We start from the raw sequence: 66105 nt of genomic DNA, 5'->3' as shown, positions 1-66105 counted from the left end.
AAAATATTTAAGCCTAAACTTCCATGAAAATGTGAACAGGAATCATAATAAAGATATATTAAGGAAAATATTTTATTTTATTTTACACGGTACCATATCACCAGGTAGTCTCTAAAATTGCTAACCTTACCTGCCCGTGGTCGTCTAACCGAAGAGGCTCTGTTGTCCGATATATATGATTATTATATGATGTTAAAGAGGCTTCAGTATGATATAATGCTCTAACCAGGCCTTTTAAATAGTTCTAAATGGCTACATATGTTGTAAGCTTCTTCTTCGACCAGGGCGCACTTAGAACGTAGTATCTTTATTTCTAAGTTTACGAATGTAATTATCACTATCATCTGTAACGATGGCACTTATCGAAAGTGCCATCTATGGGCCTGTTTCTAATAAAGAAATATTTGACTTTGATTTTTATTAGTGCCGGTATAGCCCATGGATTATTATTAAATAAATATGTTAATTGTTACTATTTATAACCCCTCAGAATTGACTAGTTAAACTGTGATTAAAAAAGTCGTAACAGTGTCGTAGTCGTGTGCTGTCGACGATCTGTCGATCTACATTATTAACAATCTGATTAACATTATGAGAACTAGCCGCATGGTCAAGTACTAGTTGCGGGAATTACCTCTAATTGCCTTACTAATATAGTCTCGTAGACTTGGCTTTAATCAACGCCTATAAACGTCAACTGTTGGACTAAAGGCCTCTTCCAATGGGAGGGTTTTCCCATAATCACCACACTGGACATAGGGATGGGTTGGCACTGAGGAAGCCGACGACGACTCCTTTATATTCTCTAAGTCGCCTAGTATGACACCAGCAGCAAGGGGAGGGTTGGTGCCAACTGTATTCTGATCTGCCGTCACCACTCTGCTAAGCCATCCAGCCATTATGAAAATTAAGCTTAATTCGCTATACTCGCCGAACAGCAGGAGAATCTGTATGGTGTCATTTATAATTTCTACAATCCGTATACACCACACCAAACAGATCCTCGGCAATGTAGGGTACATTTACATAGCAGATGTTGACTTTACAATGAATAATTGCTAAGCCAATATCATTCATTGTAAAGTCAACATCTCCCGAGGATGCTCCGGTTTCGGAGCGCAACGTGCGTAGAGGGTACATTGCCGAGGATCTGTTTGGTGTGGAGTATACGGATTGATTGATTCTCCTGCTGTTCGCGGAGTATAGCGAATTAAGCTCAATTTTCATAATATATTATGGATTTCTGCAAAGTAACGCATGCTTCTATCCAATAAGTCGTCAATTCACCACCCGGATCACCACGTGGAGAACTGTCGTAGAAAAGCCAATTTTACTGTTTTTATTTCCTCTTTTATTATTTACAACCTTAACCCTTTAAACCCTTTGTTCTTGCTGCAAATTCAAATTATTTAAATTTTTTTTTTTGTATTTATTTAAATACTCATTAGCATTGTGATAAAAACACTGGAACTTATTAAAAATGGTTGTTATAGATACAATATTTGCCATTCTGCTACGATCATGACGAAATAATATTGTTTGATTTTAGGAAATGTTTGACAAAATGTATGCATGGATGTTTGTTAATATTGCTTGCGTTTTACCTTTGCTCTACTCACTTATATCGTTCAATACCTAAAGATGTTTTTAAATTAGAGGCATTAAGCCACGCGTAAGTATCTCAAGTCCTGTGACCGAAGCCTCATGACTCAGCGTTACTAGACCTACGCCAAATAAATCTTATAAACATCGTCCGCAGTTTATTAACGTCCCATAACTGGGTACAGGCCTCTTCTTACATAACATAAACTGGTAGAGCCCAGACCCACCACGCTGCTCCAATGCTGGTTGGTGGGTAACCTCTAGTCTATACGTAGCTGCATTCAATTTTCATTACTATCATTAACAGTGTTAAAAATCGTTTAAGCCCGCCAACCCGGATTGAAGCAGCGTGGTGGATCTGAGCTCTGATTTCCTGTGTTCTATAAAAGTTTAGGATGATGTTAAATTTATGCGATGTCGTATTAAAATTTTACAAACAACGCCACGATCGCGTGTTGCGTGGGTCATGGACTCATGACAAAATAAATGTATTCGAATAATGGTTTTGCGTATATATCCAATCCATCGGCTTCTCTATGTGGCTTATGTGAGTGCACTTTTACGTATTGTTTTAGTGAGTGTATAGGTCGGAGTTTTTATCTAACACATAGGTGAGGTTTATTGTTTGTTATACCTACAATGAAAATTATTTAATTAACCAAATACATTGTTATACTACCACCCGCATTTGTCACCCTACCTTTTCCCGCGGGTTTCGTATAACCCTAATCCCTACCCTACCCTAACCCTATCGACTAAGGGAATTTCCAAAAAATGAACGCCTAAAATGACCACCCAGGGGGTTATTGATCGCAGCAGATGGTATTAGTAACATAAAAGACGCTGCTGCCCGTCCCATCCCCTGAGTCAACTCGTACGGTATCAGCTGCAGGGTATAAAAATTAAAGCGTGCACCTGCTACAGCACGGGAATAAGAAATAAGAGAAGTATATCCCCATTTAAAAAGAAAATGGACTGTAACAATATTAATATTAGACGCAAAAATAAATTCGTTGTGCAGTTTACTAGGCTACACCAAATTGCTAATTCATTCAACGGCATTGTACAAATTACCGAATGAAATCTTAAAATAAGTACAGAGTTTATATAAAACGTAAGCTTACAGAAAAATCCTATTATAATATTAAGGATTATTTAAACGATAAAAAAGCTTGGGTGTGAATTGCTCTAGCTTCATAGCTTAATATAAATTTACTGTGAGATGGTGTTAACTTAAAAGTTTGTTGTGGGCTCCTCTTAGACCAGGGCGCGTTTGGAACCCTCGTAGCTTTAGGTATAAGTTGGCGAACTAAGTAATCACACCCCCTATTCCCTTACAATTATGTAAACATATAGGTATGAACGCTTCATAAGTTCCTGTGATAGGCCTACATGAATAAAGAAAATTTGAATTTGAATTCGTTTATTTTTACACATATATTATTTGGATATTACTAGTATATCCACTTATGCGCAAGTGCTCTGAGAGTTGATAAAGCTGTGGTAGAATATAATTTTTTTATACTTTTCCCGGGGAGATAAAAGTCTCCTGCCCATGCTAGCCGTGCATAGGAGTGGTGACATCTGTATGCTGATCTGCTGTCACCACACGTCATAAATATTGGAACAATTAGATTGATGTGATGATGATGATATTATGTCATATTATGACACTTTATTTTTTTTTTACTAATGATTACATTTTGATTCTGTAACAGTATCGTTTCTATTACATCAATAAAAGTTCTTCCTAAACCAGTATTAAAACCCTTTATTATCATTACAGTTTGAGCCCCTGATCGCAGATACAAACCCAAACTACCTAACGAAGGCATCGGCCAGTGGAAAATTCTGCCACGTTAGAATAAACATCGCTTTTGTTGGGACGACTATATGGAATTATTTAATAATGCCAAAGAATTAATATATCAAAAATGTTGTATTTAATTGTACCTACCTACCCGATAAATAAAGCTTTTATAAAAAGATATTATAAACAGTATAAATATGCATCCATGTTGCTCTATCAATAGCTTGGCCTTGAGCTATTAAATTTGAGGTTCCGCAGACAAACAAGGAACCCATATAACAAATAAGTATGTGAGGCTAATCTAATAGATAAATTGACGGCCGACTGGCGCAGTGGGCAGCGACCCTGCTTTCTGAGTCCAAGGCCGTGGGTTCGATTCCCACAACTGGAAAATGTTTGTGTGATGAGCATTAAGTGTTTTTCAGTGTCTGGGTGTTTATATGTATTTTCTAAGTATTTATGTATATATAATTCATAAAAATATTCATCAGTCATCTTAGTACCCATAACACAAGCTACGCTTACTTTGGGGCTAGGTGGCGATGTGTGTATTGTCGTAGTATATTTATTTATTTAAATGTAATTCCATTTAAACTGTATTATTATATAGGTACATTCTTCATTCAAATTTTTCCTGGGACGTGGTGTCTTGAAACAAAGATACTGCAAAGTAATCCAGCATCAGTAACCACATAATTACTTTGTGACAAAATAGTTATTATTAATATATTATAATGGTTTTTTTTTTCTTTTCTAGGCTTTTATTTGTAAGATCTCATAGGAAAGACGTTTCAGAGCATAGACCCACCATCCTGCTCCAATGTGGGTCGGTTAACTTTCATAGCGTGATGATATATAGCCAAAAGCCTTCCTCTAAACTGGGCTATCTAACTCGAAAGTAGGAAATCCTTCTCATCCTTGTTCCAACTGGTAGCCCCCCATACTAATGCGTTCAAATATACAGACTATTTAGCTTTTCAATGTCCCAAATTAAATTCAAAAAAGTACTATACAGGTAACATTTCTAAGTATTATTATTATTTTCCAAATTGGACTTTGATTAATTCTGAGACACGCGGGTTTTATCACTTATATTGACAAAGAAACTCTTTAGCTTTATCATATTATTCTAATGTGAGTAAATTATGGATACGGTCATTCGAAAAAACCAATCTCCTACCCTAAACCCCAAAAAAGGTGAATGAATAAAATTTTTCGTTCGAAAATCTAATTTGCATTGCTTAAGAATATATTAAACATATTCACTTTATTTATTTGTATTTATCAAAGCTTCTTTGTTTTTGTTTTATGGTGTGTGAATTTCTAACAGAGTTATAAAAATATTCTTTCATCATATTATATGTGTTCCTCGGTGTATAAGTACTTTCAGTGTTATTTTTAACTTAATTTTTGTAGACGAGCGCTTGACTGCAATCACAGCTGATGGTAAGTGATGGTGCAGCCTAAAGTGGACCGCGGTTGCCTAGAAGATTCACTCTTGATTTGAAGGTACTCATACTGTTTCTTTCAATTCAAAAATTCAAATACTAAATTAATTCTAAATGCCAGATTATCCCTACACTCAGTCCCTAAGTAATGTCAAAAAGTTTTAAAATGTAATTAATTTTCGAATGAAATGGTAATAAACACCAATAAACGCACACAAACCTCCAAACACATAAACCGTCTCTATTCCGTCGTGGTTAAAAAACGAAACAGAATTATTAATGTGTAGTTCACGATTTTTCGTGGAATTATAAAACAAGTTGTTTATGTAGCTTTTTTATCAATATGTTCTAAGAAAAAAACGACAACTATTGATAATTACTTGGATGTGAATGTTATTCGCAACATAATGGCATTATATCATATGTCCAGTTGTTCTAAACTATTATCTAGATCATATTATGTATCAAACCACCATTTTATTATCATTTTATGTATCAAACTTTACCTCGAAAGTGTTACAAAAATTATTTGCTAAAAAAAGTGGCGATACAATCCATTTACAAAGTTGAATGAATAGAAAAATGCGCGTTAAGAAAGGGGCGGGGTTTAGCCGCCCCTTTCTTAACGCGCATTTTTCTTTGTTTCCTTACGTGATAGAAAAACGAATGTAAGGAATATTAATAAAAATAAACACCATTACACCAGCATTTGGTTAATTAAAATAAGCGAATAGTTGACTGTATATTTGTCTAACTTATAAAAATATGATACGATGGTAATGGATGTTCCTTTCTAACGCTTCTCACCGGCCAAGGATATTGCCATCAAACGTCAAACTGCCATTCGTAAGAGACGAGTGTGCGGAAAGGAGAGAGGGAACCATAGTATTGTAAAATCTACAGATATAATAAATATCGAACAATAATAAAATATGTAAATTTATATATATATGTGTGTGTCTATGTCTGTGTGTGTGTGTGTGTGTGCGTGTGAAAGACGTACACAAATGCAAAACTCCATATCATCATTATCGTCCCATTACCGGCCCACTACAGAACACGGGTCTCCTGTAAGTATGAGGAGGGTTGAGACCGGAGTCTACCACGCTGGCCAAGTGCTATTTGGCTTGGAATTGCTCAGGCATGCAGGATTCCTCTCGAGGTTTTCCTTCACCGTTAAAGCAAGTGATAATTAATTGCTTAAACATAGTTTTAAGTGCGTGCCGGGGATCAAACTCATTATCATCAACACTTCAACCGATTGAAGTCCACTGCTGGACATGGGTCTTTTGTTGAGAGTTCCATAATCCACGGTCCTGGGGTGTAAAGTGGAGTCTAGTACCAGTCAGCCTCCCCAACCGTCAACCTCACCTGCCAGTGGTGCTCCCTGCTGACTTACCAACGAGGCTCTGACGACCGACTAATGGCGGTATAACCATTCGTCCAGCTGGTCATAAATCAACTGACGGGTAACGGGCAGCAGCGTTACCGGTGCGAAAGGACCAGCAATGCGATCAAAAACCCGCATGCCAAGCGTGGTGATTATTGGCATATCTTTGTAATGATAGGGAACTCAGTCCACCCGAAATGCAGGCTGAAGTCCTAATCACTAAGCTATTATTTATTTAATTATTTATAATGGACAACCAACAGTAGATACATTAAAACTTGCTCTTTTCTTTTGAATGATTCACATAGTAAATGTTCAACTATTTACAGGTTATCACAGCATGCATTAAAATGTAAAAAAACACCAAACAAAAATGAATTAAATCGGATTAAAATAATTAATATTGATGCCTTAAAAATAATAAATAAAATCAAACTTAAACTTAAACTTAACTAACTAAAATGTAAGTCAGGTTAATTAGTAGAACAATAATCTATAACTTTTTGTCTAAATTCAATGTAACTGTACTGTAATCCGAAATTCAGGCTGAAGTCCTAAGCACTAAGCTAACAATGCTTCATGGCTAGCCATCCAAAAACCTCACAATATGCGTGACGTAGACGGTCAACTAATAAATAATTAATTAAAGTTTGACGTTAATAACGAAAAAACTAAAAAAAAAAAATACAAAACTGACTTTAATATACTATTAAATTAATAGCGTTTGGAAATTATATAGTTTAGGTACCAAATTGGGCACTAATAGCCAATGCTTTGCTGTTTAATTTCAAAACCCTTTTCTGTCTTTTCTTTCCGGTCAAAATTCCCATGTCTGTCTCCAGGCGGCACGATTCATGCGTCGCAATTTTCACCAAGATCAGTAGGTGTAGCAGTAGGTATAGTCGTAGAGCCAAACTAGCTAACAAACAGAAAAAAAACAAGCAGACATACTTTTGCATAAGTCATAGAGTTACGAATACTAATAATAATATTACGAACAAACTATTCAGCTTTAAATTATTTTTATGTACGGATTTGTAAATATGAATATCATATTTGGGGGTTATCAGCTTTTAGTACTGGCTATCGGCCATAATGGGGTCATTTTTATTATTTAAACGTTCATAGTCTTATTTAAACAGTAGTCTTTGTAACAAATTCAACATATAAACGGAAGAGTGATTAACAAACATGTCTAAATTAACGGTATGTAACTAAAACTTGTTGTTATTACTTTTAAATTATTTTAGACGTGCATAATTCTGTGATCACCGTATGTACTGATGGGAACAGAAAATGCGTTGCTTTCCTTAGAGTTAACGTGCAAAATGGACGTTAGAGCAAGGTTTATTGTTTAGTGGCCTAGAAAAAAATATCGTAAGGACTTACACAGGGCTGAAAGCTAAAAGGAAACGACTACCTACCTAATTCAAAATAATCCGTTAAAAAATATCTGCCGATCAGTGCGAAAACACCGAACCGCATAACCGTGTTTTTTTTAATTTGCAAGATTCTGAAATAAACCCCGTAATTTTAGAGATTATATTTTTTAGATATTATTATATTTAAGTGAAAAAAAAACGTCCAGTTTTGCTAGAGAAGAATTGAATACCAATTGATGTAAATTAAATTTGAACATCTATTACAACATATAGACCATTTTTGTAAAACATATCTAAGAACTACCCAAATGTTACAAGTAAACTACGCTATGTAAAAATTGTTTGAGCACTTCGACGACGTAAACACACAGACATTAACTTACACCCCAAAATAATAGAAATAATCTAATCCAAAATCTCCAGATCAAATTATAAAGTAAGTGGAGCCATACTTATCAACATGTTCTTCAAAGAATCTTCGATCTGAAGATTCTGGAATCAAATGATTTTGAATTTCGAGCAAAAAGTTTGTAAGCCACAGCCGAATATATATATAAATATTGCCGATCCTACCGTTAGATTCAGTGGCAATGAGATACTTCGACGTGTAGAAGTAAACAGGAATTCATTTGCTGTAGGTACTTTGTATATAAATGTCATACAGTAAATTACTTTTTTGTAGGTTTGCAGCAAAAAACTCAGTTAAGAAGCGATATGATTTTATTTTAAAAGCTTTTTCCTCAAACATAATATATAAATGTTACCGTGCATATTATGATTATTAACTTTAAATATACGTAACCTAAACTTCTAACTAAGTATCCAAGTAACTGCCGCGTGGAATGTCCAAGACCTGTTAGAAGTAGTATGTAGTCAGACTCCATGATACAAAGGTCTCCGGGACAAGCGAGGTTTATATTATTTATATCTCTGAGATATGCATATGCGCTGCTTTTTCAGTTATCCCAGCTGCTCCTAGTAGTCGTAATTTGATAGTCATCATAATTTTCTTAGTTTCATTATCCGATCTGTCTGGCGAGCGCTTTTGTGTTAAGTGGGAGATTGAGGGTTCGATTGCAGAGGGCAATTTGGGAATTTATACTACTACTACTAAGTTTTGTCTGATCTGGTCTGGTGGGAGGCCTCCGCCGTGGCTAGTGACCCACTACCGACAAAGAAGTTCCGATACTATGTCGCGTATAAACTGACTAGGGCATTTTTGGAATTTATGCTTATTTATTTATTTTTTATTTATGCTCCATAAGTGTACAAAGGAAAGGAACTTACTGAGTTTTCTCTGATCTGGTCTGGAGGGAGGCCTCGGCCGTGGCTAGTGACCACCGACAAAGACGTTCCGATACTATAATATGTCACGTATTAACTGATTAAGGGTATAGGTATAATATAACTGCCTACCCGTTTAGTCCGTTTCACTGACCAGCAGAGGTAAGATTGCCCAACTTGTAGAAGAAGAAAAAAAAACCATCCTTAGTCTATAAATGTTCCACTGCTGGGTAAACCAGGACTTGTTTGATGTACTCGTATCTCACAAGAAAGGAGAGGCCTATGTACAGATTTAGACGATCAAGACCTTAGTCCGTCCACTGTTGCTCCAATGCGACATGGCTTATAAACGAAAATCTACGCAAAGATCTTGACATGCTATTGGGCCAATTTATGATTTATGTGCTTCCCCTTTTCTTTTATTATTCCAGTATCTTCTTGTGCTGATGACAGTTGTCGCTATCGTCGCCGCCCATCCGCGTCCACAAGGCGGTAAATAAATATTTTTTACTATCAATAATATGTTATATACAAAGTAATAATAACATTTAATGATAATAAATCAACATTGATCAACATTCGACGGCCGACCCGCAGCCACCCTGCTTTCTGAGCCCAAGGCCGTGGGTTCGATTCCCACTACTGATAAATGTTTGTGTGATGAGCATGAATGTTTTTCAGTGTCTGGATGTTTATATGTATATTATCAGTCATCTCAGTACCCATAACACAAGTTACGCTTACTTTGGGGCTAGATGGCGATGTGTGTATTGTCGTAGTATATTTATATTTATTTATTTTATTTATTTATTTCTTAAATATAGTTTAACCGGTACATACCACGATAATATTTTTGGATTTGTTTATATTTCGACCCAGTTGCATGGATCGTGTTCACGAAGGGACGGGACCAGTCCCGTCGAACTATATTATAGAAATGTTGATTAACCACGAAAACCTTAGTTTTAAATCTTTAATTACATTGCTCAAGCTTCTTTAAAAATATTTCAAATTATTTAAAAAGAAGCTTTTGTATAAAAATTTCTTTCATGACTAAATTATTTGGGTAAGCCTTATCTACAATTCCAAATTACAATCCGATAGTGGTGACCTCTTTATTCATCTGTCGTAAAGTTTTGACAGATATTATTCTTTACAGATATTATTAAAATAAAAATTTTAAAAACATGAATCAACTATAATTAAAGATAAAGCGTATAAAAACACCTAATAGTTACTCTTTACAAAGCCACTCTAAAATTATTGATTTATTTGTTTTAGTGGGGGTCGTGGATGAAGAAAATGGAAGTACGTATTATCAAAATTCAAAATTCATTTATTTCAAGTAGGCCTAATATAAGCACTTTTGAAAAGTCAAGTATGTCTGTTTGTAGTGACTCTACTACCACCTACCACCGTTTCGGAAGGCAGATTCCACCGAGAAGAAGCCGACAAGAAACTCAGCAGTTGCTTTTTTCCAACATCGTTTTACGATTTAACAATCTTTGTTCTACTCGTATCTTGTGTGAGATGAAAGCGGAGCAGTTTCCAGGCAACCTTGTCATTAAGAAATTTATCAATAGCATAGTAACCACGATGTATTAAATGTGTTTTTACACATTCTTTAAACTTATGTAATGGTAAATCTAATATTACTTTCGGTATCATGTTATAAAAGCATATACTCAACCTTTCAAAGGTTTTCTGTACTTTCCTAAGACGATATGCTGGTATCACTCATCTATAACCGTTTCTAGTAAGTCGATTGTTTATCTCTAATTTTTTTAAATAGATTAATGTTTTGTTTTACAAAGATTAAATTATTATAAATATATTCCGAAGCTACTGTAAGTAAACCTATTTTTTTTAATTTCTCACGGAGAGATTCGCGTGATCGAAGTTTGTATATTGATCAGACAACTCTCGTAATTGCAATATAAATTTATCTATGTCAGCTGCTTTGCCCCATAGCAAGATCCCATAGGACATAACACTATGAACATACGCAGAATGGACAAGCCTAGCAGTTTCAACGTCTGTCTAATTTTTCTGACTGCATAGGTAGCTGAGCTGAGCTGATAAAGTTATTCGTAAAAAAGCTCCCAGGGGGCGTAGGAGAGAGCTAAGCTCGGAGAACCTATGGACGACCTCGCTCACCGGCGTGGGGTTGCCAAGTCGCATAGTCGCCGGTGAATACAAGCAGAAGACTATGGAATTTGGAACCTATTACAAAAGACCTATTAGTAGATAGCCCCCGGACCCCGAGTAGCTTATATAACAGTCTGCTGGTGCAAGTGTAAAAAATTACGCCACAATATGCGAACGTCATAATATATCAGGGTCTGCTCTACCTAAACTAGAAATAAATAAACCTTCTTATTTGAAATGATTGCAAACTAACAGTCTATGAAATCTCTTTTTTTCAGTTGCAGTCGTAGATGGTGACGGATCAGGTATTTATTTTTTATAAAAAAAATAGCATTCACTAAATAAAACCATAAATTGCTGACTTACAAAAGCATTATTTTTGTTACAGCTGTCGGTGGTGGAGACGGTAATTATGTTTTTGCATAGTTTTAGGTTGCCCACTTACCACATAATTTGCGTTTAATCACTTGAAATGTCTTCACTACATCCCTATCACAACTTCTGACGACCGGTGTGTTTAGCGCAGCGCTTTTTTCTTTAATTGGTAACTTGTAAACAGTCTCAGATCTAGCTACCGGTTCTAGTAGAGTTTTGGTAGTAGGAATACAAGTACGATAGAGCCAAGTTATGTATCATCATGAACAAGACATGCGTTCAATAAATTGTAACAGAAGTAAACTACAATACTCAATAAGGCTTAGAAGTTGTGAATCTTGGTCGGTTACACGTTTTTTTGGTCTCAGCGAACGCCACAGGTTCGCTACCTTCGCTTAAAGAAGTATTTATTGAAAATGAATTTTATGGATTTTTATCCGAGGGCAAATACAAAATATGTAATTATATATATACATATTTTGCATATATATATTTATATATGAAATGAAATACTAAACTTTTCATCGCTACCCTTTTCATAATGTTTTTAATAATATTTTACTCTTCCCTTTCAGTGATTATCGTTGAACAGCCAGGTAAGAATCAATTAGTTTCTTTTTTCGTATTTACATGCCTATTATTATACATACAGGCAGTAAATATGCTAGAGTTTAGGGGGTTCAACCCCCCTATTAATTTAAACAGTAAAATAGATCCTCGAATTCATCGCAAACTACAAGTTTGACTTTTGACCACTGATTATTACTTATTATATACTTACTGCCAGAACTGTGGTTCAGAACTCGATCCCCCTGTATTTATATTTCACGAAGTCCTGATTAACAAGGCAGATTCTACCAACAAGAAGCCGACAAGAAATCTGTTTCTTGATCGAAATAAGAACGTCTGCAGGCAGCAGCTATTTTTCAACATTTTACGAATTCAAAATCAAGATTATTACTTATTTACATATTTTTTGGATTTTACATTCGTAGATATTTTTCAACATTTTACGAATTCAAAATCAAGATTATTACTTATTTACATATTTTTTGGATTTAACATTCGTAGATTAAGGAAGCTTGATGCAAGTTAAATAACTTTAATGTAAATACTATTAAACATTAGTTCAATTTAAGATAAATTATATAGACTTGTTCTTGCGCGCAGTTTCGCTTAGAAATTGATTTTAATTTGTATAAAATCGAACAAAACATGAAGTTGGGTTTTATTACAAATTTGAATCCCCTGTTTCAGTCTGTTAGTAAAGGATTGGACTGAAATTTCAGAACAATCCGTCCAGTTGTTTGATAAATCTCTTAATCACTTAATTACGCAGATTTAATAAATGTTCCCTTATTCTTATTCCAGATACAGGAGTCTCCTTGCGAAAAGAGGAAGCTTGACATACATTTTTTATTCTTCTGATAATGTTTTTCTGAATGAGTGTAGAATATAAATGCAAAAGTTTGTTGGTCGCTGTAAAAAAAATATTCATCTCCAACTTCTCCCCTGACCCGTAACGTTTATAAAATATAATTAAAGCATTATATATACAATATTAACAATCGAAAAAGTGTTTAAATATTAGCATATGCCCAAAATGCCATTTCACAAAATTTCCTTTATAGTAATCTCCTTTAAATTATTTTTCAGAATGTGTTTTTCTAAAAATGTTCTTTTATACCCATGTAGTTGTGGATAGGTGGAAAACAGCAAGTGTCAAAGGAAACACGTAATCCAGGGGGTAATAACCCAGTATATTAGACTTGTTCATCTCTGGTGCGCCAGCCGCAACGTACAGTTTTTAACAGTTACAATTATTGTTAATCTATTCAGTAGCACTTGTTTCCTGTACAAAAACACTGTCAAAGGTAGCAACCAATATATGGTGATGGGTCCGTTAAAACGTACACAGTCACATTGGGTTACAAGTCACATAAGATTTTTCATTTTTCGGAAGGACACTTGCCGATAACCACCTGAGGGGTTGCTACGGCGTCACCGGGGGAGTGGGGCGAGCGCGAAAGCTCGCCATGAGAAGAGCCCCAGGGCTCGACGACATCGGGGGGAGTGGACATAAGATAAATTTACTCCACACTATATAGTTTGAGTTGAACACAACGATAGCGCGAGACAATGAACGAGTGGCGCCATCTAGTTTAAACTAAGGAACTAAGGACTAAAGGAATTAAGTCCGCTACACTATGACGAACCAAGTAGATGGTCCATCTTTTGGCAAGGGAGAAACCATAGCCTATAAACAGAGCAACACTTCACAGGGCATGCAGGCAAAGTACTACCCTGTATCCATGAATCTGTTGCGTATGCATTAAGCCCCATGGGCCTGTATTCAATCTACATGCTTGTAATTAGCCTCTACTGCACGACTAGCAAGGGTAGGAGAGACTATACCCCGGGGAAAGAATAAAAAAATATTTTCTCCCACAGATTTATCTAATCCCAGAGAACTGGTGCACAAGTGGATATAATATCTTAATAATATATGTGTAAACGGAGGAAAACTTCTCCTATACCATGTTCCCGTGCTTTAGGAGATGGACCCGTTAAGTTTAGCCCTTGTTGGGGGATTTAATCTTGGAATATAATTTTTATCTCCTGCCCGTGCTAGCCCTGCTGTAAGCTTTCCAGGGAATTTCCTTAATCTGTCCGATTCGTACATGACCCTTGAGGAGCCGGGCAAAAAAAAGCGAGCGATGGAAATGGGTGGGTCAGGATGTTTTGCAGGAAAGAATAAGAATCTTATATCTTTAAACGAGCAATTCTTGTATATATATAAATGGGATCTCGGAATCGGCTCCAACGATTTACATGAAATTTAGTATAAAGGGGGTTTCGGGGCTATAAATTGATCAAGCTATGATTCATTAATATTGGAATCTCGGAATCATTTATATTGGACATACGACAATATTTTTAAGTCGACTCATTCGCGGACGAAGTCGCGCAGGTCCGCTAGTATCTAATAAAATTTACTCGTCATAAAGGTACGGGAAACTATGATTTAAAAACGAAGATATCTGAATATTTGGAAGTTTTTGAACTTTAACATATCAACTCATTATGATAGTCCAAAGAACATTGAAAATTTCGTTTGATAAAAATAGTGTTGACCTCAGATAATATAAGGACAGAGGGTCAAGTCCGCAACATCCGCCGGGACTGCTAGATTGATCGATTTAGACTCGCAAATAGCTCGACAGTAGCTATGGGTCATATATATCGCTACTTTGCTCTGATAGTAAATATAAATATAAATAAATATACTCGACAATACACACATCGCCATCTAGCCCCAAAGTAAGCGTATCTTGTGTTATGGGTACTAAGATAGCTGATATTTTTTTATGAATATAATACACATAAATACTTATAATATACAGATAAACACCCAGCCACTAAAAAACATTCATGTTTATCACACAAACATTTTCCAGTTGTGGGAATCGAACCCACGACCTTGGACTCAGAGAGCAGGGTCGCTGCCCACTACGCCACTCGGCCGTCAAACAATTGTTTTTTTTTTTTTAATTTCGCACAATATACTCAGTAATCATACATTTACTATGTCTTAAAGCTTATTATCAGAAATAGCTTTACTTGGATTAGTTCACGTAATGAAATCGACACGGGTCATAAAGCTAAAGTAGCCGCTGGTCCCAAGAGGCACAAGACCGTGGAATTTGGATCTCTACAAAAGACATGTACAACAGTGAACGTTCATTGCTTAACATGATGATGATTATCGGCTGAACTGCACTTTGGGGGCTAGCCCCAAGTACTACATTTTCTTTTTTTTAATAACGTGGTTTTCCCGACCCGGGAATCGAACCCAGGACGTCAAGATCCTTAGTGGAACATTATAACTATAAGACAAACGAGGTAATTACCTCTCCAGAGATCCGGAGCATAAGTCTATATATATACAAGTGTTATGTTGGTTTGTGTACGCTTCAAAAACTCAAAAAGTTCTGCACCGATCGAGCTGAAATTTTAGCATGATATATAATACGCATCAAGGATTGTTTTTATCTATTTTTCTCAACCACAATGTGCCACAGCGAAGCGTGGCAGGGTACAGCTAGTTACTAAATAAAAGTAATTGAATCAGTTGCTCCTATACTTTTACAAAGAGCATAAACGCCAAAAGTGATAAACACCTATATAATAATTGCAAGACACTTTATGCAATAAGTTTTTCTTAATAAAAGGTTAAAAGTACATTAAGTATGTATGGCGTGTGGTGACGGATCAGAAATCAGTTATCACAACACCTCCTCTTCCAGCGGGTGTCGCACGAGGCAAATAAAGGAATATAAAGCATAACAACAGAAATAAGAACATACATAAACCGTGTAAACGACTAATATTGAAGTATATAAAAACCACTCCACTTTAGTAGTGTTTTTCGAACAGAAGGTTAGTCACTTGATACCGTTTAACAGTTGACAGTAATAATTTTACCTCTCATGTTCTAAACGATTGCCATTAAATGGGAAAATAGGTAAAAGTTTGTGAGCTAGCAATTAATGAGGGTTCTGTATGTTCTTAACTCTGTGCGGAGAATGGCCAGCAGCGTCTTTTTTGCTACTACTACTCCATACTGCGATCACAAAACCGTCAGCCTCGTGTGGTGATTATAGGCAAACCCTCCGTTGGGAGAGGCCTTTAGTCCTGAAGTGGCCTGCTATAGGCTATTGATGATGAACTACGTATGTTAAGGAGGTGCCCTTCTGTAGTACCTACGTACTGTTCTATAGTAATACAGTCTGTGGTGTGCCAGACCAAAGAATGTACGGGCATTTGTCAGAGCATGCATATACACGAAGGCCACGAGGAATGTAAAGAGGCTCCGTCATTTCAACTTACTCTAAAAATCAAGTTGATTGCTCGCTTTATTAGGGCTTCAAGGAAGGACAAACAAACAAGCAACCACACTTTCGCATTTATAATATAAGTAAAGATAAGGATTTAATAAAAAAAAACCAAAAAGTCGCTTTCTTAAGTTTGTTACCAAAATTTAAACATGTCTTTTTGGGTAGTTAAAATCTACCTATAGAAAGTGCCGCGTTGATGTAGTGGTGAGTATGTGTCACTGCAGATCACGAAATACTGGGTTCAATCCCTAGTTGGGGCCAATGAATAGTATTCTGTTTTTCAATCAAGAAATTTTTAGTACCCGCCCGGTGTTTGGAAATGGTGGTTCAACCCTGAGCCCCTGAGAGCACGTTAAGCTGTCGGTTTTGCGCCCGATCTACGGTCGTGTCGTATCCTCCGTCCCAACGGCCCGGGAGTGAGGGAATACAGATTGCACCAGCAGGGCTAACACAGGCAGGAGACTAAAGTTATATCCCCCGATTATATCCCCCAATACAAGGGATATAATAAAAGTGTCCACCTGCTAAAGCACGGGAACTTGTAATAGGAGAAGTTTACCGTCGTTTATTAATACACATATTTTATTTGGATATTATTTCCACTTGTGCACCAGTGCTCTGGGATTTGATAAAGCTGTGGGAGAAGATAATTTTTTATCCTTTCCCCGGGGAGATAATTGTCTCTTGCCAATCCTAGCCGTGCTGGGTTCGCGTACCCATTTGTGCACTATTTATTTATTTATTAAGAGCACTAACAACATGCATATTACACTTTTTTAATTATAGTACACACAATAATATCTTCTGCTGGGAGGGAAACTGTTTTCTTTCTTAGCATGATAACGGATTGAGAGAAACTGTCTTCAGTCCGTTATCTTTACTCAATCTATCTGCAAGCTATTGATAAGTTGTTCACCACATTTGTTGTTTGTTAATAACTGTGTTTTTTTTTTTACAAAACTAGTGTTGCCGAATAACAAATCTATAGATCGAATATAAAAAATGGACATCAGTGTGAAATTATCTGCTACTTTACAATCGTCTTAGTTTTTTTACGATAGTTCGATGTTTTTCTATAATCCTGCGACATATTAAATTAAATTCAAAATTCAAACTGTTTTCAAAAATTCTTTTAATAATCTTTGATTCACAGCATTAACTTTACGACCCGTATAATTTAACCGGTATCTAGGTCTCACTTAATATATATAAATTTTCATAACATAGCTTAACATAGATAATATCCAATTCTTATGAAAAGCAAAATGGTTTAGCAATCAACCTCTTTCAGCGGATGGCCTTATTGCATTCATAAATATGTACCTACTAGGGAAAATAATGTTACATCGCTCTACACTAAATTGCCAATTAGTCAAAAAAAGTGCTATACTTTTCCACTACTCTTTACAATATATAAGACTAAGCGTGGATATAAAGCTGACTTAACATCTAATACCCTGGTCGTGCTGTGTCTTCGGATTCCTCGATCTCTATGTTTTTTCTCCGAATAATTTGGCAGAATGTAAGTACTTCCAGAAACACAAAAATTTCCAATCCCAATTAATAATCGCCATAATACAAATCCTATGGAAAAAATCTGAGACTGAAGAACTGAGTAGAATACTTCCAAGTCCTGAACACCCTTTGTTGGGAAATTACCCTTTCATCTTTTGTACACGATCATACAAAAAGGGCCCTGATAAAAGTTGTATGGTTCGGACCATACAACTTTTATCAGGGCCCTTTTTGTATGATCGCAATCTTGCACGCGACATTTTGAATTTTTTTTCATTTCTTTATCTCCGCCAATCAGATGTGTGGGATGACAAAATTTTACATCCTGGATTTGATACTTTTTAGCCCAGGCAAATACTCTATTCTCGTGGGATATTTTTTATTTTACTGAAAGAAATTCGAACGAAGTTGCCGGCAACAGCTAGTATTATTATGATTTCAAAAGTGATGAAATAAGGCACTTAATATAAAGCGCACGGGTCTCCTCCCACAATCAAAGGGCCGTAGTCTACCAGGCTGGCCTAGTGTGGATTCGTGGGCTCCACACGTCTTTGAGAACTTTATAGACCACTCTCAGGCATGCAGATTTTCTCCACAATGTTTTTCTTCACAGATAAAGCAAGTGATGTTTTAATTGCTTCACACCCACATAACTTAAAAAAGTAAGAGATGCATGCTAAGATTCGAACTCCCCCCACGAAATTGGAGCTGAAATCCTAACTCCTAGACCATCCCCGCTAGCAAGCTAGTAATAATTAGCGTAGGTTTGCTAACATTGCAATGTAAGCGTGCTAAACAAGAAAAACTGAATTAGATTAATTAAGTCAATAGTCCAAAATTTTTTTTAATTATTAAAAAAATATGAAACAATGCCTCCCATAGAAAATTGTAAAACTTGAAAGTAGTTGTAAAAGTGTGAACTTCGATCGAGGGCAAAAATAATGACTGACACCAGCTGCACTCAATTATATATTTTATTACTACGATTTTCCTTATGTGGAGAATATCACGTGTCTACACATATGTATTACATGTAACAAACACGCTAGGTGTGATGTCTGTCTATTGACTGAAAAACTTTTCGACTCTGATTGTTTTAGGAAACGAGAAACTGCTGGTAGAACGTTTAACCAATAACCAAGTGTTTTTCCCGAAGCCAGAGCGTCAATTGCGCAACCCGTGTAAACCGTAAAATATTGTACGGTTCCCCTGTTCATGATCAGCTTCATTTGATCAAATGCTGCTTTTGGAAAGAAAATGCTCAAGTAACATTAAATAATACTTAAATCGCTATAGGCTTATAATACTTTAAGAATTCCCCCGATTTTTCCAGGAACCCTTCAATAGATCTTCGCCAAATTAAAATGGGACTACCTCTGAGGTAAAATCGGTTTATAGTTGCGGAGTAAGCGTGTAAAATTTATCCAAAAAAAAAAACATTTCGAATTGAGAGCCATCCTTTTTTAAGTCGGTCTAAAAAGGTAGTCTCTACGCTCACTTCACGTAGAGGTCGGTTTGGTTTAGATTATTAAAGATAAAGAAAAATATTTATTTATTTATTTATTCGTAATCAACAGCGTTACAATAAAAATATATTTATAAATACTTTTACTTAAATCTAAGGCCACAAAGATTACATAAACATAGCATTTTGAAATAGTCTCGGATTTAACATAAAAATAATTAAGTTTTTAATTATAAATATTTAAAAAAGTTAATAACATAAAAGTGTGAACACAAGTCGTAAAGAAACAAAGAAAGCTATTAAGACTAACCTAATAATAAACTAATAAAAATGTATTCTTCGCAGCCTTTGAAAAAGCACATATTTGTGTGTGCGTACGTGCTTGCATGCGTGCGTGCGTGTGTCTATGTGTGTCTGTGTGTGTGTGTGTGCGTGAGTGCGCGCGTGTATGCATGCATGCCTAAGTGTGTGTTGCATACTTTATAGTGCGGTGCTCCATGTAAGCGCCTGGGTCATGAGGTTCTATGTAAACGTATTATTTCTCTTTTTAATTGTGTTTTGGATAACTGAAAAATATCTAAATTATAATAAACTTTATTATATGTTCGTATATATAAACTGCTCCGCACAGATTTTCCTGCTTTTTACAGGCTTATAGCAAATTAAGTTCATTGAGTAGCGGAGAGTCTATATGCTATATTTAAAAACCGACTGTCCTTCTTTAACGCAGCAACGTACGAATTTATAACATTAGTGGGCTAATCGTACACATAAGTAAACGCAGACAAAGTCGCGGGCAGTTGAAGATGATTACGTAAATGGGTGAATATGTCATAACAATAAATGACTAATAGGAAACTACTCAAGAAAAAATAGTTACGCTCCGACAGTAAATAACCTAACTCAAACCGTGAAACGCGCGATAAGAGAAATTCCAATACCGTACAGTATTGACGAAATTATAATAGGACCCAGTGTGCCAAGTGAAGCTGCTTCAATCAATCCAATGACATCATACACTAAAAGAGTCGCAACTGGCTTAATTGAGAACGACGTTCGACATTGCTCCAGCCAGCGATCGCGCCAGCCACTGTTACAATCTCAAAAGCAATACTCGTGTCTCACGCAAGTTCTAGATTAATTTCAAACGGTGTAACGTATTAAAATGTCCACATACATCATTGGACTCATATGCGCATTTGTCCTGGTAAGAAAATAACGTTACTTTTATCATTGATTCCCCTCCTATAATTTTATGTGTCCGGTATACATTTTAGCGTTGTTGTTTTAGGCGGCATTTGTGATCGCTTGGATAACGTATTGCATGTTCTGCAAAGAGCGTCACAAATCGGAGTCTTATCAGTACAACATATCGGATTTGCGGCGAAGAAATTATGAGATCGCTCAAGAACAAATGGAAGAGAGTCCCGATACTAAGGAAGTTACAGCGGGCATTTTCATAATGCCATCACGTCATAAGGAAGATTACAGCTACGATAAAAGGCCAGATTATCCTGAGGGGACTCTGGCTAATTTACAACCGAGAACTGATAAACTAATCGAGATTATTGACAGTCCTGATGCGGAACGTAAATGTGTCGGTTTCGATCTCAATTCCACTGTTCCGTATCATAGTGACGTATGAAATCGTTGCACAACTATTGTTATTTGATTACAGTACCATGTAGCTGCACTATTGAAATGTTATATGTCTACACACGTACTTTGTAGCATTACCTACATTTGAGTTAAACACGTATGCAGATGTTTATAATAGATTTAGTAATAAAAGTTTTTTTACTTGTACGTTGGTTTATTATTTTTTCTCAAGATATCATTGTTACAAAATACTTTATCTATTATTTTTATTAAGATCATTAGTATGTCGTTAAATAGTCATTGATAAACCAGGCCATTATTATTGTCGACAACTTTATTCTTATATTCATTTATTCACTTTTACGTACATCGACGGATAGATATCATCTTACGAATAACCTTAAATCTACGTGATGGACATGAGGCCCTATCAAGGTCCTTCCCCTGACTAATTCTACTTAAGACATGGGTTTTCCAGCTGAAATAAAATAGTTTACATGGACAACAGTATCCTAGACCCGCGGTAGAGTATCGCCGATTTCTATGATAGCCACTCATTATCCACTCATAAAAATATCCTTAACACTTCAAACTGAAAATAAAAGTATATAATGTGATGACTAATGAGATACAATGCGATAGAAGTAGGATAAAATATATTACGTAATAAAATAATAAATAAAGTGTGTTTTGAAATTAGTTAAATAGAAATTATCTTAAAAGAAATAAACCAAAACATTGCTCACATTATAAAAAGTTTAAAGTGTTAAGTTTAAAAAATGATTTAGCTATGTTTATTCCAACAAACAAAATAAAAACATGTAATATTGTATTACCTATTTAATAAAAGAATATTTGGATAAACACTAACATCATCAACAACGAGTAAATGGTATAAAGGAAAGGAATTACAGGTATCCGCAGGCAATTATTTTCTAATATAAGGATATCTACAAAAACGGAATACGGGTATAAAACTACTTGCTGATAAATAAAATAACATGAATATATTTTACTCATTTGCCAAGGCGATTCCGATGACTTCCTCCTGGCCCAGTGGTAAGCGCTGTGGTCTAATAAGCGTTGGTCCCGGGTACGATCCCGGCAAGTGTAATTAAGGAATTTATGAGTTCTGAATTTTCTGACTGAATATACCGCAACACGTTACTTTACTCAAACCCGGTTGAAATTTAACTTGAAATGACCAGTTAATTTTTACCTTATCTTGTGGTGAAGGCCGATCAGAATACAGTTCAAATACAGTTTGTCTCCTCTTTCCGTGGGTGTTGTACGAGGAGACAAGGGGAATATAAGGGGAAAAAGCAGCAGCGTCCTCCTGCTTCTACTACCATCTACTGCGATCACAAATCCGTCTGCCCATCGTGGTTATTATTGGTAAACCCTCCCATTGGGAGAGACCTTTAATCCAGCAGTGTACTGTTATATTCTTCGACTATCAGTTAATTTATGAAATTCTTTATTTGTTAGGTAAAATAGAACTTCAATAAAATATATTAATTATACACCAAATAAGACTTTTATTTGCATCCTCATATTCTTAATTTTACACTGTGTGTAATTTAATTTACCAAGACCTTGACTCTCTATTAAGCATATGCACCTCAAATGTTGTATCGTGCGCAGTTGATAATTTCATCCCAAAGTGAATCGAAGGCCCGATGATTTGAAGGTTTAAGGAACGCTTATTTTATTTTTTCGCATGTGCCTTATTGCCTTTTATAAAAAAATATATATATCTATATGTATAGAGTTTAAATTTTTTCCCTTTTACAGTAAACAATCACCTGCGTAGTATATTATCCTTAATAACTTTTTATAAATATCTTTATTTCAAAAACTTTCAAGCAATAGTGTATAGTATAAAATTAGCTTTGTCAATTTCAAACAACTCTTTATTACACAAAGGTTGCTTCACAATTGATAATTTAACTTAATGACAAGGTTTTATGGACGCAGTCAAATATTATGTTAGAATAATTATCTCAATTTACAGTTACAGTTTCTATTGTTAGTAAACAAAAAAATTATTAATTTGTTATAAAAATAAGGAAATATTCATCTTCATTTTGATTAGCTTGTACTCTTTTTCTTAGTATATATGTCCCACTTCCTATTCTAACCCACATACCAGTTTTCACACGACGCTACTGTCACGTGACCTCCATACAACCGGTAAGGTTTGTCGCCTTAGTGTAGTATTTGTTATTCTAGTAGTAATATTATGTAACGGAGCATCATGTCCCATAAAATACCTTTAATAACCAGTAATAACCATCAGATCACTTGATTTTTGTATATTTCCAGTAACATATTTACACTTACAATACGTCTTTGGGTCCTTTTAATGTAAGAAATTGTAAATTGTTGCTATGGGGACGGGCGAATTGAATAATCAAACGAAAAGAGGTGGGCAAAATCCTAGAAACTAAAGTTGCAAAAGATTTGACATTTGATACGATTGCTTCATATATAAACTAGTAAATAAAGTCTAAAATGTTGCAGCAGTAAAATTATAAATGTTTATGTAGTCATTTAACTATTGATTGTTAAGTGTTTTACAAAAGACCTTTAAGGTAGTACTCACTTTAGGTGTAAGGCTGAATGTTACTAATAGAAGATTTGAACAATGGTAGGCCAGTTTATAAGGCATTATAAAATTAGTAATTCGTTCAAGGGAAAATGTATATTATTTTATATCAATTCACCGGATGAAATCTTTGAGATGTCTCTCAATAAGTTCAAAGTATATATAAAATATAAATTTATTGATAAATTCTATTTCTATATTAAGGATTACATGAATGATAAAAAAGCCTGGGTGATACAAAAAAAAACCCCGGCTAGGTTTGTTGTGGGCTCTATTAGGTCTAGGGTGCGTTTGGAAACCCTCCTAGATTTAGTTTTAAGTTAACTACTGTAGTTCACCTTCCAATAATGGCAATTATATATAATATATATATGAACGCTTCATAAGTGCATGTGATAGGTCTACATGAATAAAACCTGTTTGAATTTGAATTTAAATTTGTCTATAAGCTGACATTTTTTTATATAATTTCTATGTAAGATAACAATTTGTTTTATGTGTCTGCCACGATAAATGTATGTACACCGTGGAAATATTGAAATAGTTTTTGTTCAAGCGACATCGCCAGTCTAGAACTTCTTGATCATTTGTGGGTACATTATAAATATCTCTACTTAATATAATTTATGCCCATAAATTTATCTGTGTCAAAGTATGTTGCAAGTATTGATTTGTAATCATCTAAACTCCCAATCTTTTTAGTCTGCGAGGCCCTTGACCCCATCTGCTATTTTGTCCACTATACTTTTCTCCGTAGGCTTAAACACGTTTACTACAGCATCTCCTGCGTCCGATAAGGTCTTCACTACCTCTGTCCAGGCGGTTTTCATGGATTCCAGCACATCTCGCTTTTGACGATCCTCGGATTCCGTTGGTAGCGCTGATACGACTGCAGCGAAACACTGTAAATAAATGAATCTTATTATACCTAGTTGCTAGTGACACTAACAAGAACCCTCGGTGTCACTCAGCAGGCGATGAATTAGACAAACTCCGTGTCTGAGAGTTCTCCATAACTAAAAGGCTTGTGAAGCCTACTAATCTGCATTTGGCTAGCTAGGTTGACTGCACCTACTTAAAACTCTGTGTGTCCTTCGTTCAAAGAAACGGGGTGTTTTTGTGGTACTTGCACCAACTAAAAACTCTGTGTGTCTCTCGGCGGATCTATAAGTGATAGTACGGGTTTCACTTTATTTTTCACTGCATTCTCGCCGAGGTTTTCCTGGCCAGACCTGGAAGCCGCCTTTCATTTGTTGGGCAACGAACTTGAGTTGACCGTGCCCGCGTAGTTGATCGGGAATGGGTCGATAATGATTTTGAGATATAAAATTTGCGTACGGCTTGAACGTAATCGAATACATAGTTATTCTTTAGTAGAGCGATTGAATATAAATTTGCTAATGCATAAATATTCCTAAAGAACTTACTTACGAGTAGTATTTTTTTATATTTGAAATAAATTGCATCAATAATATACCTTTAAATCAACATCAGATGCCAATTCACTTGTAATTTTGAATCTATGAAGAAATTTAAACGGGCACTTTTAACATTTTTTTAAACTACTCATAACAATTGAAGTTTTAACCAAAAAGTTTTATTGTTTAGTTAATTTTTAATGGTATATATTTAAGATTCTAAGAAAAAAATCTTTTTAAACAGGGAAAGCTTAGTGAAAAGTAAGGATGTATTAAAGCAATACTTACAAGGCATAATAAAATGGCAAGCCAATATTTCATTTTTAATTTTAAATCACTTTAAAAAAAATGTTTTCCAAGTCGTGTGTTGTCAATATAGAGTCAGATGTCCTACTGGATATATCGCATCAACAGGAAATCATGAATTTGCTTTGGTCACGCACGTGTGTCGAATAAGCGTGCAGACAAAATAACACACAAACAACAAGGGCTAATAGGCATGTGACGCACAAGGGCTGTGACCCACGGGACTCTAGCAATATTCACTTTTAACGAAAATTCAGATTTTATGCATTAAAATATATATCGGCTGTTCCAAAGGCAAACTTCGTAACTGTCCACCACATAAATAATATTCCCATTTTGAGTTGACCATTTTTTAAATATCTTTATGTAACTTTTTAACTTTCTTTTTTGAATGGTATGACTTCTTAGCAGACAAACAATTATATTAACTCTAATAAACTATAAAATTATTGAAAGGCTTTAAATATTGTATAGCCCTCTCTATATTCTACTTTACTCCTAAAGAAGAATATACCCTCACATACAGCTCGTATCATGTAAGTTTAATGTTTTATGTAAAACATATAATAGTAAAGACATGTAGGATATAGATAGAAAGGTTTTAACAGATGTTTAACACTTTACGTCACAGAAAGTCATTTTAAAGATTGCTAAAAACCATTGTGAAACAAAATAAAGTTAAGCTTTTACATGATTTAATATGCTTTTTAATGATATTTCGCAAATTAGATTTATTCTTCTACTAAACTGTCTTAAATTAACTTCCGAATTTCTGAATCAAATTGTTACAACAAGTTTGGTAAATGTAATACTTTTTATTTTCGCTAAAATTATTCATATTGTCACTTGCGATGTCCTTATTATGAGCAGAATGTTGCGTGAAACAATAACTTACATATAAAATTTATGCGCTTGACAAAATCAAGATAAAATTCCACTCGAGACATGCTTGAACTATTACAATAATAAAAATGTCCCAATAAGAAGTGTTCATATAAGGTATACTTTCTTAATTATATACTTAATTTTTTTATACTATATAAATATATATTTTTAATGGAAACGTGAAATACTTTAGCTATGACAACAGTCAGTATGAGAAATTCATAAATAGCTCATTTTTCTACAAATTTGTTATTTTAATTTTCCGTAAGTCCTCTTTTTCAGAAACTTAGTTAACTAGTTTGTGTTCTAAAACGCCAGTGATAAGATTAATCTCAGTTTCTATTGAATATTGAAACATAGACCCGATCAGAAAATATTTTATTTAAATTTATGCTTAAACGGGTAAAACAGATGTTGGAAGTATGTGTAAAATGTTTTCGATTTTAGAGACACGGATATTCGTTATTGGGTTAACAATTATATATTAAAAAAAATTGTAAACGTTATTTTTGGATATCACCTTTAAAGGAGAGGAAAGTTTTAACCACATTTTTTCATAATTAAGTAAGAAAATATTTTATCCAAATTTACCTCAAGAGAGGTAAAAAAAGGGTTGGAAGTTTGTGTGAAATCCCTATGTTTTCGAGGTTGGAGACACGAGAGTGTAAGAATAATAATTATAAATATATAAAAAATAATTATGTATACTTTTTTGGATATAACTTTTAAGGGTGAATAAATAAGGGATGAAGTTTTTTGCTGTTTTTTGGAGTAAGGAGTAAAACAGGAATTTTGTACGAAAATCCTATGTTTTTGAAGTTAGAGACACCAAGATTCACATTTAGCTTAATAATTGTACATAAATGGGCTGATGAGTCAGGTGTGTATGTAAAACAGACGAGAATTTTTAAAAGCGGTAACCAGCCCAGTTGTGAAAGGAAAAGACAGGTATGTCTTAAAATACTGCAGCATACGGGTTAAACACATTCTTTGAAACTTCCATCTAACGTATAAACTATTCTGACAGAACTGATTTGAAACAAAAGGGAAACTGAAATTTGACGGTAGCTTTCTTTCTGGAGAAGGCATAGGCAAAACGGTAGATCACCTCAAGCTACCGTGAATTCCCGAGTAGCGGGCATCCGCTTAAATCACCCTGAGGTGCACACTACTAAAAAAAGGATACTTATTCCTTTTTTTATCCAAAGTTAAATGCAAAGTTTTTTAACACTATTTTTTAAAACGTTGCTTTTATATAAATCAGATGTAATATTATAGCAGACTATTAGAGTTATAGAGCGTATATACTTTTTTCTGACTGAACTGATAACGTATATATAATTCATTGAACATATTTTAGGGTGTAGAAAATAGGCGTAGCAGGTATTTTGGTTTACATTTAATTTAAAATCAAAATTTCATCGCGGACGAAGTTGCGGGCAACTGAAAGTTAATAATAAATGCATAAAAGTATAACTTACATAGATTATAAGGACAACAATAATGAAACATGTTACCGACATCTGCTTTACAAAACTCTCGACTCTACAGTATGCACAATTAACAGAATAAGATTTATGGATATTTTACTAAGCTTAATTGCTCGGTTGCTTTAAATTGCCAATTTATTGATTTTGCAACCTTGCGTAGGTTATATGGATATATATGAAAATGCTTGATTGTTTACAACTATTAGTTGAAGAATTTCATTTCCATGGTTTACCCATCTGGCAGATAGGTTATATAATATTAATAGATTCTTCGTTTTGTTATCGCAATCCTTTTACAAAAATACTGGGTGCGTAATAAACCCTAAAACATGTCATTTTGATGGTTCTTAGATACTTATTGGAGCGTGGAGGTGGTGACATTGATCATGAAATAAATGAATCACACTGTCTGGCGAGGTTTATGGCAGGACGTAACTACCGGGTACTGCTGAGTAGGAGCGCTGTTTAGTAAGACTCAGCAGTCAAAACCCACTCCGTGTCATCCTACTATAGTCTGGATATAAATTTGGTTTTAACTTGAACGTCCGATTTTTTTGGGTTACTTTATAACTGATGTGAAATAGGTTTATTTTTTTTCAGTAACTCAACTTCGGAAGTCATAACTAAGTAGATTAAAAAAAAGTCAAAAAATAAACATGAATATTTGTATATTGTTACAAAGTGGATTTTGAAGTGAGGTTATTTTAAATTTAAAGATTTTTTTGAAGTCCCTTAAATATATGCCGTCGGGAATTTCACTTGTGATACCCTCACGTACGTTTTAAATTGGGTAATGACTACCCACCGGAGGTGACGAGGCTGCTGTCACTAGTGTGACAATGCAGTCATACAAACAGGTCCAAACGGTCCAATTCATGATGACAGTACAAGTATGGAGATATTCAAGGAGACAGTTTTTTTCACAAATGTCATACCTACGTTAATCACGCTACTTCATCTTTAAATCAATCGATGGCCGTTCAAGGCTGGTAATAGGTCTATTGTCTCTCAGACTTCTGCCGCCATACCCTACCAACTGCCTCGTTGGTCTAATAGTTAGCATGTTCGACTATAGATAACGAGGTCTTGGGATGATTACTTGAGTCTGGCCAATACATAACATTGGGTTTTTTGCCATTCCATCGGTCTATAAGAGCGAAGGAATAGAGAGTGCACCTATTTTTGCGCATACACTTGTGCATTATAATATCTCTTGGATAATCTCTCTCGAGATTGACTACCGTGGCCAAAATAGGTCACGGAAATTGTTTAAGGGTCTAGCAACGCTGTGTTTAGCGATACAATACAGGTTGCAGTTTTAGCTTACCCAGCCCTTCGTTTTCTTGTACCCCAGCGTTCATCGGTTTTCCGAGCTACGTCACTTCAGCTTCGCGATTCACTGAGCTCTTTAACTCTGGTTGTTCTAAGAATCTCCGCATTCCTGCGCGTGTTTCCTTTTAACTAATATAAATGCAACTATTTACATCGCTCGCCGAGTCAATCTGAGCTTTTATTACTGACGATCGTCAATTCTTTTAAAGTTTTCTTAAGACCGAATACATGAACATACAAATTTATTATTTTGGACTTTATTAGGTTTAAATGAACTATTATAATAATGTTTTACTAAAGCGTCTGTGCTCTAGCCTCAATAGTAATAGTGAATAGTTTAGTCGTTTATGAAAGAAATGTCTCTTCATTGTATATAAGGGGCAAAATTGTATCCATATCATTTTGTTTGTTTGACTTCGGCCGCGACTGCTAGGTGTTGGTGGTCTTTGGAGTTCTTTGGTAGCATTCTAGAACGATAAGGAACATTGATATGGTGATAACACTAGTGGTGTTTTTTTTTATTTTAATAGCGGGCAAATTTTAAACGAGCACCGAGTGTTGAGTGCAAACAACTTGTCGGAACACTCTCTATTTTAAAGTCGATGGAACACACACAAAGGGAGCTAACATCTCCTCGGTGCTCCAGGGACTCAAAGCTGCAAGTCAATTTGGGAACGTCAACGAGTCGGCAACATCCGGCATTTATCCGATCAAATGTAAGGAGTTGGTAAAAAATTGCCCCAGCCTAGCAGTGAGCACGCATGCATGTGAGCAGTACTCCAAATGAGCTTCCTTACTTGCGCTTTATAGAGATGGAGTCTATGCTTTGGCGCAAAATTAAGTTTTTCTCTGTTGAGTACGATAGATGCTTGCATGCGTGAACAAGGTGTGTAAAGTTAAGTTATGTTAAGGGCAACACCTTATAGAAACCGATCATCATATAGATTTCGATTTAAAAGATATAATCGTAACGCACTTTTATTCCATAACAAACACTAAACCAACTAAAGTTAATTTACAAGAAAAATAAAAAAATATTAGCGTATAAATATCGTTAGTAAAACTTTTATCTAGTTATATATTATAATTGATATGCAATAATTAAAACCAGGGCTATTAAAAACCTGAAGTGATAGTACATTTCAATAAATATTTTCATTTATTATTAATTTTGATAAGAATATAGTATAAAGTCACAGACATTTCAGCTATTAGGTACAGTTGAAATTTTTCTAAATCAACATGACACCCAAGGTAAGTTTTGCTTGCTCAATTAAGCGTTTTTATAATTTTAATACAACATGGCAATTCGAAATTCCCATGGCTTACATTAATTTGTTTAAATGATTTTATTAAAACAAAAGTGTGTCAGTGTCACATTTGTCTTTATAATTCTTTCACCATTAAAAATCAATCTTAACCAGTAGCAACAAAGGTTATGCATTTATTATATACTATCTATGTCTATCTACTACATATATCTATTTGTCCAATAGGATCAACCAACAAAAAAATTTCATCCCGAATAGACTCTGAAACTACCTGACCGATTAAGTCCGACAATAGAAAGTTAAAGTAATTTATATATATTATAATAAATAGGCTTTAATTTTTATTTATTTGTTTAGTAATTATAGATCTTTAAGAAAATCGCAAAAATGTACGCATAACTAACATGATTTTCAATAAAATTATTTGACGTGCTCTACAAAACTATTTATGCCAAATAAAAAAAAATGTACATTATGTTATTAAAGTAGATACTCATTGTACCTACAAAAAAAATCCGCAAGGAAATATGACTACCATAGTTAAGTAACAAAAGCAAAAGCATTTGTATTCTAAAATTTAATTAGATCGCTCGTAGTAAAAGAAGTCGGTTAAATTCATTTTTTTTTTAAGATTTTTTTTCCTATTTTTAATATATATATCACAAATGACACATTATAAAAGACCATGATATAAAGAACTGATAACTCTGCAAATATTGAAGTAAAGGTCAATAAATATTCTTAGAGTACCCCAACATGTTGTTTTTTAAACTTCAACGGCTTTAATTTTAAAAGTTTATTTTTAGAACACCTGATTTCACTAGAGTTCTTTTCGGAACTACACCCGAATTACTAGAACAGACACAATTAACTATTCCTACGGGATGCTTTAAAAAACGAACGCGAGCGATGTCGCGTGCAAAAGTATATTCAGTAATAATAAGACTTTAGCCTTAGATGATGGTATTTATTTATTTAATAGGAAGTCAACGTTGTAATATTATATCTTATACATTCTATACCCCACTTACAGGCTAACTATGCAAGTGTTATGAAATTTAGACGTTCTTCAATACAAAGAAAATAATACTGAATTATTAAAAAATATATAAAGAATAATAAAAAAATAGGATTACTTAAATAACTGTTTTTTTTTGCGCTCGAAACAGAGAGGAATTTGAAAAATATCTAAATCCGCTTTTGTAAATGTTCGATTGTGTAACAATTCTATTTATCGGGGCCTAGATTATATTTTGTGAATCGAAGCCTGAAAGTTTGCTTATTCTTCATACAAAATCTCGCGTTATGCTTAGGTACTACTAAGGTATTTATAAATAAAGCCAGGGGGAAAAAGTACTACAAGACCTACTTACTACTTAAGCATTGATTTAAATAAAAATAATTTCATGTTTCTTTACAGGTGCTCTTGGCCGTTTTTATGATAGTATGCTTAATTCAAACATTACAATGTACTTCAATACCAAAAGTCGTAAAGAAGCCTGCCGGTGCAGGCGTTGGTGCTGTTCCTGAAGAGGGTGGAACCGTTGGTAACGAAACCGCAGCAGGCGGAACTGCAGGTGGTGGAACTGGAGCTGGTGGGACTGGAGCTGGTGGAACTGGAGCTGGTGGAACTGGAGGTGGTGGAACTGGAGGTGGCGGAGTCACCCAGGGCGGCAATCAGCCAATAGGGAATAACCAAAACCTGCTTAACCTGATTATCAACCTCCTTAATAATTTATTGGGGAATGGCAACAACCAATGTGGAAGTGGAGGTTGCGGACCCATAGGAAGCGGAACCTTAGGTAACGAAACCATAGGTAACGGAACCGTAGGTGGTGGAAATGGAGATGTTGGAGTCGCCCAGTGCTGCAACCTGCTAGCCGTCGTTTTAGGAAATAACAACAACCTGAGTAACCTCCTTAACAATATATTAAGGGTTGTTAGCAACCTCCTTCAAAACTTGGGGCAAACCCTTTTAGGGAATAACAACAACTCAGGTAACCTGCTCGGCAATTTACTTGGGAACGTTAAAAACCTGCTCCAAAACCTACTTGGTAACGGTAGCAACCCCATTAACAATTTGGGTGGCAATAACAACAACCTGAGTAACCCCCTTAATGATTTATTAAGTGATGTTATCAACCTGCTCCGAAGTCTACTTGGGAATGGTAAAAACACCAATAACAGTTTGGGTGGCAATAACAACAACCTGGGTAACCCACTTAACAATTTACTTGGGGGCATTGGCAACCTGCTCCAAAACGTGATTAACGCCCTAATAGGGAATAAATCCGATTACAATAGTTAGGGGCGGTAATGGAAACAACGTAAAAGATGTAATGGATTACATGGATTACTTGAACAACCTTTTAAATGGTCTCTTTATCTTTCTAATAGATTCGGCTTTAATTAACACAATAAATTAGCAATATTATAAAACATAGTTACTTAAAAAGCATGTAAGTATATACAATATAATTTTGATGTATTAAAAGCAGCAATATACTTTCGTTTTGTTATTTTTCTTTCCCACATAAATAAAACTTACTACTAAAGCTAAGCCACCCCTTTTCACAGATAATCTTTCGCAGCAATCAATTGCAGGCAGATCGGAGTGATGCACGTTGTATGGCTCTACACTGCCATCCACACAATTATAAAGTTGCTTGAAATTTAATTACGTAAAGATTCAAGATATTATTAGTTTAGTACTAATAATAATAATTTATGTTAAATGTTAATGTCTTACAAAATGTAGTTATTAAGATTTTCGTATCTGTGTGTGTGTGTGTGTGTGTGTATGTATGTGCTGCAATGCTTTCAGTCTCTTCGTAGTTCTACTTAACCACTATTACACATATAGTGGAGTTTTACAATCATGTATGGTAAACTTATCCATATTGAGTTTTATGTTTACCTGATTATAAAGATAGCCCCCAAAAGCTGGAAAATTATGTGTTAATATTTTTCTTATTTAACCAGTTACAAATTTTTGATAACGTCGCCTTTTTTCCTATGTTATTAATTTTATTTTTATTGTGAATCTCATAACAAGTTTATAAATTAACAATAGTCGTACCGTCAGTACAATGATGTTGTGGAATAAAAAAATAGTAAAAAGTGGATAACTTTTAGCAGCAGCCTTTTTTTTTTAGTGCTCTTTCGAGCTGTATCATAAGTGTATTTGCCACTCCTATCCATTTATCGATACCATATGTTATAAGTGATTCACATAGTTATAAGTATACTGTTTTAATTAATTTAAAATCTGCAACATCTCTTACGATTTTAAATAAGGCTAAATGTTTTCTTATTCTGTTTGTTAATGTTTTAATAGGGTAATCAAAAGTTAATTTTTTATCTATTAATATGTCTTAATATCTTGGACATTGACATGATTGGCTTTGACAAAATCTCGAATGTGCGTAAAAATTATGAACATCTGGAGAAAGTTGAGTTTTGTTTGTTATGGAAAACGTTACGTATTTGTTTTTTTTTGCGTTTAGGCTTAGTTGATTATATCTCTCACCACTAAGTAGCTTTATAGAATTATTTTAGAGCTTGAGTAAATACAAATTTTAAATTTCCCCACATAACTTCTTACAACTGTATACAAAAATATATCTAACAAAAAATAATCAGAAAGCATGTGGACAAATAGGGTTCCACCTCAGCGCGAAATAATTAATACTGTTTCATCATTTTTCCATTTGTTTTACAGAGTTCGTAAATTAAATAAGAAAAGGGTCGGGGCGCGGATACTTCCCTGTGGAACTCCGTGGTTGATTAGGAGTACCCTACTGATAATATTACCGATTTTAACCGATTGATATCTTTTGGAGAGGTACTTTTTTAGTAGTTGTAGTTATTTTAGTAGTAGTACTTAGAGTAGTACTAGTATTTAGAGGCCTCTAATTACGAGGTATTCCTGCTTCTTTATATGTATAGGTAAAGATACAGTGTCAAATACCTTAGCGAGATCTAGGAAGATTACTAGGCATTCATCAACTCTCTGTCTACAAGGTTAAACACAGCATCCGTAGCTGACCTTTGCTTTCGAAACCCATATTGGGTATTTGCAAGTAAGGTATTGAACTAAATAAATTGATTTAATATAAATTATAATGTATTGTTACTCCTATAAGCTTCATTTAAATAAGATAATTGTATATTCAAAATCAAACAAAAATCACTGATCATAGACATTGTTTTTTACTTGATTTACGAATTCGTGAAGTTGTGCTTCATTTTTAAGAATGATATATTTTGCTTGAGCGAACTTTAATGTTTGTTTAAGATCTCTAGCTAGAAAAAACAGCCGTCTAATTTTTGAAGTTAGGTGTTCGCCAATATATATTGGTTGTTTACTACCTTCAAGATTTAAGCTCATGTTAGAATCAAAAAGCCTTTCAGAGTTATTTCCATAAAAAAAAAATTGGCTTGTAGGAATTTATATTTAGTCAGTGTGTTTGAGAATTCTACTATTAAGGTTGAGTTTGTTTTCCCTGTTTTTTTTGGGGTCACTGCACAGGCACTTGCATTTACGTTACTTTTTTTCGAAATATTTCGGATTTCGACACTGGTGATCATAGTCTTTTTTTGGATATACTTAATCGATCTTTTCCTCAAGGTATATTATATGAGAAGAGTACATGCAATCGATCGCTGTAATCTATTGCTATTTACTCTTAGCATCGGGAGGTGGCGTGAAAGAAAGCTGGTGTAATTTGAATACCCCAGTCAGTAACTTGTCTAACGAAGTAGGAATGTGCTGGTCGCTTACATCGGTAGTTTGTGCAAATAGCTTGCACCAGCAACATGTGTAATATGTTAGCAGAGTAAGACCTAGAAAAGATTGTATGCGATCTCCGAAATCGCCTGGTATATGTAAGCACACTCTTGCAATCCGTCACTTGCCATGTAATTTACGATTGACTGCCTCGTGTATGGACCCCCTGCAGATTTTTTTCCTTTTTTTGGAGAATATTTTCCATGCTCTATATTACTAAGACCTTAGCCCTAAATTCATTTTAAGCGTAATAGTCTCTAGATTTAAAGATTAGTTAGTATAGGTTACTAGATCAGTGACTGACACAGAGATTTATTTCTCTACAATCAGCCCAAGATGGTAGCGGATCAACCTGTTAGGGAGTATTACAGTTGTTAATATTAATCCCATACCGCTGACAGGTTTCTACGCGATATCGTACCGGAACGCTAAATTGTTGAGCGTCACGTATTTGTCGGTTGGGTGGTGACTAGCCACTTTCACATCTTCGAGTCTCCTTGAACTGTACAAATAAATAAATAGATTAATTGATGAATCATTATTCTCTATACCCGAACTACTACCAATGCTACTCATTTCTTTCCGTGCTCCATCCCAGCTAAATTTGATGCTTATAGCTTGTCCAGGTCATGAGGGCCACCACGGCCAATTCTCTGCTTATGCATTTTCATACCATGACCTTGCATACCTTTCCTACACAATCCGTCCTCCCGAAGAAAACCCCACTATCGTAGTGCGGCGTTTAAAGCGTCTATGCTCTACCTGTGCTCTAACCTCAATTATTATATTGAATAGTTTAGTCGTTTATGAAAGAAAGGTCTCTTTATTGTATAATGGGCGACAAAATTGTATCCATATCATTTTGTTTCTTTGGCTTCGGCCCTGACTGCTAGGAGTTGGTAGTCTTTGGAGTTTTTAGGTAGCATTCCAGAACGATAAGGAACAACGATAGGGTGATTACACTGGGGGCGTTTTTGATTTTAATAGCGGGCCAACAAGCAAGCGTTTTACCTGATGTTAAGTGATCACAGTCGCCCATGAACATCTGTAGCACCAAGGAGGACACTGATGCGTTGCTGGCTTTATAGGTATTTGTTTATCTGCCCCTTAAATAACCCTAAATTGTAGTTTTGAGGGAACACATCAGATAGGAGATTGTTCCAGAATTTGAAAGACCGCGGTAGAAATTATCTGGTAATGCGAACAGTAGGAGAATACCAAGCATTCAGATAGATGGTGAGGATGTAAATTATTTCTATGGTCTGTGGTGCGGTCAGAGAACAGGGAAGAAGGTGTTAATGCAAACAACTCTTAGACCACTCTCCATTTTAAATTCGTTAAAACACACAAAGGGAGAAACTAACATCTCTTCGGTGCTCAGGAAATCCAATCTGCAAGTCAATTTGGGAATGTCAACAAGTCGAACAGCCCGCTTAATTATGTCCGATCAAATTGAAGGAGTTGGTAAAAAATTGCCCCAGCCCAGCAGTAAGCATACATGTGTTAGGAAATTGGGAATTACAGCATTTTATCTATGATAAACCCGATGATTTTATTAAATATATCAACAAATCATAGTTTGTATACTCATTGATAGTGTATTGAAAATAGAATAATGGCCTTTAGTAGACTGTCAAAGGAAAGTATAGGATCTAGGGCTAGAGACGCGAGTTTCACAAGATCGTTTGGCGGGAAAGAAAAGTGAGCACGGATTTAAATGAATTAATTGAGGAAAGGAGTTTAAGTAAAGTATTGAGGAAAGAACGTTACAAATTGGGAATAGATAATTTATAATGGAAACGATAAACTTAACAAAATATAGTTGTGGCGAAACAAGAGTTGTATGTACTGATGAGCGAGTTGTTAAAATACAAACTGCTCTATACAAACAACTTATTCCAAAAGTTCTGATGTTATAAGTGATAATGGTAGTTATGTTTGACCTGTCTTAACATATTTCTTGTATCATAGGGCCTAGCGTTATTACATATGACAATGTTGTAATAGTGTTTATAAGTCTTGTTTTAATTGATTGAATAAAAGAGCAACGGTAGAGTTTCTTGCCAGTGGTCTTCTCTGCCGAAGACAGCATTCCGAACTGGTAGAAGAGTCATTTAAAGGTAATAAGTAATATGAATTATAGAGAAGCTTAATATACAGTATTAGAGTCAGTCCAGTTGTTTTATTTTACTCCTTGGGGAGACAGGGTTATAGAGTACAGACCCACAACACTGCTCTAATGCAGGTTTGTGGGCTTTAATGATTTCTTTTATAAAATTAATACTTCAATAGTAAGGAAGAAAAATAGTCATGAGAATACATAATTTCTGCTAAGAAACTAGGTATTTAGCTTCAATAATACTGTTAATTAATGAAAGATCTAAGTGCCATCCTGAACACTGTTAGTATTGAAGTTAATATCTGGTCTACCACCATCTCTATCCTATATTTTTTTAGCGCATGCATGTAAGCGACACTCCATATGAGGTCTTACTTGCGCTTTATAGAGCTGGAGTCTATGCTTAAGCTCAAAATTACGTTTTTCTCTGTTGAGTACGGTGATGGTCGCATGCGTAAACTATGTGGACGACCGATTGGCGCAGTGAGCAGCGACCCTGCTTGCTGAGTCCAAGGGCGTCGATTCCCACAACTGGAAAATATTTGTGCGATGAATATGAATCTTTTTCAGTGTCTCGGTGTTTATCTGTATTTATGTATATTATTCATTAAAATATTCATCAGTCATCTAAGCACCCATAACACAAGCTACGCTTACTTTGGGGGTAGATGGCGATGTGTGTACTTATTGTATATTTTATTTTTATTTTATTTTATAACTTGTAGTATGTTGCCTTTGTTGAAAACGATCATCAAATAGATTGCGATTCACAAAATTATAATCGTAACGCAGTTAAAAATTAACAAGACAATAAAATAATATTAGCGTATAAATATCGTTAATAAAACATTTATCTAGTTATATATTATAACTGCAATAATTAAAACCAGGACTATTAAAAACCTGAAGTGATAGTACATTTCAATAAATATTTTCATTTATTATAAATTTTGATAAGAATATAGTATAAAGTCGCAGACATTTCAGCTATTAGGTACAGTTGTAATTTTTCTAAATCAACATGACACTGAAGGTAAGTTTTGCTTGCTCAATTAAGCATTTTTATAATTTTAATAAAACGTGTCAATTCGTAAGATTTTCCATCGCTTACGGTCATTCGTGTAAATGATTTTATTAATACAAAAGTGTGTCTGTCTGTTTCTTAAATTTGTTTTTATAATTCTTTCAACATTAGAAACACTAGAAAGCAATCTTAACCAGAAGCAACAAAGGCTATTTATCTATACTATTCTATCTACTATATATATATATATTTGTCCAATATGACAAACCAACAAAAAAAAATTTCCTCCAGAATAGACTCTGAAACTACTTGACCGATTAAGTCCGACAATAGAATGTTAAAGTAATTTATAATAAATAGGCTTTATTATATTTTTTTAACTCTTTAAGGAAATCGCAAAAATGTAGCCAAAAGTAACAATGTTTTGGCAATATAATTAATTATTAGACGTTGTCTACGAAAACTATTTATGCAAATTAAAAAATAAATTGTACATTATGTTATTCCTACAAATAATTTCGCAAGGAAATATAACTATCATAGTTATGTAATAAAAGTAGCTTTTGTGTTCTAAAATTTAATTTTTTTTTTTTTTTTTTTGATGAAGCCAGATTATTTATGAATAACTATAACACATATAAATTAAAGATTACATTAAAAATTATAAAATACGTGAAATAAATAAAGTGTACTGGTTTGGTAAATCTGCAAATATTGAAGTAAAGGTCATTCAATATATTCAGAGTAACTCCCGAATTACTAGAACCCACACAATTAACTGTTTCTACGGGATGCTTTCAAATTCAAATTCAAATTCAAAATTCAAATTCAAAATTCATTTATTTCAAGTAGGCCTAATATAAGCACTTTTGAAACGTCAAGTCTGTCTGTTTGTACTTTACATGAACAAACGCGGGCAATGTTGCGTGCATAAGTATATTCAGTAATAATAAGACTTGAGCCTGATATAATAGTATTTATTTATTTATTTAATATGAAGCCAACGTTGTTATATTATAACTTATACCTACATTTTATATACCCCACTTTCATGCTAACTATGCATGTGTTATGAAATTTAGACATTCTTTAACAATAAAAAATACTGAAGAATTAAAAACTAAATACAAAGAACAATAAAAATAAAAGAGGATTACGTCAACAACTGTTTTTTAGGTTTGCGCTTAAAGCGGAATGAAAAAATATTTAAATCCGCTTTTTTAAATGCAGAATGGTGGGACAATTCTATTAATCGGGGCGGACTAGCCTAGATTATTTTTTGTGTGATTCTATGCCTACAAGTTTGCTTCTTCTTAATATAAGATCTCGCGTTAGGCTTAGGTACTACTTAGGTATTTGTAAATAAAGCCACAAGAAAAATTTACTACGAGACACATTAAGCAGTTTTATGTGATTTTAATAAAGATATTTTCATGTTTTCGTTACAGGTAGTGCTCTTCGCCGTTTTTATGATAGTATGCTTAATTCAAACATTACATTGTACTTCAATACGAAAAGTCGTAAAGAAGTCTGCCGGTGCAGGCGTTGGTGCTGTTCCGGAGGGTGGAACCGTGGGTAACGAAACCGCAGCAGGCGGAACTGCAGGTAGTGGAACGGGATCTGGTGAAACTGGAGCTGGTGGAACAGGAGGTAGTGGAACTGGAGTTGGTGGAACTGGCGGTGGTGGAACTGGAGGTGGCGGAGTCACCCAGGGCGGCAATCAGCCATTAGGGAATGACCAAAACCTGCTTAACCTGATTATCAACCTCCTTAATAATTTATTGGGGAATGGCAACATCCAATGTGGAAGTGGAGGTTGCGGACCCATAGGAAAGGGAACCTTAGGTAACGAAACCATAGGTAACGAAACCATAGGTAACGGAACCGTAGGTGGTGGAACTGGAGATGGTGGAGTCACCCAGTGCTGCAACCTGCTAGCCATCGTTCTAGGAAATAATAACAACCTGAATAACCTCCTTAACAACATATTAAGGGTTATTAGCAACCTTCTTCAAAACTTGGGGCAAACCCTTTTAGGGAACAACAACAACACAGGTAACCTGCTCGGCAATTTACTTGGGAACATCAACAACCTGCTCCAAAACCTACTTGGTAACGGTAACAACCCCAATAACAATTCGGGTGGCAATAACAACAACAACCTGAGTAACCCCCTTAATGATATATTAAGAGATGTTGTCAACCTGCTCAAAAGCCTACTTGGGAATGGCAACAACCCCAATAACAATTCGGGTGGCAATAACAACAACCTGAGTAACCCCCTTAATGATATATTAAGAGATGTTGTCAACCTGCTCAAAAGCCTACTTGGGAATGGCAACAACCCCAATAACAATTCGGGTGACAATAACAACAGCCTGAGTAACCCCCTTAATGATATATTAAGAGATGTTGTCAACCTGGTCAAAAGCCTACTTGGGAATGGCAACAACCCCAATAACAATTTGGGTGGCAATAACAACAACCTGAGTAACCCCCTTAGTGATTTATTAAGATATGTTGGCAACCTGCTCAAAAGCCTACTTGGGAATGGCAACAACCCCAATAACAATTTGGGTGGCAATAACAACAACCTGAGTAACCCCCTTAACAATTTACTTGGGGGCATTGGCAACCTGCTCCAAAACGTGGTTAACGCCCTTATAGGGAATAAATCAAATTACAATAGTTAGGGGCGGTAATGGAAACAACGTTAAAGATGTAACGGACTTCTTGAACAATCTTTTAAATGGTCTTTAATCTTTCTAACAGATTCGGCTTTAATATACATAATAAGTTAGCAATATTATAAATGTTTTGTTACTTAAAAAGCATGTACCTAAGTATATACAATATAATGTCAATGTATTAAAAGCAGCAATGTACTTTCCTTTTGTTATTTTACTTCCCCACATAAATAACCCTAACCACTAAAGCTAAACCACCCCATTCACAGATAATCCCTCGCAGCAATCGATTTAAGGCAGATCGGAGCGATGCACGTCGGTGGCTCTGAGCTGCCATCCACACTCATGCAACAGATCGCTGAAATCTATTGCTATTAACTCTTTGCATCGGGATTCGGGAGGTGGCGTAACAGAAAGCTCGTGCCATTTGAATACCCCAGTCAGTAACCTGTCCAACGAAGTAGGTATGTGCTGGTCGTTTGCATCGGTAGTTTCTGCAAGTAGCTTGCACCAGCAAAATGTGCAATGTGTTAACAGAGTAAGACTTAGCTAAGTTTGTATGCGATTTCCAAAATGTAAGTATATGTAGGAACACACGTGCAATCCGTCACTTGCGATGTCATTTTGCACAGATTGCTTCGTGTATGGCCCCCTGCAGATTTTTTTCCTATTTTTGGAGAGTGTTTTCCAAGCCCTATACTATTAAGGCCTAAGCTCTAAAGGTTACTGGGTCAGGGGTCTGTGACTGACACAGAGATTTATTTCCTTACAATGAGCCTAAGATGGTAGCGGGCCAACCGGTTAGGGAGTTTTACAGTTATGAATATTAATCCCATACCCCTAATAGGATTTCTATGCGATATCGTGTACCAGAACGCTAAATTGTTGAGCGGCACGTCTTTGTCGGTTGGGTGGTGACTAGCCACGGCCGTTGCGTCCCACCGAACCAGACCAGAGAAAATTCAGAAATTAAAAACTTAATATTTAAAAAGTTTACAGTCCTTCTCTCCATATTAATTACTTTAAAACCTTCGAGTCTCCTTGAAGAGCGTACTCTTACGCTAAATAAATAGATAAAATAAATAAATAGATAATAATAAATAAATAGATAAAATATTGTGGATAGGTGCAATCTCCATATACTACCCACCAACGCCGCTCATTTCTTCCCATCCTAGCTAGATTTGATGAAAGCAACCACGGCCAATTCCCGGCTGATACATTTTCATACCATCTCCTTTTATACCTATCCTAGAAAATCCGTCCTCCCAAAGAAAACCCCACTATTGTAGTGCGGCGTAGTTTTAAAAATTTCGATGATAAGTCTTTCATGAACGACCTCAGTTATTTTGACTGTGATGCTGTATTTGATGCTTGTAAATATATATTTACCTCGCTGCTAACTGCGTTATTAGGCAAGCATGCCTCGCTTTGTCCAATCAAATTGAAACATTTATCAGTCCCGTGGTTCACGCATCACATTAAGATGCTAATGGTAAAGCGCAACACTGTGAAATTCAAATATAAAATAACTCTAACAAAGTTAAAAAATAACGTCCAATGTGCTAGTGCTAAATAAACAGCCATGTGCAAGTAAGATTCGCTCACTGAGTATTCCATAACGTGTAGGTATCAATTTGGGGCAAAGATGCTTCGGGTTCGGGTTGGAAGCCTCATGCGGCTGTTATTTCTCCGGCAAACACGCCCGTTACACAGCATTTGAACAGAGCATTGAAGTAGTACTTCACTTACAAGTATACTATATTAATCCTTCCTACTAATTAATAAATTCGATAGTTTTTACGGATGGATGGATGGAGGATGTATGTGAAAAAATACTACTGTGACGAAATAATGAAATAATACTTACTTTACTTTATTGCACACCAAGAAACACATACAACAACGTCATAAAACGACCCATTAAACTTTAGTTGTACAATTAACGGCCTTATCGCAAAAAAGCGATCTCTGCCAGGCAACCAAACTGCAGCGCACATAATGAGCGATAGTTTGGTAATGGGTGTTACAAATATATCTTAAATATAAACACTTATACAGACTTATATACATACCTTCCCTATCCCTATCCCAATCCCTACTAGTATTATAAATGTCAATGTAAGTTTGTTTGTTACCCTTTCACGCAAAAACTACTAAACCGATCCTCATGAAACTCTGTACACATATTCTTGAAAGTGTTAGAAGTAATATAGGATACTTTTTATCCCGACATTTAGCTCAGTTCTTTTGGGAGAGGGGATGAAAGTTTTTGACGATTTTACACTATAACCCCAACAAATTATAACCGATTTAATGAATGAATGAATGAATACACTTTTATTGTACACCAAAGAAAAAAAAGTAGAATTAAATAATTATTTTTGTGCTATAGAGGTTAAACTATGTGTTTAATTTTGCCCAAACTGTGGTTGGAGATAGAGGATAGAACTCCTCAGCGGACAGCAGCAAACCCCACATTTAAGGCTTAGCGATACCGAATACTTTAATTTTTTTTAGAACTACAACTAAATTTAATGCCACATCAAAAACAAATGCAGACGCAGACGAAGTACACAGCTAGTAATATATAAATTCATTCTTATATATATTTAAACACAAAATACAAAGATGATAAATAAAAGAAAAAAGACAAGTAAAAGTTCAATGGTTCAATCTCAAGACCTATTTTCCAATTACGCGGGAGACATTTAAGTGCACACGTGTGTGCTAACACAGGTGCAATCTCTATTCCCTCACTCTTAAAGTCAGACACGACCGTAAAAAGATAAGGCGCAGGACCGACAGCTGAACATGCTGGCACTGGTGTGAATCACCGCCAATTTCCAAACTCCTGGATCGTACAAAAATTTTTTGTTAGAATAACCCAACCATTTAGTGGCTATCAAAACCTTCCTTCATGAGCCTTTATGATCTGTAAACGAATATGAAAACAAGTAGACCAGCAAGACAATGTATACAAAATGTACCTACAAAAGCGAAGGCAGCCGGATTGTGCACCACAAACAATCCATCGTTTTTTTTTAATGCGTTTACAATCCATCGGTTCGAAGCGCATTCTACTTGCATTGAACCACAAAACTCTTGGAGAATTTAGCGTGTCTCTTAAACACCATTACAGACACTGTATTTAGCCTTCACTTAATTTTGCAATATACACCGAGGTGATTATTAGGTAGATAGGAAATTACAATATTGAATTATCAATATGTATTATAACAAGAAAAAAATTGTCTATGCAAATGCATTAATTACATGTCTAATATCATTAAAAATAATTATATTAGCATATTAATATATTGAATAAAACTTTTATCTAAGCCAGGTTCTGTATTATGACTGAAATAATTAAAAGCAGACCTATTAAAGAACCTGCAATGATAGATGATCATAAATATTTTCATTTATTATAATTTGATAAGAAACTAGTATGAAGTCGCAAAATTTTACATTTTAGCAACAATTGGTATTTTTCTTCAACAACATGGACTGGAGGGTAAATTTAGCTTGCTTTCACTGACCTTAATATACGTCAGTGCTTGCTTCAATAATATATTTATGTAATTTTAAAACTAAACAGTGACTAAACATATTCTTAACGATATTTGATATTAGAAGTATAAGATAGATATGATATTAGCTTTTGGATCCAGATCTCGTCTGTGGAAGTACTACCGTCATAATTATTTGTGTCGTCAATCAGCATAGTTGGTAAGTATGGAATGCCTTGTTCTAACAGTGGCTTGGTGCTTAACACCTACGCCTCAGATTGATCTATACAAGGCGACACTTTGCTGGACGTTTTTCTTTGCTCACCGTACAAAGTGTTACACTATATAAAGGCGATGGGTTTGCACTTACGTTAAGGAATTTTTTGCAGTAAAACTTCGTATCCGGAAACCAAGCTGGCAAAACTAAAATCATATTGAAAATACCAAATTTTGTTAGAAACTGTCTCATAATTACCTGTCTAATATTTCAACCGTTAAGGAGTTACATTTTTGGCACCGGCACCCACAATCATCAGACCGCAGGGTGATTACGTATCTCGCGGCAGCAATGCGACCGGCGTAAATCTTGCAATCACTGCTGTCAAACGTCACTGTTGTTTATTTATTTAATGGAAAAGTGACGTTTGACAGCAGTGATTGCAAGATTTACGCCTATCTACACTGACGGGTCTAAAAGTGGTAAGAACCGAGGGGCAGCTTTTTATGACCAGAGTACAGAGCAAAAAGAGTGTATTAAGGTTAAAGATGATGTTTCTATTATGACGTTGGAACTCATTGCAATTTCAGAAGCTATAACATATGCTGCTACTAAGGGTGCAACTTTAAATGTAATTTTTTTGGATAGTAAAAGCGCACTTCAGCATGTGGCTCGATGCGCCTCTGCTTACAGAGGTCCGGTACACCTCTGCACCTCTCTAGCCTACACTGTGTTGCAGAAAGCTCATATAGGCTTGAAGGGTAACGAAGAGGCTGACAACCTTGCCAAACTAGGCAGGAAAATAGGAACGGAGATGAAAGTCAGTCCCTTCTATTCTGAGGTTCTTGCAAAATTTAACTATTTGGCATTTTCTCATTGGAAATTATATTTTGACGAACGATCTAGAATGAAGGGAAAATGGTACAAAACAATCCAGAGTGAGCCTTTTCGGGTGCCTTGGTTTGAACGGAAAAAAATGAAGAGAAGTCAGCTCAAATTGGCTTTCGGTAAAAATCCGGTCCGGTCACTATCCATGCAACAAGTTTGCATATCTAATGAAGAAGACGGATTCACCGAACTGTGCTGTGTGTGGACGACTCGAAGATGTGCAACACTTGTTGTGTGATCGGAATAAAAGTGGAAGAGTTTCACTGATGAGCCGATTGGATAGAAGCAGGCGTTACTTTGCGGAAATCCATGATATATTATCAAAATGAAGCTTAATTTACTATGCTCCGCGAAAAGCAGGAGAATCTGTGTGGTGTTATTTATAATTTCATCAATCCTTATACTCCACACCAAACAGATCTTCGGCAATATACCCTCTACGCACGTTTCGCTCCGAAACCGCAGCATCCTCAGGAGATGTTGACTTTACAATGAATAATTGTTAAGTCTTAACGTTGACTTTACAATGAATAATTGTTAAGTTCTGTTTGGTGTGGAGTATAAGGATTGATGAAATTATAAATTACACCACACAGATTCTCCTGCTTTTCGCGGAGTATAGCAAATTAAGCTTCATTTTGATAATACTCAATCTCAGTTATTACAACATAGGTATTGCGCAAAGTGCCCTGAGTAGCCCAACATCAGCGATCGCGATGGACTTCTATGACTTAGTTGCTTCGGCTCATCCTTGAATCATACAATAGTATTTAAGTATTCGTTATAATGTTTGGTTCTTATTTTGTTTAATCTTAAGGATCTCACTGTGTAGTTTACGAAGGGGCTGGCATGTCTTGGACGATAAAAGTCCCCAAAAAAATAAAGATTAAAAAATAAAAAAAAAAATTTACGCCTGTCGCATTGCTGTCGCGAGATACGTAATCACCCTGCGGAACAAAGCGTTGCAACAATGTTGCTAAGCTTCTCCGGACGAGCTCTGACACGAAAAGCTCTGCTACTACTAGAAAGTATGCATTTTTTATGTTCTTTTTTTTCAGTCCACTACAAGTTAGCGCTGGACTGCAATCTCGCGTGATGGTAATTGATGATGCAGTTTAAGATGGTAGCATATTGTACCGGAACATCGCACATCGTACCGGAACGCTAAATCGCTTAGCGGCACTTTGTCAGCAGGGTGGTAACTTGTCACGGCTGAAGCCTCCCACCGGACAAATTATACGTAATGAAATATATTCTTTATCTTTAAGGTACAAAACATAAAAGTACCGAATCTCGTTTACATAGATAACTGTATGACATAGTTGCCCCGTTATTTTGATTGTAAATATAACTATTGAAACGATTTTAATCAAATTACTGCGGGAATTTCCGAAATCAGTTAATAAATATCGTTGTTCAGAGGTAACTAAAAAGAGAACCTTCTCGAACCCTCCAACCCTAAAGCAATGATTCGTGATTTGATTCATCTATGTCTCGACAAACTTAGCAAATATTGCTATATCTATATTACAGCATCATTAGTCTATAATGTCTCACGGCTACATGCATTAATGTGAAATTAAAATATTTCCGTCAGGTTATGTTCTTCGCAGTAGTCATGCTGGATTGCCTAATTCAAGGAATGCACTGTGCAGGGTTTAAATACGCCAAGGGAACAGCTCCCATTTCTGGACCTGTTTAAGCACGGATAGCATGAGCAGATGTCAATTATATCCCCGGAGAAAGGATGGATATGTCTCCCACAGCTTTATCAACTCTCAGAGCACTGGAGCACGTTTGAATAATATCCATACATTATTATAGGGAATATTCTTTGGGTATCCTACCCGAGGATAGGTGATATTTATAGATAAGTGATTTTTAACTATTTTTCTGGCAAAGCATAGATTTCAAGATATATATCAGATATTTTACGCAGCTACTGGCATCCGCTAGAAGACGATGATAATATAAGCTAAAGACTAGTTTCTTGGAATGCAATCTGGAAAAACCTTTCAATATCCCAAAACAATTATCTTTCATGGCTGAGACTCCGATAAGAAAACACTTAAACGTATGGTAAATCCCATGCTGATAGTAAAAATTAGTCTGTAACAATACATAAATAGTCTTACTGGCGTTAAACACTCAGTTAACCAAAAACTTCTACAAAATACGAGTATCTAGAATAACTTGAAAAATAGAAAATGGCCATCTATTTTTTTTTAACGGTATATTTGCTTGCTGTGGTATGTAGTGAACCATATGGCGAAAGGAATATATTTGAATCTGGCGAAGAACATTGTGATGAAGAACGGGAGCTTGAAAATAAACGGGATAAACTTTATAAGGACCGAGTTAAATTTGAAAACCAAGAGGAGGGTTGGCGTCCAGTTTTTGAACACGACGACCGTATTAAACCGATTCAACATAAGGAAAAGGATGACAAATTCTTCTTACAAGACAACAAATCACCCTTTTATTATCCAGGAATTTATACATATCCTTATTATAATTGGAATGGATATTACCGCCCACCATTTTCATATCCAGAAGTGAATTATTTTATTAAGAAGGAAACAAAGGATAAGCCCAATTTTAAAGTTTAATTTAAATAGCAACCTCACTTTTTAAGTAAACGGACACAATGCAAATCACAATTATGCTTATAATAAAACTGTAACTGGTCCTAACATAGTAACTAGAGCAAGCCTTAACGACAGAGTAGAGAAGGAAAGCCATATTAAATTTAAACTATGATCCGAAGACATTATTAATTTTGGGTGTTAGTTTGAAACAGTCATACTAATCAAGGTCCTAAGACCCCTAGGCATAAAGCGTGCCTTAAGACAGGAGAAACACTTTTAACGATCAAATCAAAATTATCCGACATAGTAACATATTAAATCAATGGTTAAACCTTACTACAAAACTTACGGAGCAAACTCTAAGTGGGTACCCACTCTATAAAGTCTATTTTCTATGCTTCTTTAACCACAGATTTCTGTGATTAGAGATCACTGTCAATTTGCCTGTTTTTTTCAAGCAACATATAATCAAAAACATTATTAAAAAGGGTATATATGCGTGTATGTGTCAAAAACATTGGAGTGTGTGTAATGTGTTTTAATTTATTTCATGAATGTTTTTTGCATAATTAAAATAAATATATGAGCATTCTGCATTCTATGAGCAATTTCCAAATAAATAAAAACTTCATATAAAGGAAAATCTCTTCTATTTTATTTTATTTTATTTGAACACTAATAGTTGTATTCTATTTTTAAATTAAACTACTGTTAAAAGTTTTCAAAACATTATTATAAGTCAGGTAAAAAAATGATTATAAATATCAGACTAAGAGCGGAAGTCAGACTCGCAATTCGAATTCTTTTATTCGGAGCAAACGGATGGGCCACCTGATGTTAAGTGGAAAATCATCACCTATAAATAAAGCAACACTTTGAAGGTCATGCAAAGAACACGTCCTACGAAATGCCACCCTGTATACATGAGGATAACAACACACCAACGCCCTTTAGACCGGAACACAGCAATTGTAGGCCAATTTAAGGTTTAAAACAATGTTTAAAAGATTCATTTTACTTCAATGTACAAGTATATCCATACTCGAAAACGATTCCTGGATTGTGAGCCAGCAAATCTTCTACTAAGGCAACAGAACTGTTTGAAACAATACGATTTTTAGGATCAACCAGGAGTTACCTACTAGCTTTTAAACGAAATTCCATAGTAATGTAAACGAGAAAGTTTGTCTCCTCATTTGTTCGTTAGCTAAGTAAAGAATCCGACTAATTTCAACAACGTTTTTGCCAACAACACGGCTACATATTACAATAGATAATGTCAATTTATGTGCATTAGGTTAAGAAAAATCTAATCCTCCTAAAAATTTTTTCACATCCTGACATAACATCAAAAATCTTTGAATTTCTTGCTTTTCGCTGCATTAATATATTTTATACAGTGTAAAGAATTAGATCTACCCAAAGCTTTGTATGTACAGTATAAAATTTTATTCCCATAAGTTACAAATGCAATTGTGAAAGAAGTGCAAACCAACCAACACGCGCTTGCATTTATTATACAGTTGGTGTCTAGAAATTTGGGGTATAAAAAATATATGTTGTTCAAAAGATTGTAAACTTAGATTTTCGTAACATTTCTTAAAAATAGTTCAACGACGTGACTGTCGTGACCACGATCCATGCAACTAGTTTAAAATATCGACAAATCCCATAATATTACCGTGGTATGTACGTGGTATGTAGTTTTAAATTAGCAAAATTGTATTGACGTGATATTTAACAATGTCAGTTCAAGGCTTTATGTTTTGATAGTGAGTGAGACTGAACCGCCTCGTTGGTCGAATGGTCAGCATGTTTTACTAAGGATCACGAGATCCTGGGTTCAAATCCGGTCGGGATAATATTTGTTAAGTATTGGTTTTTCTGTTAAAGCCAACCCCCGTGCCTTAGAGAGCACTTTGAGCAGCCGGTCCCAGTTATTATCTCTAACTTAAATAATAATTGTTAGAGCCTCTTAAATATCACTCGCTACACAGGAAGGAAATCACACTCGGGAAGAGAGTTATCTCTGAGAGTTCGCTATAATATTCAAGGGCGATCTACCAATCCGCACTAGGCCAGCGTGATAGATAGCCAGAGAGATAGTAATGGTCGATAGTTATGATATTAAATAATTTTTCTTCATTGACTACGGATCATCTTATACAAATATACGCTTACCACTGACCACTGGACAGATCGCTGTCAATTTCTTGTTTCCCAATCATTGGCTCCATTTTGGCGCTTCAAATGGGGAAATAAATTAATCTGCCATTTTATCAGTTTAGTAGTTATAAAAAACTTATGGATTGTAGGAGTTATAAAAAGCCTACCCTTTAGATTTTATAACCTGAACTACAAATTTTCTTCACTTTATATCATCTGCAAACCTTGTGCATACCCTCTATGCACGCCACTGATATATATATATATATATATATATATATATATATATATATATATATGTTATGCGTAGGTAAAGTCAATTTTGGCGCTTCAAATGGGGAAATAAATTAATCTGCCATTTTTTCAGCGACAACCAGTCCAATAGTTTGATAACAGAGGTTAATGGCACCTACTGAGACATACATGGCCAGTTATTTAACTTTAAATAAAGGTGTTGAAGCCATTTAGCATTGTCATTGTGTGACGATTATCGACTTCGGTATCCGCTTTGCGTGCTAATAGATTGCGTGACGCGACACTACAAAGATTGATATAATATTGTTTGGCGACTTTCAGCAAATTAGTGTTTTTTTGTACAAAAAAGAAAACTTCCTCATACGGTCGCCATAACGAGTGGGTATATCCGTCACAGCTATTTCCTCCTTTGCCTCGTTGGTAATTTAGTTAGCTTGTTTAAATACCAATAACGAGATGCAGGGTTCGAGTTAAGAAACTGGCGCTAACCAACTCGGTGACCACTTAAGAGAGCATTTCCGTTTATGATCACTAAAGTGTGATAATAACTCCAAAAGCCAAGGCTAGCATGGGAAGTATAAACTCAATAGCCTCTGATTATAAAGTAAGTTTTGTGCCCAGAAACGGGACTTTAGTAGGAGGAAAATACCATATTCTCCAACACCTGTAGATTGTAATAATATTAATAATTCAACAGTGGTTCTGTGTGAGTGATTGGTGAACAAATTTCGATGAAATTTATCGAGGAATTACATTGCATACCGTTTTAATATTTTTATTTATTTTGTTCAATATCAAAAAAAAATATACATATAAAATATATATATAATATCAGTGGCATGTACAATACAGCGTATGCGCTAAGCGGGCAGATGACATAAAATGAGAAAAGCTCCAGTACTAGTTATAAAAAACTTAAGGATGGGCATTGTAGGAGTTATAAAAAGCCTACCCTTTAGATTTTATCACCTGAACTACAAATTTTCTTCACTTTATATCATCTGAAAACCTTGTACATACCCTCTATGCACGCCACTGATATATATATATATATATATATATATATATATATATATATATATATATATATTTAAGGATTTCATAGAATCTAGTAGGAACTCTTTTCGGTGGATATAAGTATCATACACAGGATTATGTATTCTCAGATTTTTTGTTGTTTTGGATTTTTATGTCAACTTTACCTACGCATAACATATATATATATATATATATATATATATATATATATATATATGTTATATATTATTCTATGAAATCCTTAAACCGTACGAAATAAGTCAAGGGCTTAAGCTTCTAATATAAAATTTAATGGTGACAGCAATGCAAGTACATAGAATACGCAACACTTCTAGAATAATATTATAAGTATTCGAAGGATATTCCTTAATTACGCTATAAATATGGATATTTACGAGAAACTAGATTACGTATAAAGCTAACAATAAACGTCGGTCAAGCGCGAACCTCTGTACATTGTAATAATAATATTTAATGCATGCTCTAGATGCTGCTAGGCTCTGACAGACGGACGGACGGGTGTTGCAGTTTGGAATAATTAATAAAAAAATTGGTTGTCTGTAAAGTCGGCTTACTGACGATAGTTGAACGTGACAACTTCGTAAGAAAATACTGATGAAATGATTTCATTTTTCAAAAGAAAATTTTTATTTTATTTGTTTGATAAATATTATCGTTGCTATAAACAATTGACACCACATTCACTTTTCACTGCACTTCATCCTTGCCGAAAACATGTAAATGTATTATTGTATAGAAGCAGTCCACGCGGACGCATCGCTCACTCAAGTAGGAGAGAGACAGATGTCGAACGCGGAGGCCGACTGTGCCTCTTTGTCGCTCGTTCCGCGCTCTCGCTTGCACTTCAAGCCTTGAATGGAACGCCTCAGAGCGAGGTAACGCCGCATACGTCATGTTTTTTCGTGCGTTCAGCCGGCTCCATCGAATTATAAGACGTTGTCACGTCAAAAATCCGTAGTACATCAATTTACGCCGGAAGTAATTATTCAATCTGATCCAAAATCTTCATATGGCAGACAGAATTTAGTAGTGCTATCCTTATCTATAGGGAAGAGTAAGAAAAATATTGCTACTAAATTTAATCTGTCATCTGAGGATTTTGGTTTGGATTGCTTAAAAATTTTAGATAAAGCCTTACGCCTATTTCGTTTATACTTTTCGTTTATAATGTAAACGCACAAAAATATGTTTGTTACGACTTCACATCAAAAGTCTTCGAATTTCTTGCTTTCTCTACGATAATATTATGCGTGTTTACTCCATATACAGTTATCACTTGAATCACACTGTAACTATAATTCGCTGCATTTAAATCCGTTGCGTAGTTTAAAAGATCTCAGCGTACAAACAGCAGAAGCGACTTTGTTTTATACTGTTAAGAATTAGATCTGGCCAAAGCTTTGCATATACAGTATGAAACTTTATTTCCATAAGTTACAAATGCAATTGTGAAAGAAGTGCAAACCAACCTAAGATTTTCGTGGTTTCGTTGAAATATTTTTAAGAAATAAATGTTTTTCAATTCCGATAAAGACAACAAAGTTATAACTAAATTGCGGAGCATTGCGGAACAATCACTGTTATCATGGGATATGACTACTATACCAAGGGAACCGTGAGTTTTTTATGCGTCTAGTCAGCGTGACGAGCCAATTAAAGATGTGCACACATACTGCATTTCATTACCTACACAGACAACCTTTCATTGCCACTGTAGCCCAACAACTATCGCTTCGCAAAGAATCACATCAGCTCAGTCCTAAAATTTATAAAATATGATGGTTAATATCCTTTTGTATACGAAATAATACTAATAATAAGAAAAAAGTTATTACATTACTTGTTATTACTCTCATCTGTCATAAACTCATAAACACCCCCATAATACTTGTTCACTCGCATAGTTCTAAAATCAAGCGACTGAGAAGCGTTAAGGTCTTTTAGGACTATCCCTACCGACAAACAATATACCGAATAACAAAACAATGCATATGCTTCAGCACAAACAAAGTCGCAGAAAACACTTTACTAGAAAAATATAAAAATGTGCACCTATAAAACTTATGTTAATTTTTAACACATTCAATCAAAGGAAACCTATGGAATAAATTAAACCTTAGTATATAAAGGTCTAGCAATGCATAATCTCAAGAGCGTATCAGAATAAGCACGATGGCGCTATCTCGGGTAAGGATAATACATAACATTAATCTCTGTTACATTTGGTTTAATTTAAAAAAAAATATATAATGTACCAGTTACTTACAGTGTACTTTATTCTTTATGTTGTCTTCTAACGTATATTAAAAAAGGGAATTACAACACGATAATTCTATGAAATATGATTGTTTCAGACATTACTGGTGGTTTATGTAGCAATTGCACTAGTTGCCTTAACTTTTGGAGAAACCCAGAAAGGAGGAATCCAAAGCTCTAGAAGTCAAAGTGGATCAAGCGGAAGTAATTATGGGAATGGCAATCAGGGTTCTGGAGGAAGTGAATCTAGTGGAGGTCTAGCTGGCTTAGGAGGATCTACAAGCCATGGATCTAGTATTAGCAGCCAAAAGGAATCAAGTGGTGGTTTAAGTGGATCTGGTAGTCAATTAGGCTCTGAAAGCGGTCAAAGGGGTTCCAGTGGCAGCTCCAGCAGCTCAAGAGGATCTAGTGGGGGTCTGACTGGCTCGGAAGGTTCTGAAGGTAGTCACGGATCTGGTATTAGCAGCCAGAGAGAGTCTAATACGGGTTCAAGTGGATCTGGAACTCAACTAGGCTCACCAAGCGGCCAAGGGAGTTTGAGCGGTAGCTTCGATAGTTCGAGTGGATCTAGTGGAGGCCTAGCTAGCTTAGGTGGGTCTGGAGGTAGCCACAGATCTGGTATTAACAGCCAAAGGGAATCGAGTGGCAGTTCAGGTGGATCCGGCAGTCAATTAAGCTCAGGAAGCGGCCAAAGTGGTTTAAGTGGTAACTTAGGAAGTTCTAGTGGAACTAGTGGAGGGCTAGCTGGCTTAGGGGGATCTGGAGGAAGTCATGGATCTGGTATTAGCAGCCAACGGGAATCAAGTGGAAGTTCAGGTGGATCTGGAAGTCAACTTAGCTCGGGAAGGGGTCAAAGTGATTCAAGTGGATCAGGTGGAGGCCTTTCAGGCTTACAAGGACATGGAGGTAGCCATGGATCTGGTAGCAGCAGCCAACAGCAATCAAGTGGAGGTTTAAGTAGATCTTTGGGTCAAGGCAGTCATCCAAAAACTGTTGGATAACAATTTCAAAAGTTGTCCATAATTATGTTTTGTACCGATTATATTTTTGCTTTTCATTAAAAGTCATACAAACTACAGCATTCGCATTGTTTATAATTTAAGTACGACGGCATATACAGACTTTTTGGAACGCACACCATATAATTTGATAACCCCATTTTAAAATTACAATTAATTAAGACATATAGTAGACCGCAGTAATTTACGCGTCTGTTACTAGTATGCATAAGAAAAATATGTTTTTCGTGAAACACAATATGTTTATGAATAATTCGACTATTTCGCCGCAATATGCCTCATGTGGCAATACCTCCGAAACCTTTGTTAGAGAAACATGTTATATATTTGCAACAAACATATTTTATGCCAGTGAATCACCTTTTCACTGGCATATAATATGTTTCACATATACATCATAAATCTAAAAATAGAAAATAAATCATCACACGACATCGTTAATTATACCAAACATTAAAAATCACACCTCCGTATTAATTTATTATTCACGCTGGAAATTCATAACTCGTAGGATTCCCAAAAAATGTTGACAATTGTATATTTAAATCAAGAATGTTAGCTGGTTTGATCAGTTCTACAAGAGTGTTTAACACAATAGGATTGACAGTGACAAAAAATCTCTTAAAATGGCTTTCAAAGTAAGTAAAGTTAAATAAATTAAAATTACACTATTGAGTATAATACGTATTGTATAATTTTCAACTCCTAATTTAGTAACACGTAATCTAACAGCCTTTTGGTTAGAGCTTCGTCTTCCCGTACGGGAAGGCAGAGTTCGATCGTCGGAACAAACTTCTAACTTTTTGAATTTATGTGCGCTTTTAACGTTAAACGTGTGATACAATCCGCACTTGGCCAACGTAGTGGACCTACTACGGCCTAAACTCTTTTCATTCTGACAGGAGACTCATGTAATGAAGTGGCTCGGTCATGGGTTAATAATGATAAATCTCTTTATATAAATTATTTGGCCATACAAAAAAGATTCGGTCTACGCCTCGTTGCAGCGTTATCAATAATGTTAACGATTGAATTTAGTGTAGTTTTAGTACATAGGTTATTTTTGTTTAGTGATATTTTAATGGGTATTTTTTTGTCTCTTAAACCATTTATAATACATAACTAATCAAAAGCTTAACTTTAGTGACTCGTTCAATTTAAAACAAAACACATTTATTTAAAATTACTGATTACTTAAAATACCACAGCGCCTTCCACTGCACCAGGAAGTTCGACAAGTTGTAAAATCTGCTTCAGATGTATAGACAGAAATTTTAAAACCGTTTTAGAGTTTTAAGCTAACGTTCAAATAATCATAATATTATAAATTTATAAGCGTATTCCATCATCATCATCACATCAACCGATTGAAGTACACTTCTGGACATAGGTCTTCTTGTAGGGAGTTATATTTCCCGTACCAAAGTTACACCAATAATCACCACGCATGGCATGGGTTTGTTTGGTGGTCGCAGTGCTGGTCCTTTCGCACCGATAACGCTGCTGCCCGCTACCGGTCAGTTGATTTTGGATCACCTGAAATCAGCGTATTAATGGACAGTTATTTCTGGTATATAGTAAATTTTATTTATTTGTACAGATCACTAAATAATGTGTCAGGTTTTACATATGAGCATATTAAACATTTGAACATAACCAGTAAACAAAAACAAATCTATTCTCACAAACTTTCGCGTTTATAATATTAGTAGGACGGTACGCATGCATTCGATCGTTGTCCTATATGCCTTGCGACTTGCTGTTATCTCTGAAGAATTATGTCCATGATCTCCGACAATATTCATCAGATCTTCATTAAAATTAGACAACCCACACTGTGAAATATAAATAGAATGATTAAAATCGGTGCAAATTTAACGAAGATGTTTATCCCATTTCCCGGAGGAAACTTATTGTTTATCGGGATAAAAAGTATCTCATATATTTTGACCCGGGATATCAGCTAGCACTTTACCAAATTTTATTAAAATCCGTTCAGTTCACGTGATGCCTGGACAGTGAGACAAAAGTTAAATAAAAATCTGTTTTGGACACAGTATCTATTATAATGCATCCCCCCGGTCAAAATTTTGAAAATATATTAAATGTACAGAAATCTTTCAGTTACAGTTTATTATAAGTGTAAATTAAAAACACATAATTCTTAGATTTGCTTTTATTTAATTACAAAAACCATCACGAAACTAAGCATCAATTATTATTTCTTTGTAACATATTATATAATTAGAGGGCTCAATTAACAAGAATCTTAAGAAATCTCAGATTGACTGAATTATTCGTAGGTTTATTTTAATCCTGGCCGTGCTGAGAAATACTTTATAGCAAAGAGGACAAAAACCTTTGGCGAGGTTACTAAACAGTTACTTGCCTCCCCGCACACAGACAATATTATTGTCAATATTCAGATTATTGTTAATAATATTGGCGTGTGTGCAGGATGCCTAGATTTTTCTCGAATATAATTAATACAGATTATAATTTACACGGTATTTCTGTTATCACAGATTTTGCCAAGGCTACATTGTAATTTGTCATCGGTATAACATAATCATCAATTGAAAGTGAAAAGGGTCCAGGGAGATAGCTATGAGACTGTGCCTTAAAAATAAACGTGTCATAAAATCGAAATAATTATGCAGTGTGTTTTTGAAGGTGTTGCCAGTTGAAGTGAGATATGAAAACTGCCAAGTTTTGTTGTTGAAACAAGCTGTTGAAGTGACACTGCAAAACTATTATCTATATCAATCAATTAATTAATCAATCAAATCTTTATTTAGTTTAGGCATTGACATTCTTTTAATTTGTTTCTTATCAACCCGTTCTTTTTAACGACGTGTCTCTGCGTGCGTGTGTGGCATCGTATTTCCTGAACGAATAAAACGATTTTAATATTGTTTTCTTTGTTTGAGAGATGAAATAATCGGAAATTTATGTTTGATGAAAATTAGTCTACGACGGCCGCTGCCAAAAAATGGCGAATTATGTATGTTTACACTCCTTCAATATGGGTATCAAATGAAAACGCTTGACTAGTTGAGTACTATGCACTATGACAACTTTACAATCCAAGATGGCCGCCACCACAAAATTGTGATTTTTTTTCGACAACTCCCTCAATACGGTTATCAAATAAAAGGGCACTTATAGGTCAGGGGTTTCTTTTTAATTTAAAATTGATATTTAATACTTACAGAAATGTTAGGAAATAATTATCAATAATGAATAATTGCGATGCTATGCCACATTTATTTCTAACGCCATGAAGGTCTCAAAACGACGTAAATTTTGGTTGGATTGTTTTCTTTTAACTACGTCCTATTACAATGTTAATTATAAATTAATGATTAATCTTATGTAAAACTATTTCAGATAACCTTCTTAGTAACAGTATTCGCCGTGATGCTGTGCATGGTAAACGCGAATCCATTTGGTGGTTACGGATTTGGAGGTAGAGGTTTTGGCGGTGGATTTGGCGGTGGAGGTTTCGGAGGTGGATTTGGCGGTGGATACGGAAGAGGTTTTGGAGGCGGTTTTGGACACGGAGGCGGATTTGGCCCAGGTTTTGGCCATGGTGGATTTGGTGGTGGCTATCGACAAGGTTTTGGCGGTTTCGGTGGTTTTGGCGGTTACGGTCGCCATTTCTAAACTGAATGTGTTACTCAAAATCTTACGTTATAAATTTGAAATAATTAGTTATAAGAATTAAAATTACGATATTGTCTGTGATGTAATAATGTTGTTTTAATAAAAATATAAAAAATACAAAATTGTACCTATATCAATGAATTTTATTGCAAACCTGGGAATGGAGGTGGTAAAGGAATTTGGCTAAGATTAGCTTGTCCATTTACAAATCGTGATAGCATTTGAAGCATCATGGAGCCAAAATATAAAACAAAGCGGGAGCTTTTCACAAAGAAATTTGGTGGTGGCTCTTCCTTAACAACTGGAGGAACTTCTTCTTTAACTACAACAGGAATTTCCTCTTTAACCACGGGTATTTCTTTAATTACAGGGGGTGGGCTTGGTGGTACAATAGCTTCTGGAATAGGAACTGCGCCCGGAGTTATAAATGGTATGATGTTACCAGCTGGAATATAAAACGGTATTCCTTTAATATTGGTATACACAAATGGTGCAATGGGAATACTATTTATTACTGGACTTATGACTGGTGACTCTTCCAGTGGTATCGGCTTTCCTTCTGGTATTGGCATTACCGGTGGTATTGGTGGAATAGTGCTTTCTATCGGAGTATTTAAGTCCACATCTGATTCGAGAAGTTTAATTTCTGGTGGTGGTGGAATTCCTATAGGCTTTGGAGTTATATTAACGATAGCATTAGGTAATGGAGCGACTACTTCTGGCTGAATTCTAGGCTCTAGATCAACAGGCGCGTCAACATTAAATGGTATAGGGGTTGCAACATCTTTAACTGCAGGTTTTATAACCACTTCAGAATCAACTGGTAATAAAAATGAAATCGGTTTACCAGGTTCAAATGGCTCTACGACCGATGTTATCAACACTTCAGCGGGTAATTTTTCTCCTTCTTTGACTTCTATCTTATCCAATAAAGGTGTTATAGGTATTTTTAAAGGATCATCTGCTAAAGCGATTACTTCATTAGCTGCTGGAGGTAGCTCGGATCGTGCTATCTGCCGTTTTTTGATAGTATGCTTGAATTCATATGTACCAAAAGGCGTAAATTTTTCAAATTCCAGTGATAAGTGTTTCGGTGGCATAGGTACGAACCCAAAATGGAAAGCCTTAAAAATGTGCTTTTTCCTTACAAACGGTTTGCATTCCACTTTACCACACCATTGCACTGCAATTAAAAGAACTGTAACCTAAAAAAAAAAATAGAAAAGTTGATTAATATCTAAAAATAAAGTATTACATAAATATGATAATGACTCGTGTCATATATCTATCGAACAATAAACACCTTAATTAAATTTTTCATACTTGATCACCCACTAATACAATCAAAGGAATTCTGAATGGAAGTTTTGTAAGGGATCCATTATATAAACATTTCATTGATGTAAATCACAATAATTGTAGATGTAAAGTAAAAAAAGATCATTAACGATCACGCCACAATTTCTTCGAGCTTAAAACTGGGACAAGGAAAATCATTGTGAGACGATTAAGATCAACTCATTCAAACCTAGATTAGCATTGTTATTGTATTGGAAAATGAGTAGCAGCGTAGATACGAGTACATAGCATACTGTAAAGCTAGTATATTAAAAAATACACATTTTTACAAAACGAAATACACATACAATGTATTTTAAATTTTTGTTTATTTTCTGTTTTTCTGTATTTTAGTGTGCAGTGTGCAGTGTACAGTAATAGTACAATAAAAGCAGTCGCAGTTGTATAGTTTCCGACTATTGAAATACCCTTACGCAGCAAAGGAGCTACGGATCAACTTAGTTCTCTACATGAATGCCTATTCTTTTCTTACTTCTGTAAAAATACATATTATAACAATTTGTATTATTTCTTACTAGCTGTCGGCGTTTAATACGTTTTTTTTTTAATCAGTGTGTGTAAAAATTTGCCTGGTAATATCCGTCCTATCTACTCTATCAAAGTCAAGTTAGGGCGTAAAGTAAGGACAAGCAAACAAACACCCTTTCGCACTCATAATATTGGTAAGGATTATTTATTAGGGTACTTTAAATTAAAAAAACACAATTGTAATTTAATTGTAATGCAAATTTAATTGTATCGCTAACTGAAATTGAGTGTGTATACCTAACCGGGAAAAAAGAAAACTAATTCAATATGTAAAAATGCTCCATTTCCTCTCATTGTTTATGGTATCCATACAAAATCAAAGAATTAATATTTACTTAATAATTAGTTTATCCTTTTGGAACCCCCCTAGCTGTAGATTTAAGTTAACGAATGTAATCACCTCGCAATAACGGAAACATTATATGTTACTCTGTACAATTATTTCGCCAAAAGTATTTATGTGTTCTCAAGAAAAAGTTGCTGACAAAAATCTTTTTCACTATTGTGAATTATTTAATATTTAATATATTCCCTACATCGGATACTTTATCACGGAAAGTGTGTTTAAGGTATTGACTAATGAATAAATCAATAAGCAGACGGACGTGAGCTGTAACTTAAAAGAAGTGTCAACAATTAAATAGTTGGAAAGTAATACGACTGGTTTCGAAAGCATGTCCGGAATTACAAAGTAAAATTGTTAAATAAAACAACGCCAAAGAAACTTGTTCAAAGTTAATCTATTTTAATTAGGTATTTGTTTTTTGAAAAAAATTAAAATGAAAATACACTTTGTTGTAACAGAAATGAAATTATGAACAAAAACAACACTAAATAAAACACATGTACAATGGGCGAATGAAAATGGTTTTTTGTGCAGATTCTCAATTTTGGTTTCCACTACGATTAAGAGACATTATGTAAGTACCTACCAATAAATCTAGGTAACACAAGTATTAAACTAGTAGTAGATAGTAAAAAACTTGGTATCAAAAACAAAGTTAAAAGGAGGATTTCACGGAGGAACTTCTTACACTTTACCAGGCTCAAATCCGAACCAGCTTGGAGTACTGTAGTCACATGTGGGATAGATGGCTGACACTCGGTGAATCGTCGCGCCAGAAGAATTATCGGCAACGAATCCCTTACTCTACACTTACAGCACCGATGTAATGTTGCCTGCCTGGCGGTTTTTTACAGGATATACCTTGTCAAGTGTGCTCAGGAACTTCATAACCTTGTTCCTCTGGCACCATTCTACCACAGAACAGCGATACGACGTGAACTGTGGCATCCTTATATGGCTGGCATACAGGCAACACGCACTGATATTTCCCGCTTCTGATACGTTCCGCTGAGGTTTGGAACACTCTTCCAGCTTCGGTGTTTCCTGATTCATAAAACTTGAATGCCTACAAGGCAAGAGTGAATAGGCATTTTCTAGTCAAGCGCCCCAACTTAGACCGCATTATTGCTTTACATAAGGCATGATAGTTATCAAGCGCAAGCTTATCTAGTATAAAAAAAACCATCAGATTGGCCATCTGCTTGGCCCGACAATAATTACTATAAAAAAAGAAAGTTAAGGGCTTCTGTAGTCCGATACTTGGGATGAATGCTTGGCTTTTTGTATTTAAAAAAAAAACTCAAGCAAAAGCCAAGCGTTAATGTCGGTCCTTTCTTCCGATATGACATAATATATGCAATTGAGGAAGGTAACTGTGTCACCTTAAATTTCACTTGCTACTTGTTGAGGTTCGCATCACTTGACATACAATCGTCAAATCATAATTTCAACAGGACAGGTTTTACAGGGATTATGCACAATTTGGTCAAGAATTCATTCTCTACATTCTCATATATCAACATTAAATTTTATGTGGATAAGGATTTAAAATTGTAACCCAATTCGAAGGTTTTGTCATGATTTTCATAACCTTTAATACGAAAAATAATTTGCCTAATTCGCCCAGGCGTCGTGTCTTCGAGAAACTAGACAGAACATACATAAAAAAAGATACCGGTGCACCTCTTCCTCTTTTGAAGTCGTAATAATTTTGCCGTTATGGCCGCCCAATTTCAATCAACCCAGGAGTGAGTGCAACAAAATTAATTAACACGATGATGTAAGATGATGATTTTATCTTACTCGCGGAATTACCTACGGATTATATAATTGCGGCCACAGTTAAAGCACATTTTGTAGGTCTATTCTTACCTATTAAACTAATGAAGATTTTTTAATACCTAATTTCCACATAAGAAAATATAACGGTATTAGAAGTTTTAAAATTCAATATAACAAATTGTCAACACGTCATTAATCCTAAGGGATAATAACATCCCGATTTTTCAATACGTACCTCAAAAAGCCATACCCCACTTCATTGCTTTCCCATCCCATTGCATCAGTCAAGATCCAAGGCAAGGAAATAATAATCCGTAAATCGTTCGCCATCGTAGAATTGTTATCAATTAAAATTAGTTTTAAAACCAAAATCGATTCCCGCGATGTATGAGCTATTAACCAACTTACAATTTTGAACAGAACCCTTTATGCGTGAATCCGACACTCGCCAGGATGGTTCTTGGTCTCGAAACATGGTTATTAGTCTGCGCTAATTAAAAACATACAGAACACTCATTCCGCCAATATTGTGACCAAAAACTATTGTGTAACATTGCACGTCAAATTACTAGTTACAACACTGTACCCTAAACCAATAAACCTCATTGATGTATATTTTACAATAAATGATTATTATTATTATTATTAAGAACAGTGAAAACGACCCGCGCACATCTCATTTCACACCCAATACTAGCACACCAACTTTTCCCCATTTTATGTTAAACCTTTATAATATTACAGGTAAAATAACTACTGTCAACTGCTGAATGGAAATAAGTAACTAACCACCTGTTCGAGAAACACTACTAAAGTGGAGTGGTTTTTGTTGCTTCAATATTAGTCGTGTACACGGTTTCTGTATGATCCAAGTTGTTTGGAGATTAGTATACCTACATACCTTAAACCGTGAGTGCAATACCTCCTACTGCATCGTGAGAAATAAGTCTTTTTCTCCTTTTCCTTATCCCTATTATGTGAGGTCGGCTCAAGATGTCTTCTAGTATCATTCTCTTATATAAGCCTTCATCTTAAAATGCATCTCATTTTACACACATATCTTCGATCCATCATCTCCTTCTCTCATGACACAATCCATCCATCACTTTTCTTTAAAAAAAAAATTGAAAATTGTGTAATTTTGTATCGAAAAATTTAAACTTAATAAAAAATAACCTGCCCAGTAGTTTAATGTTTGACGTTAGAATTTTCCCACGGTTAGCTAAACGCAACAAATAACAAACATACACTGATAAACATATTATCTTTCGTCGCGCAGTCGGTTTAAAAAATATTACGACGTATTTCATAACCGATGCAAATTTCCTTATTATCCACCACTCCTGATTAAGGAGAAAGTAGTGGGCATGCTGTATACGACAGTCGTGAGTTATACGATCTCAGGAACACTTCTGTACGTTATGTACAGTTAACAGACATTATTTCATTGTTTACATCAATAGTTTATAAATACAATATACCACATGCAAGGAATGCCTGGGTCTCCGAGAGTGTATTAGTGATTATATTATTGAAGAAATATTATTAGATATTAGAGAAGAAGAAATATTATTATTATTAGGAGTGACTTAAATTGGGTGAGATATTAAATTTTAATTATTGGTATATAGTATTTTAAATCATTTCTTGATTTCGTTTTACGTTTCCTTTCATTCTATAAATAGGATTATAGTTTTCTAGCTACACGTGACGGAATCTAAAGTTAAGCAATTGGCAAAATTATTATTTGCTAGGCAGTTCTAGATAAGCCCAAAAGCAAATCAAATTATTGCTTAGGACATCACACCCGGGCGGGGCCCATAAACAGCACGGTAAAACATATTTGCTAGTAAATAACAGGTAAGGTGTTTGTAAACCCGCTTATCAATTAAGAAAAAAATATATTGAATTTTTATTATATTACTGCTCAACGTATCTGATCTTCATTATAATCTGCTTATTGCCGGCCCCCTACAGGGCGACAATAATATCCCCGGGGAAAGGATAAAAATGTTTCTTCGCCTACAGCTTTATCAACTCTCAAAGCACTGGCGTACAAGTGGAAATAATATCCAAATAATATATGTGTAATAATATACGGGGGTAAACTTCTCCAAATGCGGTGCTTTAGTAGGTGGACACGTTATTTGTATCCCTTGTCATGGGATATAATCGCGGGATATAATTTTTATCTCCTGCCCGTGCTAGCCCTCCAAAGTAAGATGGGTCGAGGCCGTATAAGTTCACCATGCTGATGAAGTCTAGATTGGCCTTTGAGAATATTGTGGAGAATTCTCTGGCATGCAGGTGTCCTTACGATGTTGTCCTGCACTGTTAAAGAACAATTACTTTATATTTAATTACTTAAAATGCTCATAAGCTTTTATGTTAAAAGTTTCTATGTGTTGGCGCTTTATCTGCTCTTGCTCTGCTCTTACGCTCTAAATCTTTACTTACTTACTTTATTTTTATAAGAACTATTGTAAAAAAAAAGAAGGAAGAAATACTGTAAAAAAAAAAATTAGTGGACCCTTAGGTGGCATCTGTCGTTGTTGTCACTTGCATGATTCTCCAATTTTTTTGATGAAGATCTGATAAATATGCGCTAAAGTCAAGGACAAATGGAATTCCTCAAAAGCAAACAATGTCAATAGTGAATTAGTTCTGCAAACAGTATGATTTTAGCACATTGAAGCTGGTTTTTTTATAGAAAATCGTAGGGAATTCCATGAGTGGGTATAGTAGATACACTTAGTTGAGTTATTATTTTACAGCCTCATATTAAAGCAATGATCACGTAACACTTTAAAATACTAAAACTATGCTTTAAATGCGAGAGAATTTTTAACCGCTTAAAGCAAAGTTGAGATATTAAATATTAACTATTACATTGTAAACTTTCCATTCGTATAATAAATTGTGTAATAAAATAAATTCAAGCGAAAGTTGAATTTTAATTGACAAGCCTAAAAATTACGCTATTCTATTCCACGAGAAACATTCTCAAAATTATAGCACTAAATGAAATTCACAAATTTGAAACTTGTGAATTTAAATTAATCTAAAGGTACAAAGGAATTTGTGCCATTATCAATGCTAATAACCAAGAACCTACTTAGTTGTTTGCATTTATAATGGTGCCAATAATTCTGACGTAAATTGATCTATAAACTAAGCTTGACCTACGAGTACGCTCGAACTTAATATAATCTATAATATGCAAAATATTATCAAAATTGAGCTTAATTTGCTATACTCCGCGATTAGCAGGAGAATCTGTGTGGAATATCCTTGGGCAGTTATATAAAACCCTGCACTGCTCATCGGTTTCTACGCGACATCGTACCGGAACGCTGAATCGCTTAGAGACACGTCTTTATCGGTAGGGTGATGACTACCCACGGTCGAAGCCAGCAAACCAGGCCAGAAAAATATCAGAAATTATAAATTATACCCACTGGCGGGGTTCGAACCCGGGACCTACCATTTAGAACCACAGCACTCACAGCAGCGCAAGGGATGCTGTCAAAAATTTGAAAAAGTAATCTAAGTAACCTCTTTTAATATTAAGTCATATATTTTATTACGAGCATTTTGTGACGATTTCACAAATTCACTA

General features: G+C 35.1%; 6 protein-coding genes across 6 annotated transcripts; 5 read left to right on the top strand and 1 right to left on the bottom strand.

The window, feature by feature from the left end:
- The first annotated feature begins 20192 nt into the window (after positions 1–20192).
- LOC120633181 lies at positions 20193–21123 on the top strand. Its single transcript, XM_039903313.1, has 2 exons — positions 20193–20524; positions 20609–21123. The coding sequence occupies exons 1-2, from the start codon at positions 20483–20485 to the stop codon at positions 20960–20962; spliced, it is 396 nt and encodes a 131-aa protein (XP_039759247.1). The 5' UTR covers positions 20193–20482; the 3' UTR covers positions 20963–21123.
- An 8390-nt stretch (positions 21124–29513) lies between these two features.
- Positions 29514–32633, top strand: LOC120633343 (putative uncharacterized protein DDB_G0286901). Its single transcript, XM_039903535.1, has 2 exons — positions 29514–29671; positions 31647–32633. The coding sequence occupies exons 1-2, from the start codon at positions 29558–29560 to the stop codon at positions 32532–32534; spliced, it is 1002 nt and encodes a 333-aa protein (XP_039759469.1). The 5' UTR covers positions 29514–29557; the 3' UTR covers positions 32535–32633.
- Positions 32634–38155: 5522 nt separating this feature from the next.
- On the top strand, positions 38156–40851 carry LOC120633422 (putative uncharacterized protein DDB_G0286901). Its single transcript, XM_039903630.1, has 2 exons — positions 38156–38167; positions 39607–40851. Exons 1-2 carry the CDS (start codon positions 38156–38158, stop codon positions 40849–40851), a joined length of 1257 nt encoding a protein of 418 aa, XP_039759564.1.
- Positions 40852–53622: 12771 nt separating this feature from the next.
- On the top strand, positions 53623–54862 carry LOC120633364 (keratin, type I cytoskeletal 9-like). The gene is made up of 2 exons (XM_039903565.1): positions 53623–53717; positions 53885–54862. The coding sequence occupies exons 1-2, from the start codon at positions 53703–53705 to the stop codon at positions 54785–54787; spliced, it is 918 nt and encodes a 305-aa protein (XP_039759499.1). The 5' UTR covers positions 53623–53702; the 3' UTR covers positions 54788–54862.
- A 158-nt stretch (positions 54863–55020) lies between these two features.
- LOC120633366 (keratin, type II cytoskeletal 3-like) lies at positions 55021–58471 on the top strand. The gene is made up of 2 exons (XM_039903566.1): positions 55021–55443; positions 58196–58471. Exons 1-2 carry the CDS (start codon positions 55432–55434, stop codon positions 58469–58471), a joined length of 288 nt encoding a protein of 95 aa, XP_039759500.1. The 5' UTR covers positions 55021–55431.
- A 143-nt stretch (positions 58472–58614) lies between these two features.
- Positions 58615–62816, bottom strand: LOC120633421 (proline-rich extensin-like protein EPR1). Its single transcript, XM_039903629.1, has 3 exons — positions 62722–62816; positions 61566–61770; positions 58615–59676 (listed from the first exon to the last, which is right to left on the bottom strand). Exons 1-3 carry the CDS (start codon positions 62814–62816, stop codon positions 58615–58617), a joined length of 1362 nt encoding a protein of 453 aa, XP_039759563.1.
- Positions 62817–66105: the final 3289 nt, after the last annotated feature.

The sequence above is a fragment of the Pararge aegeria genome, chromosome 21, assembly GCF_905163445.1.
Source record: "Pararge aegeria chromosome 21, ilParAegt1.1, whole genome shotgun sequence".
Lineage (NCBI taxonomy): Eukaryota > Metazoa > Arthropoda > Insecta > Lepidoptera > Nymphalidae > Pararge > Pararge aegeria.
The sequence above is the reverse complement of the archived record's forward strand: the minus strand, read 5'-3'. Positions and strand labels throughout refer to the sequence as shown.

What these genes read in the sequence shown, in the direction of transcription:
- LOC120633181 (XM_039903313.1), top strand. Translation starts at nt 20,483, where the DNA reads ATGTCCACATACATCATTGGACTCATATGCGCATTTGTCCTG. An exon ending in TCATATGCGCATTTGTCCTG is followed by an intron (nt 20,525 to 20,608) that starts GTAAGAAAATAA and finishes TTGTTGTTTTAG; the next exon opens with GCGGCATTTGTGATCGCTTG.
- LOC120633421 (XM_039903629.1), bottom strand. Translation starts at nt 62,816, where the DNA reads ATGGCGAACGATTTACGGATTATTATTTCCTTGCCTTGGATCTTGACT. An exon ending in GTGGGGTATGGCTTTTTGAG is followed by an intron (nt 61,771 to 62,721) that starts GTACGTATTGAA and finishes CTTGCCTTGTAG; the next exon opens with GCATTCAAGTTTTATGAATC. An exon ending in TCCTGAGCACACTTGACAAG is followed by an intron (nt 59,677 to 61,565) that starts GTATATCCTGTA and finishes TTTTTTTTTTAG; the next exon opens with GTTACAGTTCTTTTAATTGC.
- LOC120633343 (XM_039903535.1), top strand. Translation starts at nt 29,558, where the DNA reads ATGGAACACACACAAAGGGAGCTAACATCTCCTCGGTGCTCCAGGGAC. An exon ending in CGGCATTTATCCGATCAAAT is followed by an intron (nt 29,672 to 31,646) that starts GTAAGGAGTTGG and finishes GTTTCTTTACAG; the next exon opens with GTGCTCTTGGCCGTTTTTAT.